The 72,089-nt window shown below is 34.6% G+C and overlaps 1 protein-coding gene across 1 annotated transcript; it reads left to right on the forward strand.

Moving 5' to 3' along the window:
* The first annotated feature begins 14,091 nt into the window (after positions 1 to 14,091).
* Positions 14,092 to 53,934, forward strand: LOC149544731 (nucleolar/coiled-body phosphoprotein). The gene is made up of 5 exons (XM_089795301.1): positions 14,092 to 14,530; positions 51,991 to 52,271; positions 52,417 to 52,506; positions 52,702 to 53,099; positions 53,337 to 53,934. Exons 1-5 carry the CDS (start codon positions 14,311 to 14,313, stop codon positions 53,599 to 53,601), a joined length of 1,254 nt encoding a protein of 417 aa, XP_089651427.1. The 5' UTR covers positions 14,092 to 14,310; the 3' UTR covers positions 53,602 to 53,934.
* The last annotated feature ends 18,155 nt before the right edge of the window (positions 53,935 to 72,089 follow it).

The raw sequence follows: 72,089 nt of genomic DNA on the forward strand, positions 1-72,089 counted from the left end.
GTAATGGATTAGTGAATATATCTGTAATTCACTCTTTACTATTCACATATTCCAATCTTACCTCTTTATTTTATACCAATTCTCTCAAAAAAATGATATTTTATAACAATGTGCTTGGTTTTGGTATGCATCACAGGATTCTTTGATATATTAATTGCACTTGTGTTATCACAGAAGATAACCATTAGATCCTTGATTTCTATCTTCATACCCGCCAACAATTGTTTGAACCAAACAACATTTGAACAATTAACTGTTGTTGCCACATATTATGCCTCTACTATGGACTAAGAAATACAATTCTATTTCTTGCTTGTCTAAGACACTAGTCTTTTACCAAGAAAGAATGCTCCACCATTGGTGCTCTTTTTGTTATAAATACTTCCTACCCAATCAACATCTGTAAATGCTTTTAAATCCAAATTGCCTCCTTTTTTTGTACCATAAACCATATTCTTTAGTACCTTTTAGATACCTCATGATTCTCTTGATTGCCATCATGTGATTTTCTTTGGGATTTACTAATAATCTTTCCACCATATCAACTATTAATGCAATACCAGGCCTTATGTGCACTACATACTGCAATTTTCCAATCATTGATCTGTATGTGGTCTGGTCTAGCTCCTTGGAATCATCATTCTTGGAAAGCTTATGTCTAGTAGACATAGGTGTTCCAATTGGTCTTGAATCTTCCATTCCAAACTTGTTTAGTATCTCCTTGATATATTTGGACTGAGTAATGTAGATACCATCCTTCTTCTGGTGGATCTACAATTGTGTCAATTGTGTTTATGATATTTCTTTTATGTGTATGCAACTAAGTTAAAGTAAGATCAATCATAGATAATATCTCAATATTTTCATGATAAACATTTGCCAAGTTATTTAAGTATTTAAGGAGTTACAACATTTGTTAGTGTAAACTGAATGCCTGTGCATTTGCCCAATATCAACAGAATACAGTTTACACAAAGGTTTGATTTGTATTGACATCTAAGGGATCTGGGATTTATTTTTGTGGTAATTAACTCACCCCTCCCCTCTCAGTTACTCCTCTTATATTTCCAACAAAAATATGCTATGATAACATGATTAAACAACTTGAAAACATTGACAAGGAGGAAACATATATGAGAAAATGAGAACGAGCTAATGGAAGCTATCAAAATATAAAGGTATGTGAAGTAGAGTCTTAATAAGAATGAAATTCAAAAGATTATAAGAAACAATGAATGATAACAATGAAACCATGAGTTGAGGATTATGTATTTGAGTTCTAGGCATCTACCAATAATGAAAAAATTGGAGAATAGAGGATTATATGCATAAAAGAGGAATGATGGATGAAAGAAACACACAACACTAGAATTCCAAGAAATAGAACAACCAAGAGATAAAACAAAGCATTTATATCAATAATTGGAACATAGGTTGACATCCATAGGAAATATCCAACATCTAGTCAGCACAAAAAGTGTCAAATTCGTGACTAATTATACAAGTAGATGAAGGAAGAGTAAATGGTATATTCTGAAGTTGCATGAAGAACCTTGGAGTTAAGCCATACATTTTATATTGCATATCAAATCATTTGCAAGGCTTGGATGTAATTTACGTGGAAAACACTAAGTAAGTAGAAAGGGACGAGGAATATTTTGGATAAAGGTGATATACTCCTATGTGGAAGGATCTATAATGAAAGAAAAGAAAGATTCAAACAAGGATCTCCCTAGAGTCATTCATACGCCATGTTGGAATGAAATTTATTAATTGAAATACACAAAATTAGAGAAAATAATGGGCTTAACATTCAAAATTTAAGACTTTGAAGTTATCAAGGGTGTTCATTGTTGGGACCCACACCTATACAGGTTGGAAGGAAAGGTAAAGACATGTTTTAAGTTAATTTTATGTTATGAAATTAAAAATATATATAAATAAACAAACAAAAAAACTAATAAATAAATAAATAAATAAATATATATATATATATATATATATATGTAATTCGTGAGAATAATATTTTTCAAGGAATGTTTTTGATTAGATAAACAGGTTTTACAGGGAACCTAAAAGCCGAAAGTTAGTACATAAGAAGGCTGATAATAAGCCTGACAGCCTAGCCAAAAAGGTATAAGTTCAAAGGCTAATAATAAGCATTAAGCCCAGCCAAAGGAAAGAGTTCTAAGAAAAGACGAGGAAAGGAAACAAGCAAATCCACGGCCTAAAGCCAGAACAAAAAGCCAAAAGATAGTGATAAACAAAAGAACAGGCGAGAGTTATTCCTCATTCTTTCACTCCAGATCATGCATCACCTGAGTAGCCTCAAAGGCTAGTTGATTCTCCTCTGTTTCCATCTGTTGCACCCTTTGATTCCCCTAGTCCTGAGTAGGAGTGGAGTTGTCCTTTGCAGGGTTGTCCTCCGTTCTGGCCTCATCCCTGTCATTACCATCCTCATCATCGTGCATTACTCTGTCTTTGATCTAGCCCATGAGAGAGATGATGTTGTTGATGGAGCTTAACAAGGAAAACATTTGATTCGCAAGGTTGTGATTATAATTTTCCAGGTTGTGTATCCTCTGTTTCGCCAGACTGAGCCTGTCAGCCGAATCCGTCCTCCTGTTGGCATCCATTCCTTTCCTTGTTGCCTCAATATGTTTCACCTGATCTTTAACCTCCTCAAGCTCGTGAAAAAGCCATTTGATTGATCTGAAATTATCAATCATGTTGTTGCAAGCATTATTTAAAAGGTTCATCCCTGTCTCCCTGGCTCTGTCCGAAATAGCCACAATCGTCGTATCAATTAATTCTTCCAGTTGCTACTCTTCTTGATTATCCATGAGGATTTGGGGATTCATGGCCTCCCTAAAGATTCCCATTTTGGCAGTCTTGATATTGAAGTTGATCCACGCTTTCCTCCTGTCATTGGTCTACACTTCCCCTTCCACATATCCAACTTTCTCCTCTTTCTGCTCCTCAGGGTGGAGATGGACAGGAGAAAGGGGCAGCACAGATGCCTCCTCAAATTGAGAGTGCACATCCTCCAGACTCTCCCTCTTGCACTTCTTCCTTCCAATTTCCTCCTTTGTTTCCTCCTATGTCTCCTTAACCACCTCCTCAGACTCCAGATCCTCCTCATTGTCGCTACCTCCCTCCTCAGCCTTCTCAGCTTGCTTCTGCCCGAGATCCCTAGGGCTTTTTTTGCTTGGGGTTATGGGGGAGGGGATTTTTTATCATGCTAAGTCACTACTTTCCCTAAAGAATAGATCCTACCTTTCTCAGAACTAAGGCTCTAAATATCATCCGAGTCAGAGGAGTAAGTGGAACTTCTAGACTCCACAATCTCTATCTGAGGGGGGGCATTGCTAATAGTCTGAGCTTTGAAGTGCTCATGGATAAGTAGCAACAACCCCTCATGCAGAGCTGGGTTAGCAATGGGATTCTTTTTGAAGCTATCCATCGCCTTACTCATAGAGGTTAACAGATAAAAAGGGAAAGAAATTCTAGCTTTCTTCCATAAATGATTTAAAATAACAAAGTGGTGGGTTCAGGCTCTATCAAACCTTGGGTCCAAAGTGATGTACTCAATAACAGCTTTCAGAACATACCTCCATCGCTTCTTCATGGAGTTGGGGACATAGTAGGTGTCAATTTTTTTCAACACCTTCAATTCCTTCTCACTCTCCACAAAGTCCCTAACCGCATTGGTTGATAGATTCTTATCCCTAAAGATTTTGAAACCCTCAATAGGGATCTTGATGATAGCCGCAATCACCTCCTCTGTTATCCGGAAGTTGATGCCATTCACCTTAACCCTGCCATCCTTCCAGGACCCCACCATACTGTTGGTCACCTCCTGATCAAAACCGTGCAGCTTCATGAAATACTTGGTTACCCCACCCTCTTCAAGCTTTTCCCATACTTTCGGCCTACTTCTCCATTTCTCAAAGTCCCCCACCAGCTCCTTTCTATGTCTCTCACCCACCATCTCCGCACACTACACACCCACTTTACTCATGTGCTCTTCACTCTGAGACTGGAATGGACCATCGAGAGTAAGCAAAGAGCAGAGAAAAATAACTCTGTTGTTGCCCCTGAAACGATTGCAATAAACAACCCACAAAGCATGGCAATTAATCAATAAAGGATATCTGTAATTACGAATACCCAAGCTTCTGTTATGAAAAGTACCCTTATATCTTAACCCTTTCATATTCATAATTACAACTTGATATCCTTCGTACTTCCTTGGATTTTATCCAAGTCGATCAGACACTTGACGTCCGCCGGCAAACAAGTTTCGGGAAGCTAAGTCATTTTTTGGTCTGTGCCGACCTCTATATTTGCCAACCTGTTGACAACTGGGTTTGCTTCCCGGAAAGTATGGGTGACATGGAATTTATTGAATTTGGCAAGGGTCTCTCTAGTCTCATTAATGAGATTTGTAATCGTCCAAGATGGATACGAATTTCCATTGATGCACTTAATAATGTTATTTGAGTCCCCTTCAAGCCATAAATTGGTGACCTCAATTTCAAAAGCCAGTTTAACAACATTGTACGCTGCGTTGGCTTTCGCAAAATGATTTGTTTGGAAACCCAATGGGAGAGTGAAAGCCACAATACTGTCTCCGTTTTCATTTCTAACCACACCTCCACTACCCAAGGATCCAGGGTTGCCCTTGGAGGCTCCGTCGAAGTTGGCTTTGTGCTAGCCTTTAGGGGGGAGGAGCCACTTGGCTTCCTGTCTTTTCCTCATTTTGTCTTTTACCTTCTCCTTTTTCCTGCCTCCTATCTTAAAAGCTCCCCCCTTCCTCACTGAAAATTTTTCCTTTATGTTACTAAAGATCTTCCTTCCAACAACTGAAGCCAGCTCCTCCCTATCTCTGAAAATTTGATTGTTTCCCTCCTTCCATATGCTCCAACAAAAATGGGGCAGGAGCCAGGAGCTGATTTCCTACAAGGCAGACCCGTTGAACATACCTTGCCATTGGCAAAAAAAGTCCAAAAGGTTGGAAGGAATGCACTAGCTGTGGCCAAGGTCCTGGGTGAGGAAATCCCAAACTGTCCTGGAGTAAGAGCAAAGAATGAACAAATGATTACCTGTCTCTGACTCTTCTTTGCATAAAACACATCTACTGGGCATGATATGACCTCTTTTAATGAGATTTTTCTGGGTGAGATTTTTGTCCTGAAGAGCCAACCAAAAAAACATGTTGACTTTTGGCATTAGGCCTGGGAGCCAGGCCCTCGACCAAGGGGGGGACACTTTTGTACTCCATAAAGCAGAGTACCCAGAGGCAACCGAAAAGAGCCCATTGGCATTATCCCTCCAAACCAGTTCATCCTTGTTGATGCTGAGGGATAAGGAATTAAGCATGATCATAATTGGTTTAAGGTCCTCTGAGATAATAGAAAGGTCCTTCCATCCCTGTTCAGTCCTGTAATTGTTGACTTTGTGCCCAAAAAGGTTGATGCAATCGTTAGCCCAAACACCATAGCTAGGGTTATTAATGAGGGGGCCTGAGAAAGCCATCAGTCTGACCAAAATAGAATGTTCTCCCCATTTCCCAACTTCTAGGAGACCTTAGAGTTAGCCAAATCCCTGGCTTTTAAGAAGCCATTCCAAACAACTGAGCCTCTAGGGATATCCTCACTAAAAAGAGTGAACTAAAAAGAGGGCCTTTTTATATACTTGTTCACCACAGTGTCTCTCCATTCCCCCGTGCTACTAAAGATGCGCCAGATTTGCTTTGCCAGGAGGGCCTTGTTGATATGAGTGAGCTTCCTAATTCCCAGACCTCCATTCTTTTTTGAGAGACAAACTTTATCCCAAGCAACAAGGGGGTACCTTTTATTCCTTTCAGTTCCCATCCATAAAAAATCCCTTTGGATTTTCTCCATCCTCTTGGCGTATTTCTCGGGTATGGTGAAAAGGCTCAGGGCATATATTGGCAAGTTTTGAAGGATGGATTTAACTAGTTGACATTTTCCAGCTTGGCTGAGAATGGCTCCTTTCCAGCCAGCCAGCTTCTTACTGAACCTATCCAATATGCCGTTCTAGAAGGAATCAAAGGGGGACGTGCCAAGGGGAGACCAAGGTAGGTAGAAGGAAGCTTCCCCACTTGACATCCCAAGATTTTGAAGATTCTCTGTTGTCTTCCCTCTGGAGTGTTGATAAAGAAAATAGAGCTTTTGTCCCAATTGATGAGCTGCCCCGACTCTCTGGAATAGGTGTCCAAAGTGTCTTTCAATGCCTTGGCCTCCCTGACCAATGCCTCTCCTCCCATAATGGTGTCATCAACAAATTGTTGATGCGTGAAGGGGGTGCATTTGGAAGAAGGTTTAAAGCCTTTGATCCTTCCATCTTTCTTTTTCTTCTCCATGAGTTTGCCAATACATTCCGCCAAGATGATGAAGACAATTGGTGATAGAGGATCCCCCTGACGAAGGCCTCTAGTAGGTTTGAAGAAATCAGAGGGGGATCCATTCACCAAAACAGCTAGAGAGGGGGTGGTGACCAGCTGGGAGATTAGCTTGCAAGATTTGAAATCAAAGCCAAAAGCCTTCAACACCGACTCCAAAAAAGACCAATCCACCTAATCGTAAGCTTTAGACATGTCAAGTTTGAGTAACATCCCTTCTCTCTTACTAGCTTCCATAGAGTGAATCACTTCATGCACCATGATAATCGAATCTAAAATCTGTCTGCTCTGGACAAAACCAGATTGTTGTTGAGAGATAATCAAGGGGAGAAGCTTAAGCAGCCTCAAAGTGAGCACCTTCGAGATGATCTTATAAAATGAGTTGCATAAGCTTATGGGTTTGAACTTATCTAGAGTATCAGCACCTAACACTTTGGGAATAATAATCAAGAAAGTGGAATTGATTTCCTTTAGGATACTTCTGGCTCCAAAGAACTCCTGAACCGCCTTAACAACATCCTTCATAATGACAGGCCAGTACATTTGGAAAAAGAAGGTAGGAAAACCATCAGGTCCAAGCAATTTATCTACCGGAAGAGAAAAAAGAGCTTCTCTCACTTCAGAATCAAAAGGAATGGCCCGGAGCAGATTATTATGGTGCGGTTGGAGGATCTGAGGGATACAAGAGATAATGTCGTCCTGGTCCACCTTAGAGAGAAAAGGATCCCAAGAAAGAAGGGAGGAGAAGAAAGAGACAGCTTCAAGTGAAATATCTTCTTCCTTAGTCAGCACATCCTGATCTTTCTTCAGGGCAGAAATCCTGTTGTTAGCTCTATGTTTAAGAGTGGATAAATGGAAGAACTTTGTATTCTAATCTCCTTCCTTGAGCCAATTGATTCTAGATCTTTGCCTCCAGAACTTTTCCTCTTTACTAATGATGTCATGTAAATCAGACAGGATTTTTCAAGGAATGTTATTTACTTGTATAAGTATGATTAAATATTTAATAGTAGAATGAGCTTCCTAAAACTCAAGATAACTTGCATATGTCTAGAATATAATTAGACATTTTGTTTGATGATTTGATGCATATGAGATAAGTAGTTGTGATCATTGGGTATTAAATTTGTCTACTCTTTATCTAATTTCATACATATTTTAAGAGTTATTTACCTTGATCTTTTCCTTTGAGAATGTTATTGCAAGAAAATGAAGATTGAGATTCAGAGAGAGCTTGAAATGTTATTAGAGGCAACCCTGAAAGAGAAGGAGAAGACTTAAGGATATTATTCAATTAACCTTCAATGATTTCAATCTTATTGATTCAGAGGGAGTAAACCATTTTGAAATGGATACTCAAGTAAATTGGAGCAGCCAAGAGGATTGTAATTCATGAACATATCTTGTGACTATGTGATTTAATGGCCCCACCCCCGATGTACATCATGAGGAAGTAATGACTTCCAAATGATGTCACTTATATTTGCAAAAGTTATTGTAAGGTGATGATCTTACAATAACTTTTATTATGTGATATCAAACTATAATTTGAGTACTTTGTGAATATCATTGATATTCTATGAGGCCAATACTCTTGATATTAGATGTGATATCATACATTTGAGTAATTGGTGAGTATCGTGTATTTTGGGAGACCAATCCTCGTGATATCAAAATTATGGATATCTTATGATCAAAGAGATCCTTAAATATTTTTATTCCTAATATTACCAATGGTGTAATATATGTCTTACGTTTATCCTTCCTAGCTAAGAGGGAGTGTTGATGTGTGACAAATTTAGTTGACTAAATTCTCTGTTATATATTTTGAGTAAGTGTTGTACTTAAATCATGAGAATATGCATCTTGTGAGACTTACAATTGAGTGCTTAGATGTCATTACATTGACTATCTTTGAGTTGTTTGTAAAAATGGATATTGGGTATGAGGTAAGTATGCATTTTGTGAGACTAGCAACTAAGAGCTTACATATAATCAAATTGATTATCTTTGGGTTGTTTGTATAAATGCATACTAGGTATTTTAATAACTAAGAGATTATATATCATCTCATTAATCATCTTTGGGTTACTCAAAATATTGATCATCCTTTACCTTTGATTATCAAAATGTATTTATCCTTCTTGACTAAGAGGGAGTGTTAAAGTTTTAATCAATTCATATGTCTTTATCCTTTATATATGTGTGTCCATCATATATGATATAAGTTCATGTGTGTGTGTGTATACATATATATAACTATGATTAAATTTTATTATGATATTAATTATATGATTATCAAATAGACATGTCCCATGAAGGGATGTATTTATTCATTGCCTATTCTTAATATATAAATCTAAGATGTTGTTGTATTTATAAAATACATACCGAAGGCAATGATAGTGCTTAGTACATTTGCAACTATCCTCAGAAAATAACTGGGGCTAACATGAATAAGTGAATCAACCAAGCCGAGACAAGAGAAGGAAAAAGGCAAAGCAGATAAAAGATCTGAACAAGCGAAGTAGTGTTAAATTTAATAGATCATTTGACTGTTACTTTCTTACCATTCTAGCAAGAAAATCTTTTAACTGAGTGGACCTAGTAATTCTATGAAATCCTATATGGTAACATTGATTAGTGATGCTTGTAAGTCCTTTAGATCAGGCCACTCTTTGGAAAAGATCAAGGAGTGATTAGGTCTAGATGATCTTTATGCTAAAATCCTCTAACAAGGTCACACTAAAAATATGCATGTAACCCTTAACAAGGTTGGCTCCTCGCAAAGCTCACTTCATAAGACTAGAATTATTTGGGTTGTTGATCCTAGGTGATTTTTCCCTTTACAAGGATTCCACGTTAAATCATGACATCAAATGTGTGATTAATTTTATGTTGCAAGTTGATTTTCATGGTGTTTACTTAATACTATAGTTCGGTATTAGTAAGGTAAAAGCTAAGTTATATTCCTGATTCTCGGTAGTAACAGAGATAGTGAGATAATAATTTGAAGTGAATTGATTACAAGTGTGAATTGTGAAGTTGAACAAGATCACTAAGTTGTTGCTTTGAAGCTTATGAAGTTGTATTGGTACTAAAGTATTTGAAAGGCATTTAGGATAATTGGTCATAACTGATTCACCCCCCTCTTCTCAGTTATCTAACAATAAATTTTATACCTTTCTCACTCATATGCCCAAGTCTACTGTGCCATAGTGTTGTTTCACAATCCATAACAATTGTTTGTTCTCCCTACTCAACTACAACATTTGATATAGAACATTCAATTTTCTCTAAAATAATTAAAGTAGAAGGAACAATAGGGCCTATACAAAGATATAAGGTGTATACTTCCACACCTTTTTCTACTACTAAATAACCTTTAAAATGTTCCATTTTTTATCATTAAAAGTAATGGTGCAACCCTCATCATCCAATTGTCATGTTCATTATCTCCCAAATAAACAACCCAAAATCCACTTAGATGTAATCAAGAAAATAACCTTTATGGGGAGTAGCATGAAATGAAGCCCTTGAATATAAAACCCATGAATCATTAACATTTTATTAGGAAAGAAGCAAAGCATCTTCTTTAGATTTGTTACTTACCACATCTGCCTCCTTATATCCTTCTTGTTTGTCTCCTTCATTGTTCTTTTGAGTCCATCAATCCTTTTTTTGTGCCCTGGTTTTCCACTGTCTAGTGATCTCTTGGTCCTCTAGATTAAGACCTCTTTCCCTTTGATTTTCCTCTTGATTTCCCATAATTTCCATAATTATTTTCTCTCTCATTCATTCTACCTATGCTTTGTATGTTCAAAAAACTCCCTATTGTACATCCACTTGAGCTTTTCCTATGAGTTTCCTCACTTAGAATCACACCAATAACATCATCAAAATTTAGGTTATTAGAACCAGAAAAAAATTACTCACAATCATTACTAAGCCATTCCATCTTTTAGGCAAAGAACACAAAATCAAGAGAGCCCTAATTTTTTCATCAAAATTAACATTTACAGAAGATAATTGATTGGTAACCATATTAGACTAATTTAAATGATAAAAAATCAAACCACCTTCTTCCATCTTCATATTAAATAAATGCTTCATGAGAAATACCTTGTATGAATCGAAGGGCTTTTCATACAACTTACCTAGGGTTTGCATCAACTCCTTCGTCGTCTTAACTTTCCTAATATTAAATGCCACTGATTGTGCCAAGCATAAACAAATGCTTCCAAGTGCATTTCTATCCAAAATATCCCAGTCCTCATCTATAATAGCTATCGGTTTCTTGGGTTTTCCTTACAACAACCACCATAAAATCGTATTGATAAAGACATTCCTCCATTTATATTTTCCATGACTGAAAGTTCTGCCCATTAAACTTCTCAACCTTCAGCTACCCTTGTCTACCATCTCTCCCACTCAACCATGAGACTCCTACTCAATCAAAGAGACATAACTAACAATTACATGCAAATATAACCAATATAAAAAAATAATAAACCACAAAGAAGAGAAGCAAGACATAAAGATTTAGCGTGATTCACCTAATCCTTAGGCTACGTCTGCCAACAACAAGTCCAATATTTTTATTATCTAACTCGATTACAACCTAATTACAATATGTAATACCTTACAACTCAATATAACCTCACGGAGCTACAACCTCATCATACATTATGAAATCCCTAACCCAGAGCCATTATATACAAGCTTTTTGTTGCTTATAAAATTAGGGCTAGAATAAGTTGTCCAATAGAAAAATAACTGTTGATGGCTTTTACAATAATAAAATTAGTCAACCCCACCCTATATCGCGACATGGACCATGCTTGGGGCTCTGCCCAGGACCCTGTAAGGGGTGCTACCCCAAACTCCCATAAAATAATCGAGCGTGGGGGGGGGGAGAGGAACTACACTAAATGAAGTAGGGACAAATTAACCTTTAAGTCTGATTAGGCTCCACATAACAACACTTCCATGACATTTTACTTCTATCAACTGGAACACACACAACGCTCCCCCCTATATTCCTATATCTTACTTTGATTTTGTGCCATTGTTTGTGAACTAAACTATCCCATGCAGTGAAAGTCAAGCAAGATATTAGATGATTGGTAGCTATACTCATCACCTACTAAATAGTTGAATCAATTCTATACAAAATTCATACCAAAGATTCCTTTTTGAATCCTCCTATTCATCTCTTTTCATATCTCCCATATGACAATTGACGGTCTAATTATCCACACTTTTGAAAGTGTTTATCTTTTCCAATTGGTTGACCAACATTTGAAGATATTGAAAATCCTATTTGGTAGAGGGCCAACCAAACCCAACTTTGACTTGAGTGCTTTCCAACACTCCTTCACAAATTCACATTTAACCAACCGATGATCTACATCTTCACTACACCTTCCACACATTACACACATACTTGGGTTAGTAAAGCCATACTTTTTCCTTCTTTCTCTAGTTAGTATCCTTCCTTGAATCGCTAACCATGTAAATGCTCTAACCTTCTGCAAATAATCTCTATCCCAACATAATTTGAAGGGTCAATTTTATTTAACCTCTTCGTTAGCAAGCATAGTGTGCCCAGTTGAGCCAAATACTTTCCACTCTTGGCTGCATAACATATCAACCTATCACTACATCTTGTCACTCTTTCCATAAAGATCTGTTTCATCACAACTTCCTACCCTTCATTTAAGCCAACATATGTTAGGTCTTTCAAAGACCAAATTTCACCTAAGGGTGAAGGGCTTCGGGCCATATGATCTTTGACTTAATGAGTTAGTTAAGAGTAATATGGTTTCTTGAAGTTGAAAATTATGAGATAAAAGTGGTTCACCATTCCAAGAGTCAAGCTAAAAACTTGCAGAGCATCCATCACCAATTTTCCATGACAGATGATTTGTAATGACCTCCCTACATTATAGAATAAAGTTCCAAAACCTTTGGGAGGATTCTGAATAGTGGAAATATGGTTCAAATCTATCGAATCTAAAAAGTTGGTTCTTAAGATTCTTACACATAGTCTATGGGGATTCAAGTAGATTTTCCAAACAAGTGTTGCACCCAAAGCTTTATTAATTAAATGCCAAATTCTTAGGCCAACACCCCCATTTCTTTTTGATTTACAAATACAATCCCACACAATCAGAGGGAATTTATCCTCGCCCTAAGTCTTATTCCAAAAAAACCTTCTCATCCTTTGCTCAATATATCTCAACACCTTAATAGGAATCTTGAGACAACTCACAAAAATATTAGAATAACATATATAACTGATTACAACATCAAAATTCTACCAACATATGACATCCACCTACGTTTCCACTCTTCTAACCTTCACACAAGTTTCAATAAGATCTTTCCGTATATTTTCCTTGCGAGCATCTTCCAAGAAAGGGATCACTAGATATCTACTTGGTAAACTCCCTAATTTCATACCCAGGACCTAACATACAAGTCTTGAACAAATTTATCCATATTGAAGAAGAACACTTTCAATTTAGACCAATTAATAAATTGCCCTAACACCTTGGCATAGTTGTCAAGAGTTGATCTAATAACATTCACTTCTCGCACAAAGGCCTCACCTATTAAATAGGTGTCATCTACAAATTGTAAGTGAGTGGCTGGGTCAATACTGATCACAATCTTAATACCTTACCATGAGCCATTGACTCCCACAAATTTGATAGATTGACCAAGAACTTCTGCCATTATGATAAATAAGAATGAGGATAATGGATCCCCTTGCCTAAAACTAGTTGTCATCTCAAAAAAAAACCTTGAGGGCTTCCACTAACTAGGATAGAAAATCTCAGAGTAGCAATACAACTAAAGATCAAATTACACCAAGCCTCAACAAAACCAAGCCTTTCCAAGATAACCATTAAATTTCCTATTAACATTACCCTAAGCCTTCTTGATGTTCAACTTGACTATCATACAAAAATCCTTTGATTTCCTAATAGTGTGAATAACTTCATGAACAATAACAATACCTTCATAAAAAGACTTGTCAAGTGCAAAACCACTATGTTCCATAACATCTCCTTATCCCTCTAAGGCAATTAATTGCCAACACTTTATATCTCCCAATTGCTGAAGGTTAGGTACTCTTTACCTTGGCGTGACACATGCATGTGGATTTATGGATTGAGGAGGCGTGAACCATAGACAGTCAAATCACAACAACTAGTAGGGTAGGACTGATCATGAGGGGAACAAATATTCAGTTGTGTGGAGGCATAATAACTATTAACTCCGTCCATCGTACATACAAGGGCATATAATCAAACTCACAACTTGTATCCACACAAGCTTGCAACACTACTGTTGCACTACATAGTCAACCTTTTTAGTTTTTAATAATTATTTTAATTTATTTTTACTATTATTTTTCTATTAATTTTCCATAATAGATTTTCTATATAATTTTTATTACATGATCATTTTTTGATTTGTGACAAATTAAATACAAATAAGGAATATTATTTAATCTATTTCAATTAATTTTTAAATTTAATCTTACTTAAATTAAAAAAATATTATAATTTACTATTATAATAAATTAAATTATATTAAGAAATAATTTTATTAATAAACACCTATATGATATAGACAAAATGATAGTTATGAGAACTCTAATTTTTTTTTCTTCCTCAAAATCCCCGATAGAATGCCTGAATTTATTTTTCAGGTTCAAACATAAATAATAATAATAATACTAAAAACACGAGATCAAATCGGGCAATATCGGCACACAATATCGTCTAGTGCGATTATGGTCTGCTACGTTTTCGAGACAGCCATTCTTGCTGCGCTGAAAACTTTAAAACCCTAATCAATCACCAGATCCCATGGAGGAACATAATGAGAACTTGTTTGCGGGGCTGCCTCCTCCATCTCTCGCCGAAGCGCCTCAGCCCTCTGCAAGGCGGGATGGCGCGAATGCCAATACAGAAGTTGAGTCCGTGGTTCCACGGAATCCACCACAAGTCCCCAAGGGTGCGCTTAAGAGGCCAGAGAAGAGGTCGGCAGCGCAGGTCGAAGATAACAAAGAAGTTGGGGATAAGGAAGGTTAGGGCTCGGTGTTAAACCATAACTTTGCAATCTTCAGTTTTGAGAGCATCTTGATAGCCTTTGATGAGAAAAATGTTCACTGAAAAAGCTTGTTGTTAATGTGGTTTTAGATCGGTCATTATCAGTAACATTGATACTTTGAAGCTTATTTTATTTATCATATAGTATGATCCGAAACCTGTTATACATTAATAGCATAACATTCTTGTATAAGTCGGATGCTCATGAAAAAATAAATATTTTAATTTTATAGTAACTGTTTTACTATTTCAATGGGTAGGAAAAGCTTACAAACTTAATTCCTCGAGGATAGTTCCAATACTGTGTTAATCAAATTTCTGGGATGTTGATAGCAGGAAATAGGGGTCGTGTTAATGGGACGTAGGGGATGGGACGCAGGATGGGATGCTTTTTTGAAGGATGACAATTTAAAAACAGGAAAAACTTTAAAAGTATTTGGATTTCAATTATTCATACACACGTCTTTCATCATATACATTATAAAGTTATATTATGAAACATTAGAGCTGAATGGATAATTCACTCGAGTTGACATATAAGCAACGAGCTTTCAATGTCCTATCACTTCAGTATGAGTTTCATTTTTCAAAATGCATATGCATAATAGAACAAAATAAAAAGCTGATAGGCTCTATGCACGATTGGCAAAATGTAGACGATCTAAGATACATTGCTGTTATGCTTATTTCACTTCCTTACCTAATCAAAATCAGACTTCGAGTTCGGTTCACCATCATATTGGAGGCTGCTTCATCCAATTGAACACTTGCTAACCCCACTTTTTCTTCTTCCTTATCAGTCTATAAGAATTGATAATGGTTAATAAGGAGCATCCTTTCAAATGAAGTGAAGTGAGTGATGCATTCGCTGTAAGTCCGAGGAATTCCTTCCTTTAAAAAGGTTCAAGTAAGCGAGGTGTGGTTGTTGCAAATGAACATTTGAATATCCCTTGCTTTTGTCACCACGTAATTCACTTAACCTATCATCCATATAAAAATATTATCATCTGTAGAGTCACTTGCACCTCAAGCATCCTTACAAAGAAAGTGAAGCAATTGGTACATTCTCTATAGGTTTGAGAAAATCCTTCCTTGAAAAGTATTAAAGAGAGTAAGTGAGTTGTGGCTGTTGCAAATGAACATTTCAATATCTCTAGCTTTTGCCACCACTTTATTCACCCAAACTATCATCCGTATGTCCTTTGTTGCATTGTTGATTGTATGCGATCTAAGAGATGTGCTTGTTAGAAATAGATAATATTGAGAGGTTGGGGAGGGGTGGTGGGGGAATCAGTATTCTACAAATTTTAGCCCATAGTTGGATATTATAAATTACTTTGCAACATGCATATGAAAGTAAACCAATAATGCTGAACAGTATATAAAACCATACACAAAGAGAACTCATAACACCATATTTTGTTAACTAAGGAAACCCTGGCCAAGGGAAAACCCCAGTTGGAATGGTTCCCACAAAATGATCCACTAAACAAAAGAATCCTGTGAAGTATATTGACCCTGTTAGGAGTCTATGAATTACATATAGTGTCTCAGTCCTTGTTAGAGGATTAGGCCCTGTTAAAAGCCTCAACCTTGTTAGGAGTTAGTTGTACAATTACAACTGTATGCAAGAAGAGCCCACTGCCCTAACACACAATTATACAATATAGTGCCTTTAAACAAAATGAGATAGATACAAAAATCTCTTTATTGTTGACTGCTGTACTTTGCATAGCTCTGATCTGACATCAGAATTTGCATCATAGATCTCTCATACAAGTTCGCATGTCATATACATAGTTCGCATACTCATCATATACTTTGGATTCGCACAACAACACCTATATCACATACTCATACTTCGCATGTATTAACTCTTTACTTGTACTCTTTTCTTTCACAAAAACTCTTGTGCAATTGGCTTGATATATTCACACGTTGCGCTAACTTAGGGTAAACATCTAGGATGTCGTCCCTACATAATTAAGTAATTATTTCTTGACCGAAATAATTCCCTAACACTTTATTCCCCTGCTTTGCTATAATCTATTTTGCTGTGTATGCTGCCTTTACTGGTATTTGACCTGTAACTTTGTCGGTACTGATCTGCGCACTTAGGTACGTCATCATGACACTCTGTACTACCTGTCCTTAACTTTGCATGTGTCAAATATCTTTGTAGCCTTTGCAATACCAAAAACTATCTCTGCATTGCTAGTGAAACTGTCTAACACTTGGACAATTTTCTGTCTCTGACTGTAGAATCTCCAACTGTATATTCTGCCATCTCACCCTGAGCCATATGTTGCCATAAATGACAACCCTAACTTATCCTACCTAGCCATATTGCCAACAGTGCTTGCAAGCTACAATGACCCAACTTTTACGTCAAAACATTAGTAAAAACAACTTTAACAAACATATTTTTTTTGCAATCCAATTGTGACAAACATGTTGCAATCTCTCACGCTTGCACAGGATGTTGGAATTGAACAACATGGTGATCAAAGTGAAAACAATGCCAATTCACACTAACATAGAATAACATAAGCCAAACAATTACACATATTCTGTAGTATGACATCAACATGATGAGGAATGGAGGAGGCAAACCTCACAAATAGAGTGCTCAACTTTTGTCATTGTGTAATTGTGTAATATCCCCAAATAGGGATAAGGGATAAAGGAAAACAACAATATTCCAAAATATGCAACAGAAAAGTCTGAAATTTTATTTGCAAATAAAAAACCCTTTGACAAACTCAGATCTGGACTTAAAATATTTATCTGATATTTCTACTAATTTAAAGAAATTTCTGAATATTATTGAGAATGAAAAAAATTACAAAAAACACTCAAAATCTGCCTAGAAATTTCAGAAACAACTCACATTATTTCTCCCTCATAATCATGAGATGAACATGATCAGTAACATGCAGATTTCTGGTTAAATGCCTCAATTAAAAACTTGAAAACCTTACCCCCAAACAATTACACATATTCTGTGGTATGACATCAACATGATGAGGAATGGAGGAGATAGAGCCTCACAACTATTGATAGAGTGCTCAACTTTTGTCACTGTAATAGCCCCAAATAGGGATAAAGGATACAACAATATTCCAAAAATATGCAACAGAAAATTCTGAAATTTTATTTGCCAATAAAAAAGCCTTTGGTAAACTCAGATCTAGGCTGTAAGTATTTATCTGATATTTCTACTAAATTTAAGAAATTTCTGAATATTTTGGACTACAAAAAAATTACAGAAAACACTTGAAATCTGCCTAGAATTTTCAGAAACAACTCACATTATGTCTTCCTCATAAGCGTGAGATGAATATGATCAGTATTATGCAGATTAAATGCCTCAATTAAAAACTTCAAAAGCCTAGCCCCATAGAAAAAGACCTCAGGAAACCAATGGTAGCTCTCACAATAATGCCCCACCTCTACTCTCAAATGTTAGCTTTAATGATGCACGAAAGTATGCAGACATATTGTTGTAGGTTGTTAAAATCCAATCCTGATAACTCTGAATCACACCATCCACAATGGCCTCTATGCCTGAAAATACAACTCTGGAAATTATTTGTTAGGGCATCATAGACCGAAGAACTTCCACCAGAACACACCACTTTGACTAGGGAGCCCGCAGGTCATTTGGAGACCAGGGATACTCAAGGGTTTCAAGCCTCAAGACAAGATTATAGCAGCAATAGAGAAAAGTCTGATCACATAATGAGCTCCAAGAAAACTCTAATATGTTATATAATAGCTCCTTAAAGAACGACTAAATCTTAGCCATAAATTCATTGCAAGTCCAATCCAATGCTCCAAATAAATTCCTAAAAAATGAGCTGATAGGCTCCTTATTTTCCAATGCCCCCTTGACCTATTTGGCACATGTTTGATAAGAATCACTTTAAGTACATGTCTCTTAAGTGATAACTCAAAAGGGGGAAATATAAAGCCTTTAGCCTAAGAGTCGCTTAAGTTGCATAAGAGGAGGCACCCATAACTTAAGAATACAATAGAGAACAAGCCAAAAACTCTCAACAGTTACCTAATGATGCTCTAGATCATGTTCCTCTTTGGTAGTCAAAGAAAATGATAACCAATGCATAGTTAAGTTTCAGCACTTGAAAACATTACACATCAATACAATGATAAGAATGGAGGGGATTGCCCACAAGAAACACCTAAGGAATGGATTCATAATTTCCAAACAACCTCTCAACACATCATGATTGCTTGGTCACAAATGATATGTAACATTTCATCTAAGCTGCCTAGAGAATAACCAAGCACATATTGAGACATAAGCATGACACAGAAACAATCACAACTAACCAAGGACAAAGGATAATGCTGAACTGAGAAGATAGGCATTTGGAGTGGACCCCAAGGAATAACCTGTTGGTTCTCAAAACCGCAAATTGGAAATCCAAGAGCTTGCCACTTCTCCGATAGGATCTTTCAATCAGTTCTGGCCAACGAACGAGAATCACCCTGATTCCCCTGCACTCTAGGCTCCGCTACACCTAGGCAGGTAGTCTTTCCCCTCAATCCTGATTACTCGGTTCAGAGCTTTTTTAAAGCAAATTTAAGCTTTGGAGTTCTTCGGCTAGCAAGGTCCTTGAACTCGAGTAAAATGAAACTGGATGCTGAGTGTTTGAATTGAATGGATTGTAAAATATTTGTAAATAATGGATTTGATGCTTGTAGGAAGGAAGTTATAGATTTTCTAACTTCAATAATAAAACAACTAGTGCCTTTGCTTATCCGAGCAATAGAGTCAACTTCAGTGAAGATTTTTACATGCAACTTTATAATGTTCTATGCACTTATACTGCCAACAATTAAATAATCAAGATGCGAGAGATCAAATATTTATGCAATCTTAAATTAGTCTAGATTGAACTTTAACTCCTTTGGTAGGGAGACAAACTAGACATAGATATGGAAACAATTATATATTTCACTATATCTATGATGATCCTATTTAAGATGTTAAATGACCATGTCTACTTATTTGATATATAAATTGTGTACAAAATTTCAAAAAATAATTACGAAGGATGAATCATCTATAGTTTAAATCTCCATGCCATTTATAAATAAACAAAGGACTTTTTATTTTATTATAAAAATAAAATAATTGAATTTATATTACAAAGTCATATTATTTCCATTTTCCTCTAGACAAATAATCTAAAATACTACTTGTAGAATATAGATGTTTGAATATTGAATCTGTCTTGTTCTGTTTTGAAAGTGAATATGTCATCCTTATTTATATCTTGATGTAAGGGGACATAACTTTTAAGTTCAAAACTTCACATCTTTTCAAAAATAAATTGCACAGTTTTATACCTGATAATAACACCTTTTCACTTTCTTTGTTTATTGTTTAACTTTAATAAGTTTGTTTATCATTCTTTACAAGTACTCCGAGCAGTAATATGTCTTTGAACCACATCGGCACAATCCTCATTGACTATGATTTATTACTGCATATATCATGGGCACATACTTAGAAGACAAACTGGATTTCTTCGGTCACCCTCCTATTGTAATAATATTTCTTATTATTAGTTATATGCGGCAGCTAAGTTGAGAAATATATGTCGCATATCCTTCAAACTTGTCTTCCATCAATGATATCAATGCATCTATTTTGTTTAATACATCCCCGTGAAATAATATTGTTATTTCTTGTGATGCAAAAGTCCTTTGTATGATCTGAATTGCCTTTTTTATGTGCCATGATTTGGTCTGTATAAGACATCCTTTTCTTACGTGTCCATCCTCATCCTCATGCTATTTGATATTCGGTGGGCTCTTATGGATCGCATTTGAAGTGGTTCACCATATCCAACTTCATACATATCACTATAGAGATCGTTTTTAGTTCCCTGCACCTATGGCTTCAAATTGCAATCGATAAGGTGTGAAGACATCATCATCAATCGCTCCATACCTGCACAAGCCCACTCTGTCTGGAGTATTTGATATCCGAATTCAAACCTTTGTATCGTTATTCATATGTATTTCTGAACTCTGTCAGGTATGGGCGTTAGGTGCGAGTTAATGAATATTTGATTGTTCTTTCGATGACAAGATCCCATCAACACATGCAAATAGTTGGGACTTGATATATAATGACCTAAATATCTTCCCATTAATGTTAGACTGTTGTTGTTGTTGTTGTAATAACCAGATTTTAATGTATTGATTACAACTCTCCAACGTTGCATATATTAATCACTGTTTCTGTGCCTTTTCAATGCTCATGGCTATATTGTCTGTGATATTAATAAAACTCAGGAAGCTGCAGAATGTGGTCCTGTAGTCAACTCCAGAATATTTTGGTTACTACTCTCGAAATAGTCCATGTCCACAGTTAACAGCACTCAAAGTATTAACCAAGTTGTTATGGCACTCAAATACCCAGCAACAAGCTATTCATTGATGCTTCTGTGGATTATTTGTTTATCTTTATGATTGAATTTTTCAGAAATTTGGCTGGGAGTGAAATGCTACAGGTGAGACTTGTTTTAACAAGTAAATGGCATAATGAACAGTGTGATGTTAAGTGTATCTGTTGGTAGCAAGTTTCTTAATATGGAATGTGTAGGTCTGAGCTTGACACACTTAGAAATGTGAGTATTGTCCCTGCTGATATCTTTATTCTGCAAACCTACACATACATACATATACATATATTGTATCTGCAAGGATGTTTATACTGTGTACTCCTTCTGTAACCACCCAAGGCCTTTTGCTTCACAAAGGGTGCACCAAATTGATCAAATGAGTCCCATAGGTTTTGTTTATAATCTACGTATAACAGATCACCAGGTAAAAGAAACACATTGTGCTTGAAATTCTGTACATTGAACCTGTCCACTCTCTTGAGGCATCAAAAGCACCAACTTATTATGTTCATTCACTCTCCAAAAAAGGAGACTAGAATTTAGGCTCCATCATAACCTTCCAATAATTTTTTTTCAAAAAGGTTTAAAGTGCTCTTTGTCCCCAAATTTCCTTGTTGGGACCAACTAGCATTTGTTGCTATTTAGCTAAGTTGTCAGTGCAGATGCAGGTTTGAAATTTGCTCAATTTTTTTTGGGCTGGGTTTGGGTTCATCCATATAATTTTTTAATTTAAAAAAAAAAGTATGTTACAGCAAATAAGTTCATACACCACTATGCTAATATTAAAGCAACGTAGCAAAATAGACCACCACATATATTAACAATTTAGTTCGAATGACATAACAAAATGTCAAAATACACCACCATATCAATGTCTCAGTTCAAAAACAATAATGTCAACATTACTAATCAATCATATGTGATCAAATATCATCAAACAAATCATCATCTTTATGCAGTTGCAGATTAGAAGCACAAATATTGCCACTAGGCTACTAGCATCAATACTCTCAGGACCGGCCTCAAGATCAGCTTCAACATCAGAAGTATCTCACGATCACTATCATCAATTGCAAGTGCATCAAAGTGGGCTTCCAACTCTGCAGTCTCTGGTTCAACATCCCAACATTTTGCCTCCCCTTTTTGTAAGTATTCTCTTTGTGAGTTTTGAGCCTCAAGTTTGAATGCACAAAGAGCAAGTTATCTGCCTTCTTGGAGTTTAGTCGGTTGCGTTTTATTGAGTGTATGAATGAGTGTGTGCTTGAGTTGCTCTCAGGTGATGATGAACTAGCAACCTATCAAGATTTACAAATTTGAACTTAAGAGTGAAGAGTTTTGGGTATTCATCAACAAGAATTTAGAAATTAGAATCTTAAGATTAAAAAACTTGTGATAAGATTTTGACTGCACTTGGTTGCAAATGTTGGTACATTTGTCCATGGAAGTACCACCATTTATGAGCATCAACATTGTTTTTGTCTTCAAGAGCTTCAAGACCACAATCATCGGTTTTCGCAAAACTCAAATTTAGACCTCATTAGAGGTCATAGGTGCCCGAGAAAGAGTCTTTGAAGGGCTGCGTTGTACCCTTGAGCAACTTTAGGATCCCAATATGTGGCAACTCTAGTGATACTCCCCTTGAGGACTAATTGGCTAAAAAAATTGGGGCTCAATGCAAGGGCAACTAGATGCATTGTACCCTTGAGCAACTTTAGGATCCCAATATGTGGCAACTCTAGTGATACTCCCCTTGAGGACTAATTGGCTAAAAAAATTGGGGCTCAATGCAAGGGCAACTAGATGCAAAGGGGTAGTCATTTTGTTTCATCTGTTTATCATGATTACCTCTAGCTCCTTGAAGAACTTTTCGTCAAGATCTTCCTATTTCCAATTAATGATATTTCCAATATTCTCAATCATGGAGTCAATGTCGTCATATACCTCACCCAAGCAAGGCCTATCCATGTCAGTGTATTGGATCATGCCCAATATAGGCTCGGTGGACTTCGAAAGGTACTTAGTACGATCCCACCAAGAGTCATCTAGTGTCAATGCTTCAATGGAAGCTGCCTTGACACTATTAGATTGCCTCCATTTGCCCCAATTAGCATTGATTACGATTCTAGACAATGTCTCTTTAACCTTGACAAGGTGTCTCAAAACGATAGTGTTGGAGGCAAAGGGGGTCTTGCCGACCTATTTTAAGATCAAAACAATAATAAATTAAAAACTAAAATCGAGATTAAAATTAAAATTTAAAAACATGTAAAGTTTACTGTTAGAAATGGAAAAAGAAATCTGTAAATAAGCAATACCAGGAAAGAATCTAAGTGAGTAAATGCATGAAAAGATATTACCATAAAATAGGAGAGAGAAAGCTTGAAGCTCCAACATCATGAGACAAGATATTTGGAAAGGGGAAAGCAAAGAAAACCCCTTGTGACATTATGAATGAGGCATGAAAAGCCTAAGAAGAAAGAGAGAGAGAGCAAGAGAGCAATTGCTCATACAATAATTGAGAAGAGGAAGAAACTTCATTGTTAAATGAGAGAAGAGGGTCATCTCTTAAATAGAGATGAGAGAGAGGAGTTAGAATGTAACTCCCATGTCTATGAATGCCACCATTCATAAGTGTGTGAGGCCAAGTGTGAGATTCCTCTTAAGGAGGAATAATCTAAAATTAGAAATTACAATAAATATTTGTCCTCACATATTCCACTAGATGACAAAATAAGATGTAGTGGAAAAAGGACAAAAAAGAAATATATTAGGATACCTTGGCTTATATCTTAATATATTACAACAATAAAGAAAGGAGTTCTAACCTTGGTTTATAAATACACCAAGGAAAGATTACAACTTCTAACACCCCCCTTTAATCTTTACTTGGGGTAATTACATCAAAGGGTATTAAACCCATAATTTTTACAAAAATCTGCAACTTAATCTTCAATATGAAGTAATTTGATTGTCTTCAAGCCATATGGTACATTTGCAGATCCAAGAGAAGTACACGAGTCCTTTGAATGTGATCAAGTGGAAGCATAGACACATCTTCGAAAAGGTTCCTTGATGGATCACCTGGAACAAAAATAGAGAACAAAAAACAATACAACTATCCACAAGTAGAATGCCATCATATATGAAAATTCGAAATCCTTTTGAATAAGGATAATAAAACTCTCATAGAGAAACAATGAGTAAAACATGTTACCACAAAACAATGGAGATAACCTGATATCAAGATAAAGTATATGCTCAAAAAATTGTCAACAAGGACAAAAAAAGCTTGATCAATGCTCTTATGAAAAGAATATTATACTAATGCACAAATGACCACAGACAAGGCCAACTAATGATACTTGCATCAATCTTGCATCAATCACGTGGATATAGACAATCCACTTAATGAATCATCCCACTGCAAGCTAATGGGGGCGTCTCTCCATAACATGCATGACTCATGATCTAAGCAATAATGTATGCAGATCATTATCACATTAATATATGAAAATAACATAAAGGAGAGACATGCTGATCAAAGTAGAATTATCATGATTTTTGTTAGGATAATCAAAAGAATGGATTATGAGGATATAACAACATATTGCCTTCAAATTGGATCAAATTATCTGAATTTGGAAGGGAAACTCCAATAATAACATCCTCTTCATGGAGGAACAAAAATGGAACAACATGGAGGGAAACTCCATAAAAATATTATCCTATCAAATGGAACAGATAGGATCAAATGGAGGGAAACTTCATATAAAATGAGTGCATACCAATATAGGATGGAGGGATACTCCATGGGCCAGATAAGAAAACTATGTATCAGTTATACTGAGGGGACCTACATAGTTATCCTTGAAAAAATTGGCTCCCTATGCAACTCAAAATATCATTTAAATCATGTAGATCAATGGTATAAAACCATAAAGTTGCAACATGGGCATAGAATGATGCTATAAAAGCATAAAAGTGCAACTATGGGCACATCAAAATATCACAATGAAGGCAAATGTGTAAGATTACTCATAATCCAATTAAGTAAAATGATTTAAAGAAGATCAACTAAATATAGATATCGGGTATAAAACGCCATTGAGGGTAAACATGAGTACTCAATTCATTTTGTGAAGGTATAAAGGATGGACCCACCATTAAAACAAGAATCCTCCTGAATTATTATAAATGAGGATATTTACTTCTCAAAAAAAATTATCCTTAAACTTCTCCTTTTTTAACTTAAAACCACGTAAAGGAGAAAGAGAGATTTAAAATAAAATATTGCACTTGTCTGACAATGAATGATAAAATGTCAAAAATTGATTGACAAAGGCAATGATAAAAGCAATGAATGATTTCATGCCAAAAATAGGTTGACAAGAGGCAATAATAAAAGTAAATGATGCCTTTGTCAAGAGCTAAAAAAAAGAAAAAGAATCTTGCATGAAAAGACAAGAAAATGTTACTAGGAATAGTAGAGATATGTTATAGCAGACTGACAAAAGGTGAGAGAGCAGCAATCAGTCTGATTCTGCTTTTAAAATTCTCACCATAACAAGCAATCATCTAAAAAAAACTGAAAAGAAGCAGAGAAATTTAAAGAAGTTTTCTTAGGGAAAGACAAGGGTTTCATTGCGAACCCAAAATAGAGTGGCAAATAGTCGTTTCAAAGGCATCTGAAACGCCCAATTGTTGATCTTCACCCATAGAGAGATCTGCCAAGCACCCGATGTCAACAGTGGCACATTTCCTCAGACTGGAGGAATCTGCCAAAAGAAGGTCGTCATTATCATAAATCTGGCCATTGTCTACTGTTGCATGGGCTAAATTGGCAGATTTTTTTCTTGTGTCTACGTCTCCGACTGTGCTAATTAATGGCAAGTCCGTCCTCGTTGAGAGCGGGAACGTCTACGTAACGCAGGAGATCAAAGGAGAGCTTCCTGCGGGAGGCCATGGATTCACACCAGATATAATATGCCTAAGGTTTTAGTATATTACGATGGAATGAAATCCTGGCGAGGGAGATGCCATCATCGCATGGAGGAGCAAGACACGCCAGCAGAATGGCCGTGCCTATCAACGCATGGAAGAGCAAGATATAAGGAAACCCAAAGGGCAATTGAACAAAGCACAAATATATAAGCACTACAACAATCAATATGAAGTAATTTGAAGAAGGCTTCAAAAATTAATTTAGAAGAAGCTTCATACATTTCTATCGCAGCCTGATTGCCCAAACCGCATTCAAAAAATATAATACTTGCCAGCTTGCAGATATGAATAGCGATGTGGAGTTTGTGAAGGTGAACCACGAAGAAAATAAATCTTTGTGTTATAGCTTGAACATACATGTTCTACCCTTTCTTCAATTCTATAGAGGCGCTCAGGGGCGTCTGTGTAGCTCCAGCTGTACCAATGGAACTATAAAGAAGTTTAAGGATGCTCTTGCAAAACACAACACCCCAAGATGCAACATTGGATCTCCAGTGGGTCTTGGGGAACGTGAACTCTTAGCATTGTCAGAAAATAAATCTCTATCATTCAACATGCTAGTACATGTTGGATCTGTGGAAGTTAAAGAGAAGAAGATTTTTGTTGGGTCTGATAAGAAGTTAGAGGATTTGGTACCTATTGGTGCTGGTAGGAAATTGGAGGAGTCTGTGCCTCTTGAATCTAGCCAAAAATTTGATGATCGAGCTTTTTGGTAGTAGTATTCGTTACTCGCCCGATGCCTCGAACACGCAACCTCCATTAAAACCAAACCCCGAGGCATCGGAACAACGCACATACAACACCAATCTGCACAGTTTTAGGTTCATGGAAAAGCGCAGAAAAAGCAGATCAGGGGTATCAAACGACCGTTCTATGATGAAAGAAATGGAGGGGTTTCTGCAGAATGCTTAGTGGAGAAAAAAAACTTAGGGGTTTTCTAATGTATAGAATGTTGGCGAATGTGTATAGAATGTACGTTGGCGATTACCCTGCTGCACATTATACATTATCGCAGGAAAGTGGGGAGTTTCAGCATAGAGTTGGATAATCCCCCACAATATGTGGGGAGTTTCAGCTACACCAACAATGGAGGCCAATGCTGGCATGGTCACAGGATCTCATAACAGGAACGAGCTTGTTTTGATTCGCCATGAAGGAGAAGTCGGTCCAAAGCCTCTGAAAGATTTGGACGGGCAGAAGTGCCACATTTGTGGAGATAATGTGGGAGTGACAGCTGAGGGGGAGCTGTTTGTGGCCTGCAATGAATGCGCATTTCCAGTTTGCAGACCCTGCTATGAATATGAGCGTAAAGAAGGAAACAAGTCCTGTCCTCAATGCAAGACCAGATACAAGAGGGACAAAGGCAACCAATTAAATAGTTGGAAAGCCAGAAAGTTTCTTGACGAACACCAAACATCAACTAGCTGTACCACTTACAGCTGCAGTTATATTCAGTGTTAACAGGGTCCAGTACGCATCGCATGATAAGATCAATAAGTTCATCTGCTCCACATCCAGCGAGCAAATAAGCTACATCAAGACCTGAATCATCAGCAAGTGCTGCCCGTAAACGTCGACTCTCCGGATCAGGGTATATGTAAGGAAATTCCATTTTTCCCAATGCTTCCATTACCTCTGGCGGGGGGCCATAAGGAGGATATTTCACCACCACTAGAGTGGTATGGAGTTCCAGAGGGCACGGTCAGTTTAGCTATTATCATGCAGGATCCTGATGCACCTGACCCAAATGATCCCATTGTCCCATGGACTCACTGGGTTTTGATTAACATACCCCCCACGCTTAAGGGTCTCCCAGAAGACTTCTCTCTGAAACATTATGGGCAAGACAGTGAGTATGCAAGTATAAAAGAGGGTGTCAATGATAACAGCCCGGGAACATCATTTAGATCTTCAGACAGCAGTTTATGTGCACAAGTAGAAATTGTGGATGTGTCTGTAAGGGAGTTCATTGAATGAAATGCTGGGACAAGGTATTTCATAGGAAATCAAAAGAAATTTAGTGCGGCTAGCCATGCCAAACAACGGCTTGCAACTCTTCTTGGATGGTCTCAAGGGGGAAAAATCGGTAAAAGAGAATGGCAAATGCAAGAACTCAAACCAGATACAACAGAGAACAGGTCAAGAACATCAATGAGCTCCCATTTCATGCAAGATGACGGGTTTGAGAATCCATTAACACTACGGGAAAACCACACTACATTTTGCGGCTGAAAGGTATGAATTGGGGGCATCGCTATTCAGGGATTTGAAGCCTTCCCTGCACCCATTGGTTTTTGGGTGATGCAACTGAAGGCAGAGATGAGCCTCCTTTTTAAAAAAAAAGTTACAACTGAATCTAAAAAGTAGAGAGAGAAAAAACTCAAGAACAATAGTTCTATAGCCTGCGAGCTTTGCAAGCATAGCCAACATTTTAGGCATAGGAAAAAATTGGAAAAAAAATTCATTTATCAACAATATATCAAAACAAGAGTAAAAAAAATGATATCTAGATAGGAAAACCCTTTTGGTGGCAAGCCTGCCAAAGGGGGTTAGATGAAAAACTAATATAAAATAAGAAGTAACCTGCACAAATTAGAGCACACAAAAGTTAATTGGGTTTGGTGGTAAACCAGCCAAATCCAAAAAAAATTCAATTTCTTCCATCTTAAGAAGATTAAAGAAGAAATTAGTGAAATCTCTCTCAAGAGTCTCCTTCGAATCATACCTTCATGCAAACACTCAAAACAAAGATTAAACTGCTCTGATACCATGTTAGAAATGGAAAAAGAAATCTGTAAATAAGCAATACCAGGAAAGAATCTAAGTGAGTAAATGCATGAAAAGATATTACCATAAAATAGGAGAGAGAAAGCTTCAAGCTCCAACATCATGAGACAAGATATTTGGAAAGGGGAAAGCAAAGAAAACCCCTTGTGACATTATGAATGAGGCATGAAAAGCCTAAGAAGAAAGAGAGAGAGAGCAAGAGAGCAATTGCTCATACAATAATTGAGAAGAGGAAGAAACCTCATTGTTAAATGAGAGAATAGGGTCATCTCTTAAATAGAGATGAGAGAGAGGAGTTAGAATGTAACTCCCATGTCTATGAATGCCACCATTCATAAGTGTGTGAGGCCAAGTGTGAGATTCCTCTTAAGGAGGAATAATCTAAAATTAGAAATTACAATAAATATTTGTCCTCACATATTCCAATAGATGACAAAATAAGATGTAGTGGAAAAAGGACAAAAAAGAAATATATTAGGATACCTTGGCTTATAGCCTAATATATTACAACAATAAAGAAAAGAGTTCTAACCTTGGTTTATAAATACACCAAGGAAAGATTACAACTTCTAACATTTACTAAACTAAAGTGACTAAATTTCTAAAACATGTTTAAGTTTTAAATAGTTGAACTTACCTTCAAGACCTCCAATTTCAAGAATTGTCTAAATATGGCTTGTGTCTTATGGTGGTCCTTAACAAACATTTGGATCTCCTATGCCTCTTCATACTTTTTTTTCTATCTATGCAATCTTAGTGCCAATTTTTTGCAGCATTAGGTTGAGTGCATGCACAACGGAAGGTGTCCAAAAAATGTGTTTGAAGCACTCCTCAACCAATAAGTCAACGACATTGTCGGTTACTACTTGAACAACATTTTGAGGACCAACTTGTTCAATGGCTTGGATGAGAATGTTTGTAATGAAAGGACCATCCTTCACCGCTCCTTTACAATCCATATCTTTCAAAAACATTGCCCCTCTTGTGAACACTGCAATAACATTCACCAAAAGACGATTTCTTGCATCTTTCCGTCCATTAGATACTATTGTCACTTATTTTGATCCATGAACCCTTGATGGGCTGCATGGAAGCCTCTACAATTGACACCTCTCTATCCGATAGAGTGGTGTGTACCTTCTCATAACTAGCTCTTGAACCCCTTTGGAGCCTCATTAATTTCTCTCACCATTTGTTGCCAATATGGTAAGCAAACAACATTAAATGCCTATCCATTTACATAGACGCATATTGCTATGGCTTGATCGACAATGTCTCTAGCTTCACTTAGAAATGTTGTTTCCAATAGCCCAATTGATCTCTTATTTACAACCAGTTGTTGAGAAGACAAGGATGAATGGTCCTCTGTGGGGGGTTCATTGAGAGTGGTAGTTGAATACAGACGTTTTTCCTTTCTTGAAGGCCTGTAACTTTGCAACGAATGAAAAGAATTTGCCCTCCTAACAACTTTATCTGCTTGTTTTTGTTCTTGAATGTATTTGTTCACAATTTGGTTTGGAAGGAGGGATTTAGGTAGCACTCTGTTTACTCTTGGCTTCCTTGTGCAAAATTTAATGCCTTTCTAGGGAATAAAGCACAAATGTGCTTTCACTCTTCTATAAGAGATCTTTGCAATGATTGCAAATACACACGTAACCTCCTCCACCTGGCATTGGTTAAATCATTTCCACATACTTTTAAAGTGGGGAGCATTTTTGTCTATTTTAAAGAGGGGGTTTCGAGTTGTAGAAGCACTTGTAGTTTCAGCCATTCTTTGAATCTACAAACAACTAACAAAGCAATAGAGTAAAATTTTTTTATGATTTAGAATTGAAAAAAATAAAATAAAACTAAGGACTGACAAAATCAGTTCTAATACTAAGAATTGTAGTATCACATACACAATCAACGATCTCATACTGCTCGTCTTTTAGTTGGATTACCTGTAAAAGCTCAAAATTGTAAAAATATCCTTATTGATAATGGAAATCTTAATCTCATAACCATCATTTTGAGCTGCCATCTTGCTGAAGTAACATTATCCAGTAATGCATTTGCATGTATCCTATTCTTAGGAAAAATTTAATTCATTCAGTGTCTTTGGAATTCTGTCAAAGGTGTGGGATGCAACCATATAGCCACAAATTTGCATTTTCTTGAAAGAGCATGTCAAACATTGGCTGGACAAAATGCGTGTTATTTGCTTGATTGCAAAGGACATTTGTGAGGAATGTATTGTAGAATAGACTTTTCAGTATAGGATGGGGAGGAGGATTTAGGACATCAAGGGCCACATGACAACAAGGCTATTATTGATTATGGGAGCTGTTGTATCAACAACGAACATGTAATAAAAAAACAAACATGTAATAAAAAAGGTTAAAACTAAAAAAACTCACCTCAACCTGTAGCAGCATTCACGGGCTCTATTGGTAGAAGACGATGCTGAGGAAGAGTGGAGGTGTGTTGTCGAGGAAATGGGGGAGGAGGAGGAGTGTTGTTGGAGAGTTGGATAATCTTAATATAGTTGAGAATGTGATTATATTCCCAAGTTAGTATTATTAATTGAACTTAATATTATTAAAACAAATGATTATTGAGAATGACATTGATTTTACTAAATTCACTAACTTCTAAATATCATTGGATTTTATATTGATAATAGAATTAAGATTGGGGATAGAGTTAATTCTCATATTATTCAAAATAGAAATAACTTCTCATATTATTCAAAATAGAAATAACTTCTAATACTACTATTATTATGAATAATTAATTGCCAAACATTACATCATTTGAAATTTGGTAGGTCTACGATGTTACCAAAGAGGGGCTTGTATAATTCCAAATAAATGGGTCTTATCCCGATAAAGGATAGGGTTCATCATTCTGAATTTTTTTGTGAAACAAACTTGGACCTGTAAACTTTGAGGAAGTCCATAGTTGGTGTCTAGGCAACTTGGATAACATCTACATCCTTTGATTATAAATCCCAATAATATAATTTGATAACTAAAATGACATATTATGAACATGACAATTGATTAAATAAGTACGAATCATGATCAACCCGAAAAGGGGACATTATAAGTGGTATTAGAGCAATGATCTTGCCATCCTGCAAGGTAAAAACAAAGTAAGGGATTATTTTGGTCAATAAAGATATAAAACTGTTATATGCACATCTTACTATATCAGATGATTTTGAGCCTTGAAAACATGATAAAATAAGTGATGAACATATATAATCATATATATCATAAAAATATGGCTAAGATACTCAAATAGCCTTAGTAATTGAAGAAATGTGGAAGCAATTCAAGAGATGACGGTCTAAATTCCAAAAGGATAGTTTCCAAAATAATTTGGGGATCAGTGACCCTGAGTGCCTTGAGGGCATTGTAACAAAAAGGCTTAAGGGCTTGGATTTGTAAACATTGAGATAAGCTATCAAGTGGAGTCTAAAAAATTTGGATTGTTTCCAAACCTCCTCTCTCCCACATCACTTTATACGCTCGTGTCTTCATATATTCATGCATATGTTCTTAGATATGTACTCTCAACGTGATTCTACAAGGTATTTAGGATAATAGAATAACTTAAGAAAGATCAATCTAGCTATCATTCAACTCACTCTAAGTGTTGTTACAAAACTCCATGTAAGGAGAAGACACATATTTGCTTGAGGACAAGCAAATTTGGGAGGGGTGGATTGTTATGATCCCATTATGTAAGAATAATATATTTATATAGATATTCAATAGTATATTTATAATTAATAAAGCGAGAAGAATATTAATCAATATCAACCAATATTAAGCAACATAATAGGAGCAATGCTAACTGATAAAATGATATTGAATGTTATAATTTAATAATAATCAATAAATATTAAACTATATATATGTATGTGTGTGTGTTCATACATTATAAATAAATCAAAACAATTAATAAAAAAAAACCTATCTAATAACATAATTAATAAAGTTTTACCATTGAATAGCATTCGGATAGGGTCACACCTCACCATGCCATATAAATACAAATCACATGAGGAAAGGTGGGCATTCAATTTATTTTCCTTCATACTGTAACATGATTGCCAATCAACAGGGAGAATTCAGATTTGGAAACATGATTGCCAATTAACAGGGAGAATTCAGATTTGAAAACAAAGGAAAATATCTGTTAAAAAATATATAATACAATGTTATATGTATTATGTCTAAGACATTATCAAAGATGAAGATAAATATATATTGGAATAAGGTACAACCCAAAAATCCACTCACTCCATGGGATCATGTGAAGTTGAGGTAATGTTAGAGGTAAATATTCATTGGTCTCATTTATTATTAGACTACTATGGCACTATATTATTTAAAGAAAAGTTCACGTTATTAAACAATGTGAATATTATTTAAAGGTAAAGTTCATGTTATTAAACAATGTGAATAGCACTATAAAAGGAGTAATAAATAATTTTACTTAATTTTATATATAAGAAATCTGATCTAGGAATTATAATTGTAAGAAATCTAAGAAATCTACTATTTGAGAACAAAGAGATTATAAATATAATGAATATTTTTAATATAGTTGAGAATGAGATTAATTCCCCAAGTTAGTGTTTTGTTTTTTAAGATAATTCCCCAGGTTTGTATTATTAATTACACTTAATCTTACTAAAATAAATGATTATTGAGAATGACATTAGTTCTACTAATGTTATTGGAATTGTTACTGATAATAGAATTAAGATTGGGAATAGAGTTAATTCTCATATTATTCAGAATAGAAATAAATTCTAATACTACTATTATTATGAATAATTAATTGCTAAACGTTACTATTATTTGACTTCTGGTAGGAGGCATATGATGTTACCAAGGAGGAGCTTGTATAAATCCAAGCTAATGGATCCTATCCCATTAAAGGGTAGGGGTCAACATTTTGTAAATCTTTGTGAAATAGACTTGGACTTCTAAAATTTAAGGGAGTTTATAGTCGGAGTCTAGGCAACTTGAGCAACATCTATATCCTCTATCCATAAATCCCAATAATTGAAAGGATTATTGTGAACACTTATATACATTATGTTTGATGATAAGGGAAGACTGGAGTATTAGCAAGGAGGAGGAGGAGCTTGTATAAATCCAAGCTAATGGATCTTCTTCCAATAGAGGGTAGGGGTGAGCATTTCATAAATCTTTGTGAAATAGAGTTGGACCTGTAAACTTTGAGGGAGTTAGTATTTGGTGTCTAGGCAAGTTGGATAGCATCTGTATCCTTTGTCTGTAAATCCCAGTAATATCATTTGATAACTGAAAGAATATATTATGAACATGATAATTGATTAACCAAGTATCAATCATGACCAACCCAAAAAGGGGACATCATAGTCACCCCTGTCCAGTGCATAAAGAGAGTCCAACCCTATTCAGATTCTACAGTTTCTAGGAGCTCTACATAGAAACCAGGTCATTTTATGCTTCCGATGAACAATAAATCAGTTATTTTTGCCATTTTCCTCCATTAGTCTTAATGGTGCACACATTTATATCTCTTCCTCTTACTTTTCTTTTCCCAGACCAGATTCCTACATATTTTGTTATACTTATCACACACTTGGGATCAACACAAAGAGGTCTCCAAACTTGCAAGGTTGATGTTTCGTGATTTTTCCCTTATTCCTTAGTGGCTCTTGCTTGATCTACCCTATGGACTAAGATTCATCCTCTTGATCCCCTAATGTAATGGTGGAGTGCCTACCCATTTTTCCTTTACAGTTTGGTGATCCGGACACTTTCATGCTATATACCTTTTGATTGAATAGTTAGAATTTCCTTCTTGATTTGCTAGTTAGATTTTGCATTCATTTCCAATATATCGTAAATAACAAAAATAATATAAAAAATAACAAAAATAATTCATCTAGTGCTTACATCTATTTAGCATTAGCTTGCATTCTATCTTTTCATTCACCTTTTGCATCATAAAAGTGGAAAGTTACAGAAATAACTGCATTTTATTGTTTGATCTTCTTTCTTGCATTCTTTTTTAGTATAATTTAATCAATATGGAGCTTTATACAATAGCTTGGTGTGCAATCATTTCTATTGTCACTTTCCTTCTTAATTCTCTTTATCATGCTCATAATGCATATGAGAGTTTCTTTCATTTCACGATGTCCATGTTCTTACATGGTTTTCTTGCATATGGTATCAAAAGATTGACTAATACAAAGTTTCTCGATAAGATATATTTCAAGACTGTTATTGGCATTTCATGTGGTTTCCTTATTCATATTCTAGATTGCATAAGAGATTGTGTTAATTATTTTCCTAATCCTATGCCTAGTGCTTCTATTACTATACCAAATATTCATGATCAATCCCCTCACAATTCTCCAACCTTCCAACATCTTCAAATTATTGTTCATGAACCAAATGTTTGACATTTCTTAGATGATTTGTCTCCTCCATCTCCTCACACAAATAAATGTCATCCCCCTAAAAACAATATCACTTTTCTCCATATTCTATATGCTGATTCCTTTCAAGACCAATCACTTTCTTTGTCTACCCTTAGAACTACCTATACCACGAGCTATAATCGTACCACTAAACAAGATTATAAGGGTTTGGGACTCGGTATTTATGAACACGGAATAAAGGTTCCTATTAATCCTCTTCAACAAATACATAAAATTGTTTTAGATTTTGTTCCCATTCATAATTCTTATACATTTCTCTCACCTAAACCTCTTGTACTTCTCCTCTTACCAGCTCCATATCTATCCCCTACCAATTCTCACCATGCTTTAGCTAGGAGGGTTTATAACAATCTAAAAAAGAATGATTAATAATTGGTTGGCACTTGGATTGCATTTTTATGTGTTTCATTGATGACAAGTTTGTCATTGATGTCAACATGTGTTTGAGTTCATGACAAACAATGGTTCTGTACATCACAGAGGTTGGATTGGTCAAGGAAGTTGGCATATGGTAGATTAAGCTATGCGAGCTTAGAATCATGTTTGGGAATGTCTTCAGATACTACATATGTGTTTATGAAGAATTGGATAAGTTTCAGATCATTCTATGGAGATTGGTATTAGACCAATGTGCATGAAACAAATTGCTAATATTTTGATTGTATCTAATGAGCGAGATGGAATTAAGGTAAGCAAGTTTACATCCCTGTTGAAGACATGTTCGTGATGATATGTTCGTGTTAGCACATGTTGAAAATTTGTGGAGGTCGCTGAAGTGTAATGTGCGATATGTTAGCACTTAGCACATGTTGAAAATTTGTGGAGGTCGCTGAAGTGTAATGTGCGATATGTTCACTAGAAACCGACTCTTGTGTTGAGAATTATCTGTTGCAAAGTGTAATGTAACATGTGGGAACTTTAATGTAATATCTTAAAGAGGTCCTATGTAATTAATTGTACATTGGGGAAGCTTTGACCTAATTAGCTATTAGGACAAGCTATAAACTAAAGTTGTTTCTTTGGTTTGTAAGTGTGATATTGTATGTAATGGTTATGTTTGGATTTTGAGAATGTGAATTTGATTAGAGCAGAGTAGAGGATTGTGTTGATTTTGGTATGAGAACTTAAAAAGGAAACTGTACTGGCAATTAAGTTGTAGGTTTGGTTTGTTCACTACTTGGATTTGTTATCCCAAGGATCTGTTTGTTTAACAATGCTGGAGCAATTTGGACAATGGGTTCAATTGTCTTCTTTATTACTTTTAACAGGGCTAGAATCTTGTGACAAGGATTCAAAGTCTCCTAACAAGGACTAATGTATCGATTGTATTGTAATTGGCTCCTAATAGGGTCACGTCCTTTTACAAGAAACTTTTATATTAGTACATCATATTATGGGTTCCATCCCCACTGGGGTTTTCCCCCTAATCAATGGTTTCCCCAGTGAACAAATAATTGTGTCATTGTGTATTTTTTTATCTCTTGGCATTGTTCACTATATTGGTTAGTGAAGTTGGATTTAAGTTATATTTGATGCACAATTGATTCAACCCCCCAGTTGTGTTGGTGGACTTTACTCTCTAACAATTGGTATCAGAGCATTAGGTCCTTGATTAGGAGGCTTTGCAACTTAAGGAGATCCATGACATTTAGGAAGGAAAGTTCGAAGTTTGATGGAGAGAACTATGACAACTAAAAGGACAAGATGAGAACTGAGTTGCTATGCATGGGGATAAATTACTGGATGGTAACAAAGATTCAAAAGACTAGGGTGGAAGAAAGAGATCTTTCTACTTGTATTGTTGAGGAAAAGGAATTTTTCATGTACAACATGTTTTCTATAGAAGTGCTGATCTCTGCACTTGTAGGATGTTAATTTGTTGAGGTAAAAGGTCTACATCTTGCTTATGATATTTGGACAAGGTTAGAAGCACTTTATGAAGGAGATAAATATGCAAAGAAGTCTAGGGTACACAATTAGAAAGCTATGCTTGAGAATGCAAGAATGCATGACGGTGAATTAATTAGATCGCACTCTCAAAGGATCACTGAGATTGTTGCAGCCATTAAAGGCTGTGGTGGAACTACATCAGAAAATGAGATATGTTACAAAATTTTGAGATCACTGACTCCTGCTTATAAAACTAAGGTGCTTGCTATAGAAGAAGTCATACTAGTTATGCCAGATTTTAATAGAGAAACTTTGATGGGAAAGTTGCAAGCATTTGAATCTTGATTGAAACAAGGTTTACCTAGATTTGAGGTTGCTTTTAGAACTAGTGCACATAAGGATAAAAGGATACTAACAAGAAGTGCAAGCACTAGTGATGATTATGGTAGAGAATGGGCAGAGATACTGTTACAAGATTCAAGAATTGATTGATTAACAGAGGAACAAATGTGTTCCTTATAAAGAATTACAAGGACGTTGTTTCTAAAAGAAACAACGTAGATTGAAGACGAAATTAGAAACAAAATTGAAGACAGGATAGGAAACATTCCTATCTAGATTGAAGACAAAAGAGACAGGATAGGAAACATTCCTATCTAGACTAAAAGATGAACTACAGACAAGTAGTTGACCATTATAGAAAGTATTTAACTAAGGAGATAATATCTTAACACCCTCCCTTAATGGTTAACATACGGATGTTGTAACATTCTGGGATAACTGAAACCCTCCTTAGATCTACAGAATGCTGAAACCAAGAAGCTTTGCCAGAAGAGTGCTATGACTCAAAACAAATTGCAATTACAAAACTTTGTTTTTGTGGAAAAAAATGGTAAAACCCAGAATCTCATGCAACCTTGTGTATTACAAACAACTTGAAATGATTTTTAAGGAGAAAATCAATAAACCCAGAAAAACATAAACAGATTCAGAAGGCAAACAATGCAGCTTCGCCTTGATCAGGAAGCTCGACAACTTGTGTTGTTTGGTTGGGAAGAGCTCATCCAAACGAGGATACTTGAAGATGGTTAACATGTGCTGCTTCCAGTGGTTATAATTGCGGCCATTGAATCGTAGATTGCCCTCCAACATCAAATTAGTTAAAGATGCCATTTCAAAGAATTTAGGTATGAACTTCAAGACTGAAATTCAACAGGCACGAATTTCAAAGCAAATTCTAGCTGACCTAGAAAAATTAGTGACCCAGAAGAGAGCTCGAAAAACCCAGAAGGAATATGTTGTCATTTTCTAGAGTTGTTGGCTCAAAAATTGAGACACCCAGAAAAAATAGACAACCAGTTGAGCTCTTGAAAAACCCACCAAGAATTTGTACGCTAAAATTTTTCCCTGACCCAAAAATTAGGGTTTCGAGCAAAATACCAGTTGGCTGCAAAAAACTCCAAATAATGGTAGTTTAGGGCACGCAGATGGTTGGAAAATGGACGTCCAAATACCACAAGATGATTTTGATCAGAATCACGATTCCCCTACAAAAAGCGCGAGTTGAATATGGGTTTTTTATGCCATGATTTTCAAGAGGAAACAAGCCTCGATTGGTTGTAGATACAAGTGATAGGGAAATTGGAAATGGACGTTGTGAGTTTGCAGATACGAGCAGAGACGATCTGATGGAGGGTTTGCAGAAAAACGTGAGCAGCAGAGTCATGAGTTGGAAGAAAAGTGCAAGCAACAGAGACGTGGCTTGAAACTGCAATTTGTCGCTAAGGAAATCCGCGATTTCTAAAAAACTGGCCACAATTTTTTTTCTTCAAATGTTTGATAAAACAATTTTGGATAATAAACCCTAGCTTGAGATTTCTCAGGCAGAAAACCCTAGGCGGGTTTTAGAGACAATCGACTGAATTTTTTTTGAAAAAATTTAAACAAATAATTTCAAGAAGAAATTATACTTTTTTTCAAAAAAATTTAAGTATTAGCTCTGATACCATGTTACAAGATTCAAGAATTGGCAGATGAATAGATTTTCGGATGATTGATTGATTAACATAGGAACAAATGTGTTCTTTATAAAGAATTACAAGGATGTTGTTTCTCAACGTAGACTAAAGACAAACTTAGAAACAAAACTGAAGATAGGATAGAAAACATTCCTATCTAGATTGAAGACAAAAGAGACAGGATAGGAAACATTCCTATCTAGATTGAAAGACGGACTACAGACAATTAGTTGACCATTATAAAAAGTATTTAACTAAGTAGATAATATCTTAATAGATACATGAAAAAGAACAGAAGATTGATCAAGCTCTTTCATTGATTTCTAGAAGAGAACCTAACTATGATACATCTTTTTCTTGTTGGCATTGCAAAGAATTTGGTCATTTTTCATAATGACCTAAGAGAGAGAAGTTGGAGATTAGTTATACAGATTTGTGTGGACCTACAAAGACAAGGGCATTCTATGGTGAAAGTTATTTCATTCTTTTCATTAATGATCTTAGAAGAATGACGTGGGTAGCATTTCTAAGAGAGAAATCAGAATCTTTTGACAAATTTAAGATTGTTACCTTGATATTTTACTCGTGGAATTAGAACAAGTTTTGGTTTCGGAGTGAGAGCAAATTTGAAATGTGCAATCTTTCTCTCTCCACGTACTTTTCTTTCTCCATTTACTCAAACTCTTTTCTCTCCATGTACTAGGAGTGTTTCTCTATGTACTCAAATTGTCTCTCTCTATGTATTAAAACCTTTAGAAAGAAGTTTGGGTTTGGGAATCGTCTTTGCTCAAAACACATGTTAGAGACGGTTACTAATCTCTTGCCCAATTAAGAAAGAATTGTGTGTCAATGGCTTACCTTTGATAAATTCCTCCATTAACCTGCCTACACAAGAAACCCAAAGTACACATGCTGGGAAAGCTTTGAAAGTTGTAGTCAAAGTTCAAGACCATAACGTCATCTCAATATCCTCACATGCTGCTAGTTCCTTCACACAATTCATTTTGAATGAGCCCAAGGTTAGGCGCTCGAATGGTTTGAAAGAATGACTCCAAGAATGGTCCGATGGAATTTTGTGAAAGATTGAATGCAAAATTTGGCATCAGCAAGCATGTAAACTGTTTCACGGAATATCCCAACTGAACTGCAACTCAATACTCTCACATCTACCTTATTGCATGTAATCGTCTATTGAAGGAAATCTCCAAACATGAATGCTCTCCCAAGCCGACAAAGTCAACTTCAAATCGATGGTGTGTGCTGCAATTTCAACAAAATCTGGTTTGTATATATGATGATGACCACGATTGGAAATATAAAGGAGTATGGCACCTAAAAACCTTCAAACTATGTGATAGAAAGTTTCGAACCCCAGCTTGCAACATAATTACATGGGTTATGAGAGCTTGATGATGTGTTTGGCAATGAAGTCAGAGTTCGTATTTGGGAAATTTGAAGTCTTAACAAAGTGAATGCTATGCCTACTAATCTGCATTGTGAGGAGTTTGAAATAACAAGGCATGTGAACTGTTTGACAGAGACTTTCAAGAAAGTGCAGGTGGCAGGTGCTTGAAATTGTTTGACATAATGGCAGCTTGTAGGTGGTAGAGGATAGAGAGTTTGAAGTCTGAGAGGCCGATACACAATTGCCCATGCCCACTCATTGGTTCACGGCTTACATAGTGTGGGTTGGTGAGAAATTAGTACCAATTATCTACAACGAGTTCCACAAAAGCAAAAACAAGAGGAAAACTTCACATAGATTGCCAGGTTGGAGAGTTATCTTGCCAGCTATTTGATAGAAATTTTGGGTTGCATAATAACATAGTGAATTATTCCCTAAGCGTTAATCACTCTTAAGCATGTACACTTGACTACAATAAAGAGCAACTCTGTCGCCTCTAGTAGGAAATCAATGACATTATGTGCAAGTTTCTTATGAGTATTCTAGAAGGCTTGATCTCTTAGCATCCGGTAATAGCTTGTTGAGCTAGTCAACACACGTACAAAGTCAAGGGAACATTGAATTCACATTTGATATCTCACTAGGACAAGGAGTTGTGTAAGCAAGACAATGAACTACAAATTCCAAGGCAAATTTGACCTAGCTACTCATGGCACCTCCAGATCAAAGAGCAAGCGCAAGAGATATCTGTTGAAAGTTAGAAGTGGATGCTTTAAAGTTGTCTTAGATATTTGTTTGTATATCTTTAGTTTTAACCCATTTCAGTCAATGTTTTAACTTTTTCTTAGTTGTGGTGAAGTTTCAAAAGTTAGAGTTGGTTGCGAACCATCCTCAGAATTGTTCAAACTCTAACTTTTTGAGTGGTTATGAACTCGAAAAGTTGGTTATGCTAGAATAGATTATAAATTCATGAACAAGGCATGTAATAGGGGACTTTTTGAAACTTGGAATAAGGGAACACTTATATTTTGGTGATAAGACAATTTTTAGAAAGTGTGTACAGAGGTTGTCTTTGTAACCGAAGTTTTTGTTTATGTTCCTGGTGCAAGGAAATAAATGAACGTGCATTTTGGGTTCTTTTTCCATACTTCTAAATGGTTAACTTGGTTGTTTTCATTAAACAATTCACATCAATTTACGGAAGCTTTGAGGTTGTGTGGTGCATTTGTCATCAGTAGTTTCCTTTCTATCTTTGAAGTTGTAATTGTTTTTATTTGAAAATAAAAAAATTATATCATATGAGGGAGCTGCCTATTTAACACAAAGGAAGGCCGAATATCAAGGGTCTATCCAACTGTTGGAGAAATTGATTTGCCACATATTCCATTGGGCTAATCATATATTTTCTAAGTGACAAATCTGTTTACCAACAAAGATATTCAAGGCTAAGTTGAGAATGAATCTGGATTGAGAATCAAATGTGTAAGATTTGATAGAGAAGGAGAGTTCACATCAAATCAGTTCAATTAATTTTGTGAAGACAATGGAATCAAAAGATATATTTCAGCTCCTAAGACACCACAACAAAATGGATAGCAAAAAAAACATGTCAGTAAGTGAAGCAGCTAGAGCGATGATGCTTGAAGGGAATGTGGCACACATGTATTGGAGAGAAGCAGTTACTACTGCAATTTACACTATGAACAAAGTTTAGATTAGACAAGGCACTGGTAGGACACCTTATGAACTTTGGTTTGAGCATACACCTACTGTGAAATTCTTTAGAATCTTTGGAAATAAATGTTATATCAAGAGAGAAGATGACATAGGTAAATTTGATCCTAGAAGTGATGAAGGCATATTGTTGGTTCGTCTTTGAAGAACAAAGCATATAGATGTTATAATTAGAGATTGAGAACAATAGTTGAGAGTGCAAGTGTGAAAGTTGATGAGAAGTTCAAGATCCAATAAATAATTCTTGATTATGAAGCTGTTATAAGTCAAAGACCTAATAATCAGAATGTAGAACATGAACAATTCTATGAGACAAATAATGATATACAAATTGAGGAACCTAGAGAAGAACTTGAATAGGAACCTAGAGAAGAGCAAAGGACACCAAAATATGTTGCAAAGCATCACCCTGAGAAACAAATTATTGGAAGTACAAACAAAGGAGTATTGACAAGAAACTAGGTAAGAGAAGAAGTCTGTTTGATATCACAAGTTGAACCTAATACTACTGATAGAGCATGCAAAGATGAATGTCGGAGAAAAGCTATGAGAGGACTTGATCATATAGAGAACTACAAGACTTGGGAATTAGTTCCTAGGCCTAAAGATAAGAGTGTTATTGGTAGTATTCAGGAACAAAATGAATGAGCAAGGTGAAGTGGCAAGGAACAAATCAAGGTTGGTATGCAAAGGATATTCACAACTAGAAGGAATTGACGTCGAAAAAACATTTGCCCTTGTCGCAAGATTGGAAGCAGTAAGAATGTTTTTAGCATATGCATCAAACAAAAACTTCAAGGTATTTCAGTGGATGTTAAGTCAACATTTTTGAATTGTGAACTTGAGGAAGAGATATACATTGAACAACTTGATGGTTTTCCTCTCACTGAAGACAAAGACCTAATAATCAGAGTGCAAAACTTGAACAATTCTATGAGACAAATAATGATATACAGATTGAGGAACCTAGAGAAGAGCAAAGGACACCAAAATATGTTGCAAATAATCACCTTGAGAAACAGATAATTGGAAGTACAAATGAAGGACTATTGACAAGAAACCAGGTAAGAGAAGAAGCTTGTTTGATATCACAAGTTGAACTCAAGACAACAGATGAAGCATGCAAAGATGAATGCTAGATAAAAGCTATTAGAGAAGAACTTGAACAAATAGAGAAGAACAAAACATGAGAATTAGTTCCTAGTTCTAAAGATAGGTATGTTATTGGCACTAAATCGATATTTAGGAACAAAAATGAATTAGCAAGGTGAAGTGGTAAGGAACAAAGCAAGGTTGATATTCAAAGGATACTCAGAAGAAGGAATTGACTTTAAAGAAACATTTGCCTGTGTTACAAGATTGGAAGCAGTAAGAATGTTTTTAGCATATGCATCAAACAAAAACTTCAAGGTATGTCAGATGAATGTTTAAGTCAACATTTTCGAATGGTGAACTTGAGGAAGAGGTCTACATTGAACAACCTAATGGTATTCCTCTCATTGAAGACAAAGACATGGTTTGTAAACTGAAGAAGACATTATATGGACAAAAATAGGCACCTAGAGCATGGTATGTGAGGTTAGGCAAGCATTTACTGAGTTTGGGATTCAAGAAAGGTAATGTAGACAATAACATGCACTTCAGGACTGATTCAGATGATTTACTGATCATTGTAGTATTTGTTGGTGATATCATCTTTGGAGATAATGATGAGGCTAGTGATAATTTTTTTAGAAGAAATGAAGACCGAGTTTGAAATGTCCATGATTGGTGAAATGAAGTATTTCTTGGGATTGCAAATAACTCAAAGGATGAAATTCTCATATCATAGAGCAAGTATCTAAAAAATCTTTTGACAAGATTCGGATTGAAGAATTGAAAGCCAATTGGTATACCTATGGTCACAGGATGTAAATTATCAAGCAAAGATGAGTCTCATGGTGCAATGCAAACAAGATACAAATCAATGATAGGAGGATTACAATATCTAATTCCGACAAGGCCAAATATAGAAAATGCAGTTGGTATTTTTGCAAGATTTTAGGCGGAACCTAAAGAGACATATTTGGTAGCAGTGAAAATGATTTCATTTTATGTGCATACATTGATGTAGATTGTACTAGCAATGTTGATTATAGAAAGACTACTAGTGGTGGTGCATTCTTTCTAGGAGGAAGATTGGTTTCTTGGCTAAGCAAGAAACAAGATTGCGTTTCACAATCTACAATAGGAGTAGAATATGTGGCAGCAACTAACAATTGTAATCAGAGTATATGGATAAAGCAAATGCTGAAGGATATAGTTATTGAGTTTCTAGAACTTATGATTATTTACTGTGATAACACAAGTACTATTAGCATGTCAAAGAATCCAGTTTTACATTCAAAGACAAAACACATTGCTATCAAATATCATTTTCTTAAAGAAAAGATTGTAGAAAAGGAAATCAAATTGGAGTATGTTGGTACAGAGGAACAAATAACAAATATCTTTACTAAACCATTGGCTAAGGATACTTATGAGTATCTTAGAGGTATGCTTGAGGTAATGTCCCCACTCGATTCAAAATAATTGATGTTACACTCATAGCTTTATTCATTCTAGACTGGATGCTTGATGTAACATCCAAATTTCTCGGGGCTTAATTAACAAATAACATATCCAAGAATTACAGTTATTACTTCATTTCCATAGGAAGACAGTTAAATCAGTTACACTCATATGAATGGAATTAACAATTAAAATCAGTTAAACAAAATTTCTTAACTAAGAAGTGAAAACACCATCAATGAATTTACTAAGGAAATTAAAATCTACATACCCATGGATTCGACACCGAAATCAATCCAGGGATGCTTCTACAACCACCTAGGTTAGTCCAGAAATACCACTATAACAATATCAAATGACAACTACCATCCAATATCGCTATATCAAAATCAAATGACGATTACCATTAAATACCACTATATCAATTAGGGCATCACATACCACTGTATTAATTAGGGCATCGATTACCACCGTATCATTTAGGGCATTAGATACTGCTGTATCACTTAGGGCTTTAGATATCACTGTATCATTTAGGGCATCAATTACCATTGGATCATTTAGGGCATTGGATGCCGTTGTATCACTTAGGGCTTCAGATACCACTGTATCATTTAGGGCATCAATTACCATTGGATCATTTAGGGCATCAGATACCACTGTATCACTTAGGGCTTTAGATACCATTGGATCATTTAGGGCATCAATTACCATTGGATCATTTAGGGCATCAGATACTGTTGTATCACTTAGGGCTTCAGATACCACAATATTATTCCTTTCCTTCCGACTTGCTAAATTGTGGCATTAACATAAGATTAGAAGATATGCTCATAATCATTATTCTTATATACAAAAAACTGAAATAACAATCTTATAGATATATTTCATATTAGAAGATCAATCGATCTAACAGGTTGCCAATTATATTGACGAAAGAATTGCTTTCATTTTAAGAAATAATTGTAACAATGATACAACTCAATTAATCTTACGTTCTACTTGAATATACATCATAAAAGTAAAATTATTTATTTCCAACAAACGTTTGAATGCATAACTTATCTAATCTCGTGCACATCGACAACTTGTGGAGAGGTGAAACATTGTTAGGGGCTTAACCATCCAACCTTGGACCACAACTTATCCCAACACAATCTCTAACGAGAAAGGCCCTCCCTACGCGGAATTGACATGGTACATCTTGTCATCCACTGAGCATTCTGGTATCTAATCACACCACTTGTCTTGACAGCAGGAGAATACAATAAACATGATCATGTATGGGCTATTAAATGTTTCCTTTTAAAAATGATAAAACATTGTATGTCATAACTAAATCTGTTTCCTGATATTGCAGATTCCTCTCTCACCTCTTCACCCTTTTCCTTGGCTATATAGTCGGGTGAGTCCCAAGTGTTTGAATCTCAGAGAAACCCGCTCTTTCTATTGATGCTTAATTGGTAAAAGAATATTATATGTTTCTAGCTTATCACAAACTATGACTTGAAAGAATACGTTCTTTAAAACTAGCAGAAATATCATTGACTCTTATTTCCAAATTGTATATTTAAATAATGATTATATTGCATCTTCAGTAACTTTTCGGTTCTATCCGATGATTATAACTATAGTTTAGCTGTTAAGAAATCGGAAATCTATAGGAAATGATAAGAAGTATACAACTATGCATGGAACATGATTGATTATGTACTTCCATCTTATCACAATCTGTGATTTAGAAGAGCGTGTTCTTTAAATCTTGTAGCAAATAACATTTGGTTCTGATTATCAAAGGCATAAGAAATACGACGCTGTGTCATGGATACTTTATTACTATGGATAACAACTCTTTAAGTTAGTCAATTAACGGTTTTTAACATGATGGATATATTACATCTACCTACTGCTAAGAAGTTCAATTTACAAGAGGATAAATAAATCCATAAATTGCTTGCCAAACACTAATGATTCAATCCTCTTCCTGAACAACCCTTAGGCGAAACCCACAAGGTGATTTTCAGTCATGTTTCTCAGCTGGAAAGGTATATAGTATTCAATTAGAAAGGAGATTGACAACGCTAAGCTGATTGTAACTTAGGGATTCTGTGGAATAGATGGAAGTCGGATGCTTGTATGATAGAAGTCAGGTGCTTGGAAATAATATCAAAGACGAATACTTGGGAAATAGTAGTTGGGAGTCAGAAAAATAAAAGAGATATCTCTGTTTCTCACTCACGACTCTATTAAAAAGGAAAAGATGTGACTCCTTGGCTTCTGTAGTCAATTTATCTTGCCAAGTGTTTAATCGGTTAAAAGCAAATAAAGAATAAAAATGGAAATAGAGTTGGAAGATTATAATTCGAATATTATTATATTTCAAATATTATTATAATTTAAATATTATTATAATTTTATATTATTATAATTTTATATTTATATGTACATATAAGTATATTAATGAGGTGACATCATTTTATTAAATTATTATAATATAATGATGCCGTTTCATTTTTATATCTATATGTACATATATACATATATATTATAATAATATGGTGAAAGGTCATTTAAAATCCGTTGAGGTATGTTTTATATTTTAATTAATTTATTTTATGTTTCAAATGTTTATTTAATAGCTTATGCAGTTCCATCGATTGTATCTTGATGTTCAAGTCGCTAAGTCCTCAACCCATTTGCTCAATAATAGTGATGCTCCTGTGCCTAATTCTTTTCTGATAATGCTTCTACCCTTCGATGTGCTCCTACAAGGAAATTCTCAGCAGTTAAATCATATTATCATAACAAGTTATAAATAATCATAACGGCTAACCGCCTTTTCAATTCCATGAATTCATGATAAATAATCAACTAGCATGTTATCTTCGCATGAAATTATAACAACTAACTATCTTACCATTTTGCAGGATTATAACAAATTTAACTGTCAACTGACTTCATGTGAACCTCAACAGCTATATTTTAAATTAGGTCAAAAATTGGGATATAACACTTGATCCTTCTCCTATGGGGGAGTAGATTTGGGCAGAGTTATTCAGGAACTCTTATATAATGTTTTGGTATAACATTTTTTGTTGGCACTTGGTGGATCTAGATAATTCAATGCAGGGAAAATAATGAGAGCACTTCAGATTCTTAGATTGGCATATTGACACCTTCGTCATTGATGTTAATGGGGGAGAGTAACAAACGAAAAACTTATATATGAATGGGGGAGAGTATTTTAGAGCAAGATATGAGGGAGAGTAACATCTATGGGGGAGATTATGCATAAAATATGTTTCAAGATATTCAGATTAGTTTGATCACTTCTTGGGAGATGGTTAGGATATTGTTCAAATAGTTGACATTCATGGTTTTTTTTCATATGTTGCCATTGATGCCAAAAGGGGAGATTGTTAGGATTAAGGGGGAATTGGTAAGTGTTTGGCACTTGGATTGCATGTTTATGTGTTGCATTGATGACAGGTTTGTCATTGATGTCAATGGGGGAGAGTAACACATGAACAACTCATATATGAATGGGGGAGAGTATTTTTGTGCCAATATCATATATCTGCACTCTGTCCTATCACTTTTTCATTAATTTTTTAATCCTGTTAAATGCATATGTAGAAGAAAAATATTATTTTGGACAATGATTGAATTTCATTCAGAAAGGGATAGGAAAGAAAGAGGTGGGATACTATAGGAACATGAAGAGATTGTTTTTTAGAGTATGACTAAATTCTGTCTCTTACCCAAGGATTTTACTGCAATATTTAATCATATAAATCTTATGGGATTTTGGAAGCTGCTAATAATGAGTTCATATAAATTGTGCGGGTTTTGTTGGATGTGATTTAAAATTGTGGTTGCTTACTTGAAGAGGAAGATAAACTTTTAAGTGAGGTCAGAAAAATAAAAAATCATTTGATTCTTGTATGAAGTAAAATATTGTAATTCTTTTTTGTGTGTGCTATGGTCATTGTCATTCCCATTCTTCTAGTTTGCATATGGCTAGAATCTGAAATATTATTAATTCCTCATTGTTCCCATTAACTTATTGAACAAAAGATTCTTTACATAATATTTATCTTGTAGGATGGCAGGTAATGTCCCTTATTTTGGACCTTCCTTAGTTCGCCCTAAAATATCATATTAAAGTTCTAAATCCTTTCCAAAACACGTAAAATTCTCCTCTTTATATATGTGATGGAAGAAGTGACCTTCCAAATGTCGTGACTCTTCCCAGTCGTGATGTCTTGATTAATAATAGTTATATATATAATTCTATTTAATAATATTTTATACATATATTTTATTTATTGATTACTATTTATTTGTATATTAAAATATAGTAGTATTATAATCAATATTATTATTAATGTTACCATTAGTATTTATTATTAATAATAGTTATTAATCAATGAGATTATTATTAATATTTTTACTATAATTATTGTTTACTTATTTTATTAATAACATATTATAGTGTCAGTAGTTGATATATCTACTTATATTATTTATATTCAATAGTATTACAAATTAAAATATTTAAATAATATTTATGTATCTGCACTGATATGATAATATCTACATTGATATGATAATATTTATATTAGTATAATATCTACCATATAATAATTTATATTTTCATCTTAATATTATATTATATTATTTATTTGCATATATATTCTTTATACTTTTAATACTATAAATATCTAATGGTTATTTATTATTAAATCTTATCTCGAGGTGGGGATATTACAATCAAGGTGCATACAATTGATCAAGTTATTCACGTCACTTACTTGAGTAGAAGACGGCACAAGGATCTCTTGTAGAGCCTCTTATAAAGGGGAGAAGTTTGAAGATCTTAGTAGGATCAAGAAAAAGTTGCTAAACAAGATCATACTCTCAAGACTAGATCGAAGAATTAGGCTTTTTAACACTTTTCTCGTTTCTTTGAGTGTTAAAGTATGGGCTACCCTTCTACAAGGAGCTTTGCATTCTGTGTCATTTCCAAAAGGAACACCACAAATAGAATGGATTTGCTTTGAAGAACTAGCTGGACTCACATAGATAACTGTTCTCTTTGACTTGCTAAGGGCAGCAAAGACGACTATTGTATTCACAGACTCTTTACAAATTCTAGAAGAATTAGCTGAAGGAATATGCTCAAAATTGGCATGTGGGAGATCAAATGTCAGATGAGATTCATCATTCACTAAGACATCATCTCTAGAAGAAAGTGCACTAGATTGAAGAGAGGGAAGAGTGACATTAAGAAAAGCATCCATGATTTCACCTGTTTGCACTAAACTATCGTCACAAGTAGAAGGAATATCAGGAGAGGGTTCAACAAAGAATAATGAGAAAAGAGAAAAGGACTTACTTTCACATGCTTGTAAAAGAACTACTCTTTGGAAAGAGATAGAATGAAAGAAAATAGAATGGTCATTTTCGGCCAAAGGTTAGCATCTATTCCTTTTGGTGACATGGAATCGGGTTGACCAAAATGTAATGGAGGAAATGTCATCCTACAAAAGGAAATTGTGTTCCTTTGAGAGTCAATTCCTCAGCATACATTCAGTTATTGCGAAGTAGTTAAACTAGTGAAGATGTCTAATTATAAAGAAGGAAAATGAAGTTTTTGAATACAAAAGTGGAATGCATAGATAATAGATAGTTTTGGTCCAAATCTAAGCATCTTGGCCAAGGATACCAGTGTGGCATATTGGAGTCTTCTACACACCAAATCAAAAAAGATGGATACAGAACACAAAAGCTCAAATCTGCACTTCGGCCATCATGCAAAGCCCAGTTGTGAAGAATGTGATGGAAGCTGCAGTTATTAAATGAAAGAAATTAGATCACCACAAGCAAACCTCTGTGTGGTTGAATCTCTTTAAATACTTGCACACACAACGAAGAGGAAAAATGTTTGAGGCTGTCTGGAGACTTGCCTCAGTCAATTTCTTGCTTTGGTGCTTCCACCTCTACAACAGACTAATAGAGAGAAAAACTCAAAAGACAAGTAGACAAATAAATGATTTGATAGATAAAGGATGTGATGTATCACAAAATGCTCAAAGAGACAAGTGGAAAGATATTACTAGCAAGGCTTGAGGAAACCAAGAGAGTTGCAAAGACTACCATATTAAGACTGATATAGCAAGCTGTAGAGAGCTATACAAGCTAAAGAGAGAGAGTTTTAAAAGCCAAGATTTCTGGAAAGCATCCCGGAGAGTTTGTGTGAGGATTCAAGAGGGATCATCTGGAATGAAAGAGGAAGGAAAGAAAAGGCCGTCAAGCTGTTTCAAAATATTATGAGCTGTTTCCATCAACCTGGGCACGTAACAAGTGGCAAAATGCTTGGAAAGAACCTTTGAATGTTAAGATGTCGCAGGACACAAGCTCACGCTAGTGTTGAGACAAATCAAATTAAAAAATAATAGAAGATAAAGGTAACACATGGTATATGCAGAGTTGTGGTTGTGCAATACGACCACTCATGTAAGGAGGTAGTGAGCTTGGCCTCTATCTGCACAAGATTTTGTGTTTGCCCATATTCCAGGATTATAAAATTAAAACAGGTTGTGTAAAGGAGATTTAGATGTTACGTGAATGTAACAGATATTAGATTTATAGGAGCAGCTTTTATGACGTATAAAAACCGGAGATGTTAATGCCGTACACAGAATGTATGCAAAGCTTCCTGTCACTTCTGAAATATATATTTTATATTCATGGTATGAGAGATTTGAAATATATATGACGGGCATATATTTTATTAATTATTTTTTCAGTACACAACACATTTAAAAGAGAACTCTTTATGCACACTGAGTACTGATTACACTCCATATCACCCCATCTTCTGACTTTTTACTTGAACTCATCCCATTTAACTAGAAATGCATATGTTTACTTGGATAGTGCCATTATGGTGCATACATTGTTCTCTGACTACTCAGACAGAATCTTCATGTCACCAATTCTATTTATCAGTAAGTGATATTACATTCTAGAACTGAACTTCATAATGTTTAGCTGCCTTTTTAATGTTTCATTTTAATCAACGCTGTTCATTTATGATGTGTATTATTTCAGCTTCCAAACGTGTGAGATTCAGGATGACTGTTGATGCAAGCACAAAACAAGTTTTAGATGCCATGCAAAAGATAACAACTCATATTGGCAATCCTGCCAAATTCAGTAAGGCATCAAAATTGGCATTGCAGTTAGTGCAAGCAGGCAGTGTGAATGCAGAAACTCGTGATCATTTTTTTGAGGTACTCCAGGCTGCAATGGCTTCTCCATCCTCCTGCACAAATCCTGGACTGAGAGCTGACTATCATACGCTTTTCTCTGCAGTACAAGACATAGTCAATGTAAGTCTTTATAGGAGATAAAGAGTCATGACATTATTGTTATTTTGGTTAAGAGTTCTTACTGTTTTAGTAAGTTCTTCTATAATCAAAGATTTGGGTCATTTTAATCGGATCAGTGATCGGCTCTTTGTATGTTCATTGTCAGTGCTTCAATCAACAACAGCAACAGCAATTGGAGACTTGGATTATCTGTGCACAAGTGGCAAATGATCTTTTTACTGACGATAGCTTTATAGTATGTTCTATCATCATTCTTGCATCCATGATGATATAGACCAGTCATGAAAGTACTGCACAAATTAGTGTCACAATCGAACCCCTTTATTTGGATGCTTAATACTATCTTGAATCTTTATCATTTTCATTATTAATGCCTGTCCATTGTATTTACTTTCCTACTAAATTGCTTTTGTGATTCTCTTTTCTTTAGTTTTCCAAAGCTTCTGCACGAGTAAGACAGGCAATAAGCTCATTACCTGAGGCATCAAATGATGATGATATCTTGGAAGAAATGTCATTATTGAGTAGGGAAGATGAAAATGGTTGTGTTGGAAAACCAAAAGACATACCAGATGAAGGGTTTCTGGGATCAGAAACCAATCCAATAAAACAGATTCCATCGTGTACAGATGAACTGGAGACCGATCCTTTTGGGCTGGATGCTCTTTTACAAAAACCATCAAAAAAGGATGAAAAAGCAAGGAAAAAGAAAGAAGAAGCAGCTTCAAACAAAAAAGCACTGAATGATGCTGGAAAGATTTTGAGAGAACATCGAGAAGCTCTGATGCAGTGTCTAGAGATAGCAGCTGGGCGCTACAGAGTTCCTTGGTAAAAGCTTTTAACCTTCAATGGGTTGAGTGCATTCTTTATTTCTATTTTTTTAACTTCTAGTGACAAAAGGAGCTTTATGTTTTCTAAACAATAAACAGTTGCTTTTTGGGTTTCTGTTTCGAGAGAGTCCCACTGTAATCCCTTGAAGAAATCTAGTCTAACAAACCGATTTCTAGTATTATATTGAGTTATTTATTATAAACATACAGTAAGTAGCGGTTATTTATTCTGCAGGGCACAGACCATGATTGATATCTTGGTAAAGCATGCTTTTGATAGCATATCAAGATTCACGGCTCGACAAAGAGATACTATAGAAAAATTGTGGGCATCTATTCGTGAACAGCAAATGAGGAGAAGACAAGGAAAATCTGCAACTGGAAAGCTTGATGTAACTGCATTTGAGCGGCTGCAGGAGCAATACGCCAATGAAAAGATTAGCATACGCCACGGTGTTGGGGATGGTGGAGAGCGTCGTGCACAGCAATGGCTAGGATGATGCGGCACATCAATATCTTCCATATCATCATGTATTCATATATTTTTTCCCCAGGGATCCTTTCTTCCAGAGGGACAAGGGCAATGTAAAGGAAAAATGTTACATTATGCATTTAGTTATTATTGGTTCTTATTAAAATCTGATCAACCGTAATGAAAACCTATGTGACAAAATTAGATTGTTTGTTCCAAGGTTATGTAGGGATAGCCAGGTGTGGATCCCTAAAACATAGGTCACAGATGAGTGGGCATGGTTTTCTATTATAAATATAAACAAGAACCAAATCATAAAACTCACATTAATGTCGAGGTTTTAAGTTTATTTGTTTGTAAATGTCCTCACGAGGAAGGTAGATGGTTCACTTGGTTAACAAGTTTGCAAAAAATAATTTGTACAGATATATGCCCACTGGTGTCTTCTCACCATCCCGTAATACCATCACTAGAACTTTCAAGATTTTGGATGAAGAGTTTGCAGGAGTTCAATATTTTATTGTGGGGTTTAAGTAGAAAGGCTGGAGCATTCCAATATGCAAATATTATCATTAGATACCACCAAATCTAGCCTTCCTCATATCAAGGCAATCTTGAAGATCTTAAAGATTTTGAAGTACCCAAACATCAAGATTATATTTCTTCGACAAAAATAAATTACGGAAGGCTTAATGGTCATTAAAATATGACTTGGAACCTAGCAAAAGAGTGGAGTTATTTGTATCAATGATTGCCTATAAACACCTTATATTGCCGGATGAGTAGTGTTAATAGTCAAGGATGAAAGAACATTGGGCAGATATGATTCTCAATAAGCATACCAATATGTTTTTTTATGGAAAATTCATTTTCAAAACAAACATGCATTTTAAGGATGGCAAGGTTGCTATTGTATATATGAAAGTCTTGTACACGTGTCAGTTTATGTTGATCGAATGCCATTGTCAATATAATGTTGTGGATATGGCAGCAATTGATCTAGTAGCAGGGCATTGACTGATTTCCTTTACTGGGGAAGTAGTAAGTAGATGATGGGTGGAATGGGATCTTTTGGAATAAAGGTCAAATAGCTTTATGAACAAAAGCAAATGTAATTCAAAGAGTTTTTCGAATTGTCAGTTCATTGTAGCATTTGCAAGTGAACATTTTCTTCTCATTGGCAGCATTGGAGAAGAGATGCTTGTTAAAGAACACTTATATGAGGAATACACAAGTGTACTAATTATCCTAATATCTCTTTGAACCTAATTGGGATTAAACTTAGGGGACATACTAATATTGATTGCTGAACATTCTCTCATTTGATTGCCGAACATTCTCTTATTGGAATGATTGGAGAAGAGATGCTTGTTGAAGAAGAGTGATACGAGGACCACGCAAGTATCTTGTTAGTCTCCTAATATCCCTCTCAAGTCTACTCATATCTTTTTGAACATTTTTGGAATTAAACTAGTAGGCATTCAAATATTGATTATTTTCCTTCAAATTAAAGTAGATTTGACTTAATTAGCTGAGTGCTTGTTGGAACTCAAATGATTTGTCCTTGTTTGGCTTGGCTTTATTGTTTGTATGAAGAATTTGGGTTGATTTAGATGAATCGTGGTTAAAATGTAATTTGTGTGTTTTTAAAAAAAATTGGCTTAGACTTTTTGAATGGTTGTAAATTTCAGTTAAATTAATATAACCAAATTTATTTTAGGATTTTATGGATCATTTTAAATAAATAAATAATTTATATTAATGCGGATAAACATATAAAGAACTAAGGGGTGAAGTATGGTACGAATGTGCTAATATAAATATCCTACCTAAAACTTCTATCTACTACATTAAATTTTTCTACATTAAATTTAACAAACATTTATATGTCAAATTATTAATATTAATTATAAAAATGACATTTAAAAAAACAAATGCCACAAAAAACTCTCATCAAAATTATAAGTTTAAAATAGATCTATTAATATAAAATAAAATAAAGGATTACAAAAAATTGTCATTTTATAATTACAATGTATAGAAAATATTATTCTTTGTAAGTTATTAGTAGACATTGAGAATAATAAATTAGTTAAAATGTATTTAATAAATCATTTTAGATAATTTTTAAAATTTATATAGAAGCATTCTATAATGAGTGACAAGAAGGGTGGAGTGTAATGAGCACTAATGTGAAAATGCTAATATTTTTTTTTACATTTTGATTTAAATTTAACAAATATTTATATGTTAAAATACTAATATTAGTTATAAATATAATATTTTAATAATAACCCCGACAAAAAATAATGATGAACCCCTATCAAATTTACAAGTCTTGATGAATGGTTGGAGAATAAAACAATGTAGATACAATAAAATGCAAATGTCTTTGCATGTAGTTAATGTAATTTACAAGTCTTGATGGATGGTTGGAGAATAAAACAATGTAGATACAATAAAATGCAAATGTCTTTGCATGTAGTTAATGTAATTTAAAGTAAAATAAAATAATTTTAAGGTAAATATTGTAGTTTAAATTGACATCTCTTTAGTAAAGATATTTATATTAGTTAATTAGTAATTATATTTAATTATCTAATTAAATTAGATTATTGCTTATTTTAATATAATTAATAATTAATAATTAATCATGATTTTTTTAAAATCGGTAAAAGACAAAGTGCTCTTTATATTATATTCGAAATAATTCTACAAAAATATTTACCTTGTTCAAAGTGCAAGCATTGGGGGAAAAGAAAGGGGAAGAAAACCCCCAGTGTTGTCCAGGACATTTAATGTCATGATTACATGTTGGTACATTTGCCTTTGTGTCTTAACAAAGGTTTTTGAGAGGGCATACCCTCCCTTACACTTAGATCAGTTTAAGAGAATCTTTGCATCTTTTCTTCCTTTTACAAAATTGATGGTTATACATTTGATAGGTCCTTCATATGGATTTATAGAAAAGATTTATGTGCACTTAATTACATTCTTCAAAGTGTTGATGCTTCTTAGTCAAAGCCTCTTTTTGATAAGTATTCTTTGATATTAAGTTTCTGAATATCATCCGCTTGCGGAATTCTTGTAGCTTCAAATACACTTCAAGCTCACAAATGATGTTAGTCCTCAAAACCCTATTAACATTATTTAGTATATATCAAGCATAAGATCATTGTCCCTAGTTATATGAATTTCGTTAATTGTGTTTGGATACCATAATTCCATTAGTATAGTATTTTAATTGATATAATGTTTGCTTAGTTCTTTTTTTATAATAGTTTCTTAAATAGGTTTTTCTGTAGTTAAGCTTCCTAGTGTTAATAGGATTGGTAGGTTGGATTTTAGATTTTTGGCTCTTATGAACATTAAGCACATCTTTGTTTTCTATTCTGGGTTAGAGACTAATTGCATTCTAATATTTCATATTGAATCTCTATGATTACATTTGATTACATATCAATGCGTTCTTTATCAGTTTACTACCTTTAAGATTCTTGTATGTCTATATTTCTGTCTTGATTTAAGAACTTTGTATACTTCCTTGGTGAATTACAATCAATCAGAAGATAACTTTTATATTAGTGTCACAAAACTACCAAAGCTAAATCTGGTCAAATATTTAAGGTGGGGACATGAGATAAACTTCAACTCAAATCTATATAAAAGAAGATAATGAATATGTTAACAACGGTCCATAAAAGGACAATAACTTTTATTCATCAGACATAATAAGAGGAGATTGTGGTTCATTCTCCCCAGGAGCTTCCATAGCAATAAAATTGGATAGTTCTAGCAAGTTCACATCTAAAACCATATTGCTTTCTCAAGCTTCCACTCTGTCTTCTGCTAGGTATTGTTCCATCCAATTATTGATTTTGGCATATCAAACATCAAAGTAATGCATAAGAAAATTTAAATTGCTTTTCATGACCAAGAACTAAGCAATAAGTCTATTAGGATAAAAATAGGAAACTAAAGGATATAAAGGAATGAACTGCCTATTATGAAGTGGAATATCATAATGGTAGGGTCTACTAATATACATATCATTTCAAATATTTGCTAAACATTCTCTAGGTATCCTAAATACTTCACTTTAAAGAGCCTTTTGCACAGGGTGAGAATACTTGATTTTTCTGGTTCAATTAGATAGCACATAATTACAAACATGGAAAGATATCACTGTGAACTTTGTACCAATAAGAGTTAATGACATATTCTTTTCCCAAGATTCAATATACAACTCTCCCACTAAAAAAGTGCATATTGAGAATAATAGTGTTGAGATGATGACCGCATATTGGTTCATCGAAGGCCACTTGAGGGGATGTACGCCTTAGCTTGATGATATTGTTCATTGTAAGAGCCGTACAAGTTGCTAAAGATAGGGTGCAATAAATATTGAAGTCAAAAGCTCAATGAATTCTCACTAGTCGGGGAGATGAAACAAGCCCATCCTTAAAGGAAAAATGATGGGGAGGTCAATCGACACAATATCCATACTCTAATTACTTGGGATCCATTGTATCAATAAAGTAAACCTCGTGGGATAACAAAGAAACCGTTGGATTAAATTAGGCACATGGAGAGATAGAATATAAAGGACACTCTATTTAGCATCTTAATGTTACAAATTGTCAAAGATCAAGAGACATGGAACTTATCAGACACTATTGTAAAAAGGTTTAAAGTCGGATAAAAGAATGGAGCTTGAAATTTCATAGGCTTCAAAGGAAATTACTCACTACCTTAGTTGATGACTTGCTTATGGGTGAATCAGTTATCCAAGGACCAGATGTACAAATAAAACTTTTCAATGCTTAGTAGACCCATATCCATAAAATCTTGTCATGCATGCATCCATTAGATCATACAATACTTAAACTTTTTAGGTTACTGTCTTAGGTCAAAACAACTTTGCAGGAATGTAAACATGAAACAACATAAGAACATTCGCACAATTTGACACAAGGATTTTACGTGGAAACAGAATTTGGGAAAAGTACCAGTAACATGCTACTAATTTTCACTCTTTTGAAGTGATGCCCTGTGAAAGGCCAACCCTATTAAAGGTTACACACTGTTAAATGTGACCTGGTTAAAGGATTTCAATCACCTTGTTAGGAGTGAGCCTCACTATCTCTATAAATAGAGAATTCAGATCTTTTGCCGCTTAAACACAATCTTCCATTTTAGGGTTAGGTAGGATACAATGAATCTACCCACTTTTCCATTTGGTTCCTCTATAAACTTCTTCTTCAATCTTCCTTGAATTCGCCTCAAAATAGTTTACCTTAAATTCTATGCCACTAGCTCATCATAGTTATCTTCCACACGCTTCACACAATTCAATAAAACAAAATAGTCGGCTCAGATTTATCAAATCTTTGATTTAACGCTGTTTTCTGTCACTCAACATCTATACTGTTCTGTCACTCAACCAACCCTAGTTCACTCAGAAAACACTAAGGTTTACTAATCCTCGACACCAACTAAACTTTACTCGAAATATACTAATAGTCACTCGGCTTGCACTATTTTTCATCTTTGCTCAACACCTCTTGATTTTCACTTGACTTCCACTAATTTCTGCTCAACTTGCACTTACTGCTTGACAAGGCTTGGCATACACTTTTCTTACTTGATCTTCTTTCAGTATTAACTTGAGTAATCTTTCATTTTAGACTTTTAAGTAGATAAACAATACACTATAGTATCAATGCCTTACTTAGTCTTAGTGCTTGTTTTACATACCAAATAACTCAACCTTTCTCTAGTGCTATTGTTATCTACTCTTTTCAAATCCTTTCCATTAATAAACTAAATGATAACTTTCAGACCAAAAAGCAATTGTCTCACCAATTTGAAGTAGGTTTGACATCATCAAGAAAATAATAATTGTTCTATTATAGGTTCTTCATTTCAAACAATCTCATATCAACAATCTCTTTCTTTGGCATTGATGGCAAACCAATACCAAGAACAATACCAAAAAGAAAATAAATCTTCGAAATTTCTCCCTCTATCAGTGTAGTATATGTCCTTCCTCTATGTAGGGTAATGTGAGCTTTCTCAAGTTTTTTTTATTGCTCCCTCTTTCTTATATCTCCCTCTTTCTGATATTTAGTTATCTATCTTTCTTTGCTCTTATATCTCTCTGTATTTATTTTCTCCGCCTGTACCTATATCTCTCTCTTACTAGGTATGTCTTTTCTCTATAATTATTTCTCCCTCTTTGACAACAATGCCAAGACTTGTCATCTTTGAATGCAGATATAATCAATTCCAAATTCTCCCTCTGCCACTTTTCATGTGAATATAAATCTTCTAATTAAGCTTCTTCATTACTTTAAGTAACTCTTAGAGTAATATCCACTATATCAAGTTTTAAGATACAATATTCAACTTAGTTGATGCAGGGCACCACTCATGCTTCTTAAGTAGCTTTGGATAAGGGTATTACCTCAAATATACCTCTTAGATACTCATGAGCATCCTTAGATAAGGCTTTTTTGAATATATTAGCTATATGTTCTTTTGTATTCACATATTCCTTCTTACTTCTTTGTCTTGAACTAACTCTCTCAAGTAATGATGATTGTAATGTGCTTAGTCTTTGTGTGCATCGCAAGGTTCTTTGATATGTTTATAACACTTGTATTATCACAATAAAGTACTACAGGTTCAGTGATTTCCTCCTTCATACCTTTGAGTAGCTGTTTGATCCATACCACATTTTTACAATTTACTGCAACAACCACATATTCAGCTTCAACAGGAGATTGAGATATGTAATTTTATTTCTTGCTGGTCCAGGTGAACAATCTCTTTCCTAAAAAAATCCTATACCACTTGTGCTCTTTCTATCATCAATGTTTCTAGCCTAATCAACATTTGTATAGGCTCTCAACTCAAAATTTTTATTTTTCTTGTAGCATAGACCATAGTCTTTTGTTCCTTTTAGATATCTCATAACTCTCTTAACAACCATCAAATGATTCTCCTTAGGATTTGCAGAGAATCTTGCAACAATCCCAATAGATTATGCAATGTTAGGTTTGCTATGTACTACATATTGCAAGTTGTGAATCATAGACCTATAGAATGTTTGATTCACATCAACATAATCATCATTGTTTGACAATTTGTATCTTGTCACCATAGGTGCGCTAATTGGTTTTGAATCCTCTAATCCAAAAGTTTTCAATATTTCTTTCACATACATAGACTGAGTGATGTATATACCATATTTCATATGATATACTTGCAAACCAACAAAGAACTTGATCTCTCCAAACATAGACATCTCAAATTATTTCTTCATTTCATATGCAAATCCCTTACATAATGTATCTTGAACTCCAAATATGGTATCATCAAAAAATATTTTAGCTAGTAAAATACCTTTACCTCCTTCTATCTTCAAGTACAAAATGTTGTTATCATCAATCCTCTCAAAATCAATCTTCATAAGATAATTGCTAAGCCTTTCATACCATGCTCTTGGGGCTTGCTTTAAACCATATAAAGCTTTGTGTAGTCTACATACCATGTTCATGCTAATAGCATTAACAAATCCTTCTGGCTGTTCTATATAAGCCTCTTCTTCTAATATGCCATTCAGAAATGCTGAATTCACAACCATTTGATAAAATTTGAAACCTTTATATGCAGAATAAGCAAGAAGAGTTCTTACTTCTTCCAATCTTGCAACATGGGAAAATGTTTCTCCATAGTCTATTCCTTCTTGTGTATACCCCTTGCAAACTAATCTTGCCTTATTCCTTCTGACTTCACCATTTTTATCTAGCTTGTTTTTGTACACCTACTTGGTTCCAATCACATTCTTGTCCTTTGGTCTGGGAATTAGAGTCCATGTCATCTTCTTCTCAATTTGCTCAATCTCTTCTCTAATGGCTTTAGTCAAGTCCTCGTTTTCTAAGGAATCTTTCACTATCTTAGGCTCATGCATGCTCAACAAACATGTATCACTTCTCAACCTGCTCCTTGTCATTGGTCTAGCATCTTTATCTCCAATAATTTGTGCAACAAGGTGATGTCTCTTGACATACTTTGACAATCTTGGTTCTACTCTTCTTTCTTCAATAGTTTTGGCAACTTCAGAATCACTATGTACTTCTTTATCAGGTAATTCAACATCTCTTTCATGTACACTTATCTCAGAAATCAAAATATGCCTCAGTTTCTGTCTACAACTCAACTCCTGACTGTAGCTTGGTTTCTAAACGTAACTCGGTATTCATTGTATGTGACTCGACAGTTACTGAAACTTGCACTCGATTTACTTGGTTTACAACAACTTCATCAGTAGACATACCTTCATAAAAGTATACAAATGATTTGTATTCTTTAGGTTCCTTCATAGGCTCAATTTCATGTACAATTGCACTTTCCACAACTTTGTTAGTGTTAGTATTTAAACACTTATAAGCTTTACTTCTTGTGGAATAGCCAAGGAATATGCCTTCTTCACTTTTAGCATCTAATTTACCATTCTTGAAATCCTTAAGAATGTAACACTTTCTTTCGAATACCTTAAAATATTCTACATTGGGTGAGTATCCATACCATAATTCAAAAGGTGTTAAATGAGTACCTTTCTTGACTTGCACATAGTTCAAGGTGTAGATAGCTGTACTTACAACCTCTCTCCAGTATTTCAAAGCAATATTCTTCTCCATCACGACTATCCTAAGACAGTTCATTACAAATCTACCTCCTTTCAAAAATTCCATTTTGTGGAAGGGTCTTAGGTGCATAAGTTAGTCTTTTGATTCCTCTATCATTATAGATCATCTCAAACTCATCTGATGTAAATACTCTACCTTTGTCAGATCTCAGACATTTCAAACTTTTTCTTTTGTCATTTTCAACTCTAGCTAAGCACCACCTAAACATTTGGAAAGCATCATATTTATATTTTAGAAACATAACTGTCATCATCCTAGAATAATCATCAACAAATAAGATAATGTACTTGTAGCTTTACACATCAATTGGTCCACACAAATCAATATGAACAATCTCCATAATTTCTTTAGAGGTGTGAGCCTTACTTTTAAAACTAGATTTTGTCATTTTGCCTAACTGACATTGTTTGTATATCATATTGTCAAGTTTCTTCAATTTAAGCAAATCTTTGACTCTTTTCATGTTACTGATACTAAGTTATCAAAGTTAACATGACATAATCTCTTTTTCCATAACCACACATCATCAAATTCTACAAGACAAGTAACATCATTCATATCAAGATAAAATAGATTACTTCTAGCTTGATCACCATTCCCAATTGGTTTCACATCAGTGTCATAGAGCTTTGCTATCTTTTTCTCAAAATCAACTTTGCAACCTGAACTATTTAGTTCTGACACACTCAAAATGTTATATTTAAGTCCTACATAATAAACATTGTCACACATGATCTTTTTTGTGATTTTGATTGATCCTTTACCTTTTATCAGACAAGGTGCATCATTACCAAACCTTACACTATTTCCATCATAATAATCAAGGGTAATGAACTTACTTTTATCTCTAGTCATGTGATGTGAACATCCACTATCAATGATCCATTTGTCATTCCTATTTACATAAGACACTAGTGTAGTTGCCTCATCCTCATCAGAATCATCATTCATTGCAACATAGACCACTTCATCATCATGTTCATCAGATCTATCTTTTGTTTCCTCTTTAGAAATGTAGCAAGACTTCTTGCCTTTGTCTTTGTAATCTTTATTGTCCTCATCTCTTTTACTTCTGTATTTGTCTCCACTTCTATTGTTCTTCTTTGGTCATATGGCAACAATATGACTAACCTCAGTGCAATTAAAACACATGATAGGTAGCTTACCTTTGAATTTACCTTTGCCTTTGTGAAATCTCCTTGGTAGCAGTGCTTCAAACTATTCTACATCCTCCTCATCTGTATCACTATCACTAGAGACACATTTGACCTTTTTCTTTTCCTCTTTAAGTTCCTTTAATGACAATTTAGCTTTGAAAATAGATTCAACATTCTCAGATTTGTAGTTGTCATAATTAGAGAGTTCAAAGGCAGTGAGCCTACGTACCAAACCTTCAAGAGACAAATTAGTACTAGGTATACATCTTAGTTCTTATATGGTAGAAACTATAATAGTATAGATGGGTAGAAGTGTCCTCAATACTTTGCTAAATACAATATCATCATCAATGATACAATTAGCTCCTCTTATAAAAGTAACATCTTTTATTTTACAACAATATTGAACAATGTTCTCACTTTCTGTCATCCTCACATCATCGAACTTACCTCTTAGACTTACAAATTTGGCTCTTAAAACATTTGTATCTCCTCCATAAATGGTGCGAAGAGAATCCCACATATTCTTTGCAATATCACAATCCTTGATATCATCAAACTTAAAATAACTTAGGGTGATGCAATCTCCAACATTGCCTGGTTCTATTCTTTCTTCTTCTTTAGATCCTCGACAGTTAGGGCTCTAGCATGGACAACATGCTTAGTGGTGATGGTAGATTGTGCATGGTCTCCAAGACATCCTAGGTGTAGCTTCATCAAACTTTTCCATGCAGGGAAGTTCTCCTTGTTAAGCTTGGGTACCTCTCTTTTAGACATCTTGATCTTTTGCTTCTAGTACCTTCAAACTAGTACTCTTAAGCACTATGACTATGATACCAACTATTGGAACTCTTTAGAATAACTGGGGGGGTGGGGGGTGGGGGTTGAATCAATTATCCAAGGTCCAAATTTACAAATAAAACTTTTCAATGCTTAGTAGACCCATATCCATAAAACCTTGTCATGCATGCATCCATTAGATCATATAATACTTAAACTTTGTAGGTTACTATCCTAGGTCTAAACAACTTTGCAGAAATGTAAACATGAAACAACATAAGAACATTCATACAATTTGATAGAAAGATTTTATGTGGAAACCCAATTTGAGAAAAACCAACAGTAACATGCTACAAATTCTCACTCTTCTGAACTTATGCCTTGTGAAAGGCCAACCCTGTTAAAGGTTACAATACACACTGTTAAATGTGACCTAGTTAAAGGATTTCAATCACCCTGTTAGGAGTGAGCCTTTTTAGAGGAACTTAGACCATTCCATTAGAATTTCACTTGATTAAAGGATTTACAAATAACTATTAGATCAACCTTAATCCAAACAATTTGCTTTAGATTGATACAATTATTAGAAAGCAATAGTAAGGATTGATCTGATAACAAATTACAACTCGCTTGTATATTATAGATCTCTATTTCACTCCTCCATTCTACTTGGCATTCACACACTTTAGCGCTTATAGCTTGTTCACCCTTCAAGCATTCATACTCTTAGGCCTTCTTACTTTGCATGCTAACTATAGTCACTTTTGTTTGTCCATTTAATGAAGTAATACCCTAGACTCCTTGTCTTCCTTAGGTTCTTGCATATGACAACCTTTTCTTTTGACCATCTCTATAAATAGAGAATTTAGATCTTTTGCCGCTTAACCACAATTATCCATTTTAGGGTTAGGTAGGATACAATGAATCTACTCACTTTTCCATTTGGTTCCTCTAGAAATTTTTTCAATCTTCCTTGAATTCACCTCAAAATGGTTTACCTTGAATTTTGTGCCACCAACTCATCATAGTTATCTTCCACACATTTCACACAATTCAAGAAAACAAAATAGTTGACTCAAATTCGTCAAATCTTTGATTTAATACTATTTTTTGTCACTCAACATCTATACAATTTTGTCACTCGACCAACACTAGTTCACTGGAAAAAAATAAAGTTTACTGATGCTCGACACCAACTAAAATTTACTCGACATATACTAACAATCACTCGGCTTGCACTATTTTTCATCTTTGCTTAGCACCCCTTGATTTTTACTTGGCTTTTTCTGATTTCTACTCAGCTTGCACTGATTGCTAGGCAAGGCTTGGCAAAAACTTTTCTTACTTGATCTTTTTCCTGTCTTAACTTGAGTAATCTTTCATTTCAAAGATTAAGTAGATAAACAATACACTATAGCATCAATGTCATACTTGGTCTTAGTTCTTGTTTTACATACCAAATAACTCAACCTTTCTCTAGGTGCTATTGTTATTTCCTCTTTTCAAATCCTCTTCATCAATCAACTAAATGATAGATTTCAGATCAAAAAGAAATTGTCTCACCAGCAGGTAGTAGGTTTGACATCATTGACAAAATAATGACTATCCATTACAGGTTCTTCACTTCAAAACAATCTCATATCAACAGTAAAATGTTGATACCAAGTCTTACCTTTCTCTATGTCCTTTTAATCTAGTATATGGAATGTTAATTAGAACCCAAATGATGCAAAGGCAAACAATTGATTTACACAATGATATTAAGAGGACTTGAGTAGTATGCCATACCCATATTCAAGAAAGTTTAATACAATTGACATATTTAACCAATTGTTAGATTGATAACTATACATAATCAACATCTATTAAAATGATAGAACACTCTCATTTCTTAAGTTTTCTTAGTATTATAATTGTTAGGTCATGATGACCGAACATTTGGTATTTATGTTTGCCAATTTTTCTTAATGAGTTAGCTTTGTTTTTTTAAATAGATTATGAGCAAGGCGTCCTAAAATTTAAGATAAATTTGCTAATCTTTTTTGGGCTACAATTAGTATTCTCTTAGAATTTTTGATAAATGCTTCTAAACAATCATTCATTCTTCCAATTTCCCATTAGTATTGTTTTTCTAGTGTCCAACTCTAAAAGGGATGAATACTGATTTAAATCTAACCTATTTTTATTTAATTTGTTTGATGTTGCATCTATATGAAGGCCTACATGAAGTGGTTTATGTCTTCATATAGTCCAAATGATTAATGACTTACTAGAATCTAAAGAGCAATCTAATCTCTTTGATTGTTACTTCCCTTAATTATTCTATTAGTCATTCTTGATATAATAGTGTAGAATTATTGGATGTTGTTCGTAAATGACCTTATGCATCCAATGCATTTTTATTTTCGAAGTAATTCACTTTATTATAGAGAGAGAACATCCATGGGAACCCTAATTTATACAAAATTCTATTATTATCTTTAATTCTTACATTTAAGAATGTCTTGTGATTGAAAATACCTATTTGACAGACTGATAATATGCATATTGAAAATAGATTTGACTCCCAATACAAAACCAAAATTCAAGTGTTGATGTGATATACTTAATTACATTGTTGGTAATAATCGATAACAAGAGTGAAACCCCTACAAATCAAAATTATATTTTTGACCATTTGAATGATAATCACATATGACTAGCATAATGCTAAAATTATCCCTATGAGACCACTGATAGAAGAAAACCTACAACCCTTGGTCATATAAATATGCAAAAGGGACTACTAAAACATGTGTACATATAGTAGGGTATACAAAAAATCCATTGACTAAGCAAAATACTCGAGAGAGACAAAAAATAATAATTCCATATGGATTAAAAAAATATAGTAAGGACCAAAATTAGGATAAAGCATGATCCTTTGACCACATGAAGACAAGAATAACCTCTTCCAACTCTTTTTCATTATCGAGGATGACTTTCCTTGGAGAAAAAATAAAAGCCCCTTTCCTCCTGCTTGATTTGTTCAAATTTGGGACAACAAATTCTAGTTTGTTAATGCCCTGTAATCCACATTCGACACTGGTTAATGACCAAAAATCCTGATGTAATTAATGACCCAATCTTGATTTATATCCTGTACTATTCCTTGCCAATGCAATAGGAATTGCAGGCTAGCATTCATTTCAAGCCACACCTGATCAAAGAGTGCTTGATATTTAATATGCAGAATGGGCCTACTATTGATTCTAGCATTCAACAAGCTCTTCCATAGGTAATCCATGTATCCATGTATTCTTTTGAGTAAGGTATTTCTAGCCTACGAGTGATACTAAAGACCATATGATACATACTGTCCAACTAGTTTTCATAAAAAATATTGGTGCACAAATGAATAATCTCCGAATGGGTGGCCTAAGCTATGGCCAAACAAGCTATAAAAGAACCTATAATAGAGTTATTTGTCCTCCAAGTGTATTCATAGTTAAAATGTTTCTCTCAAGGTCCTAATAACAACTAACCTACTTATATCATCTACTTCACACAATATTCTATTCCATCTTTCAAGCTTAATGTGACCCCTAAATGCCATTATTCTGTCCTCACAGGATTGAAATAGAACAAAAACTAACTCCATGAATTTTCTTTGAGGATAAAATAAATGAAGCAAAAACAAGGGACTAAAAGTTGATTTATTTATTACGCTGTAGCTACTAGGAAGAGCTTGAAATTTTGAGAAGTTTTAGGAAAGTAGGTTGTTACCATGATTATATTTGAAAAGTAGCAATAATTGATTCCTAGATGAAATCTTACAAAAATCCTCGTCATAGAGACACTTAAATCAAGCATATGGAAAGCCTAGCGAATAAAGAAGAGAGAAACAATCCTGTTCATGAAATGATGACCAACTATCACGAAAAACACTTCAAAGATAAAACTACGCTTATAAGCCTAATAAATGATTTATATAAACAAGTAGATAACTCTATACTGAGATACACTAAAAGGTTGAATTTGAAAAGGTTAGTTTAATTTGTTTAAGGAGATAGATATTTTATAGAATGATTGCATCGAAGAGGAAGATAACATCAAACCAATATAGAAGGGCTATTATGAAAAGCAAAAAGGGGAAACAACCCTCAGCAAAGATCAAAAGAAAAGAGTTGAAGCTAGATAGGATAAAAATAGGGGAAGGAAAGGACCCCTACATGCAACAAAAACAAAACTCTCCAATAAATATACTGATAGAACTATACTAGAAGCCAACGAGACAATTATTGTCAATCCTACCTAGATAAACTAGGAGTATATTAAAATGCAACTTAATGCTATCATTATTTTTAGTACTTATATTAATAATATTATTAAATACTTCTTATTAAGAGATTTTCACCATCAACCCCTTTATTTTCTAGACTATTGAGTTCTTTGTTCCCTTCCTGATAGATATTATTAATTCTTGTTTCCTCCATTTTGTCAACTAACACTAAAGCATATTCTTATTTGGAATTGAATTTCCATTTGGGACTGCTCCTATTCCTTACTGCATTTAATATTATTTTTAAATCCCCTTCAATAATAATCTTTTTATACCTAAAGCCAAACTAAGATTAAGGCCTTCGATCAAGGCTTCTAGTTCTACTAGATTATTTGATATTTTCCCTAGGTTCTTAGCATGTTTGATAATCTAGGATCCATCCTCTGAATGAATTATACAATTAAAACCTGCTACTCCTAGGTTTCCTCTTGATGCTCCATCAAAATTCAATTTTGGCCATCCTATTGGTGGGGGTTCCCACTTTCATTCTGCTCTTGCCTAATTATTTTCTTTAGAATGGGTCATCAACGGGCTTATGAGATTGATACCATTTTTACACATTTTTGCATCCCAATCTGAGAAGGTCCCTTCTTCTTTGAGTGAATTTCTAAGCTTATTATTTACTTTTTCTCTTATACTAGCTTCCACTTTATTGAAAAATGAAGGAGTTTCCATTTTGTTCTTAGCAAAGATTCTTCTATTTCTTTTCTTCCATATTTCCCATAGAAGAATATACAAAGATTTTTTATAAGATGTTGTAAATAGTGGATTGCCATTTTTGGGCCAACTTTTTAAGTGATACCATAGGATATTAGGAAATACAATCAACCAATTGAGTTTCTGACAAAGCCATTGCCAAATTTTTTGGCAAAGGTGCATTGGAAGAACAAGTGTTCAACTATCTCAGAATCATTTTCACATAATGAACATCTTGAGGGCACTTCAAACCCCATTTTAGAAAATCTATATGCTGTTGTTAGAATGATTTAGAATAACTTGGGGGGGCGGGGGGTGGGGGTGGTGTGGGGGTGATTCTATTATCCAAGGTCTAAATGTACCAATTGAACTTTTAATCACTTCAAATACTTCAGATTTAAAAATTCAATAGCTCAGTCTCTATAGCAGATAATTAAAAACATAAACTTGTAGTCCACTGTCCTAATAGTAACAATCTTGCAGAATGTAAAACATTCACAGTAAAATATCTCAAATAACATCCACACAAGTTTGACACTAGGATTTAACATAGAAACCCAATTTGGGAAAAACCACTAGTAACATGTCATAGATTTTTCACTTTTCTAAAGTGAGTTTTATTAGGAGCCAACCTTATTAAAGGATATAAAACACACTATTAAATGTGACATTGTTAAAGGATTTAATCACCTTTTTAGGAGTGGACTTGTTAGAGGACTTAAGCACATTCAATTAGAATGTCGCCTTGATTAAAGGATTTATATATGACCATTAGGTCAACCTTGACTAAAGGATTTCAAACTAATACAATAGTTAGAAAGTAACAATAGGTTTGATCTAACAAATACAACTCACTTTGCAAATACAGATCATAGTTTGGTTCACATGTTGATCCACTGACTAGCCTCTAATGTCATCTCTATCTAATGCTTGGCACTCCTTCATGAAATCACACTTCAACTCTTCACAACACTTCTCAGTCTCCTGCTCAAGTTCGCTAATCAATAGCATCGAAAATTGGTGCAACCTTATTAGGTCTTCACCAGCTCTGGTAACCTCTACCAACCTTATTAGATTATCCCTTATGCCTCCTTAAATAGGTAATTATGATCTTCTATCACTTAAACATTACTATAGATCTTAGGGTTAGGTCAGATTCATTGAATCCTTCCATCATTTTTTCTCCTCTTTTCTCTTCTAGAAACTCATCCAAACTTCTCCTTGAATTATTGCATAGAAATGCTCAAGCATGGTTTTCCTTGAACTAAATGTTCTAGGTCATCCATTCTTATCTTAAACATGCTTTAGATATCCTAAGAAATCAACTATGTCGACTGGAAATCATGATTTTCTCATTAATTATTAAATGCTTTCCCTCAGCCAACATTGTATTTTGACACTTGGTCATCACTGGATTACTCGGTCACTACTAAATTTATAGTTTGACACATATACTAACGCTCAGTCAAATATAGCATCCCTTAGCTTAAACTTCAAGTTCCTTAATCTTCTACTCTTTTTCTCAGTCAAGCCTAAGGATTTGGTCATTCTTTGATCCCTTCTTCTAGGTTTCAATACACATGTCTTCTTCACTTGTAGCATGATTAAACAATCAATTTCTCTTGTCAAAGTCCAACTGATTCAAGTGCCCATTGTAATTCATCATAACTCAACCTTTCTTCTAGGCACTTTTGTTAGTTATTCTTCTCAAATACTATTCATCAATCATCTTGATATGACACTCTAATCAGATAGTATTGTCTTAGTAATAAGTTTAGACATCAATGAAAACATAACAATTGTCTCTATTGTAGTTTCCAACAATCTCCCTCTTTGGCATTGATAGAAACACCTCTAGTTACTATATAATCTAAAATATGTACTTCTTCGAGCATCTCCCTCTGTGTTTAGTATCAGATCTTCACTAAACTCCTTAGTTTCATTCTAATTCTCATCCATGCAACTCTAATATATGTAGCACATAAACTCCCTCTATCATATTATATCATGAAATCAATCAACTTCCTTTGTATTACTGGAAACACCTTGCATAAAATTCTCCCTCTTTATGACATCTCTTATTTACATTCTCTTCATCTAACATATACTCTCCCTCTTTCTTATTACTCCATTGTAACTGTATACTCTCTCTTTGAAAATAATGCCAAAGATACTTCATCCATCTCATACATCTTCATTATTTAGATATCTTCATGTCAGTACTTCTAAATCACCATCTGTCATCTTTTCTTATGACAGATACAACAATCTGTTATCCTTCCTTCACTACTTTAGGAAGCTCCTAAAGTATGAATTTTTGCATCAACTTGTAAGATATTCTGATAAACACATTTGATGTAGAGCTCCATATTATCTTAAGTAGCCTTGTTTAGGGGAATCACCCCTAGTTTATTGCTTAGATACTCAAGTGCATCCTTAGGTAAACTCTTAGTAAAAATATAATCTATTTTCTCCTTAATGTTCACATGCACCAACCTCACTTCTTTGTCTTGAACTAGCTCTCTCAAGTAGTGATACATGATAGCAATATGCTTGGTCTTTATGTGCATCATAGGGTTCTTTGGTGTATTTATAATATTTTTTTTATCACAATAGATAACAATAGGATCAGTGATCTCTTCCTTCATCCCTTTCAACAATTTCTTGTTCCACACAATATTCAAACAATTCATTGCTGCTGCCACATATCTATCTTCAACTGTTGATTAAGAAATAATGTTTTGCTTCTTGCTTGTCCATCAAATTAGTCTCTTTCCTAGAAAGAAAGCTTTCCCACTTATACTTTTTTTGTCATCAAGATTGTTTGCCCAATCAACATCTATGTACA

The sequence above is a fragment of the Cupressus sempervirens genome, chromosome 8, assembly GCF_028749045.1.
Source record: "Cupressus sempervirens isolate cs-2001-9-10 chromosome 8, ASM2874904v1, whole genome shotgun sequence".
Lineage (NCBI taxonomy): Eukaryota > Viridiplantae > Streptophyta > Pinopsida > Cupressales > Cupressaceae > Cupressus > Cupressus sempervirens.

Excerpts from the sequence above, each read along its gene's own strand:
- LOC149544731 (XM_089795301.1), top strand. The coding sequence starts at position 14,311 with ATGGAGGAACATAATGAGAACTTGTTTGCGGGGCTGCCTCCTCCATCT. Across the intron at positions 14,531-51,990 it reads AGAAGTTGGGGATAAGGAAG|CTTCCAAACGTGTGAGATTC; the intron begins GTTAGGGCTCGG and ends GTATTATTTCAG. Across the intron at positions 52,507-52,701 it reads TTACTGACGATAGCTTTATA|TTTTCCAAAGCTTCTGCACG; the intron begins GTATGTTCTATC and ends TCTTTTCTTTAG.